Source organism: Pinus tabuliformis, chromosome 5_1 (genome assembly GCF_031772625.1).
Source record: "Pinus tabuliformis cultivar Carrire ecotype Pingquan chromosome 5_1, CPIR1, whole genome shotgun sequence".
NCBI lineage: Eukaryota > Viridiplantae > Streptophyta > Pinopsida > Pinales > Pinaceae > Pinus > Pinus tabuliformis.
The window spans coordinates 813,331,687-813,403,775 of record NC_142305.1 but is presented as its reverse complement, the minus strand read 5'-3'; positions in this window follow the sequence as shown (position 1 = coordinate 813,403,775).

Below are 72,089 nucleotides of genomic sequence, written 5' to 3'. Positions count from 1 at the left end.
ATAGATAGGTAAATGCATCAGGATTCTCTGCTTGGATCAAGGGGGAGAGTACAAGAAAGCTTCTGTACTCAAATACTGAAAAGATAATGGGATACAGCAGCAGTTTACAGTACCCCACACTCCTCAACAGAATGGGGTTGCAAAGAGGAAGAACACAACCCTTGTGGAATGTGCTCGTAGTATGTTGAAATGCAAGAATCTTTCTAATTGCTTTTGGGTTGAAGTGATTAATACAGTAGTATATCGAAAGAATAGGAGTCCAACAAGAAGTTTATATTTCAAAACTCCTTTTGAAGCTTTATTTGGTTATAAGCCTATAGTTAAGCATTTGAGAGTTTTTGGCAGCAAAGATTTTGCTCATATCCCAAAGGAAGATAGAAAGAAAATTGACTCAAAGGCCATCAAATGTATTTTTGTTGGCTATTGTACAGAATTCAAGGCTTACAAACTATTTAATCCCTCTACTCGTAAAGTGTTTGCAAGCAGAGATGTAGTGTTTCATGAGAAATTTGATGATGGAAGCCATGAGAGTGCTAAGGAAGAATGGCACATGCCCTTGTTGGTGGAAGAAGGAAGTGATGAATCAGGTGACAGCAATGAGCAGCAACATATGCAAGAACAAAAACAGCAACAGGAAGGGAAAGAAGATGATGTAGTTGTCAAGCCAAGTCTAGAAAATGATGATCAGACAAGGTTTGAAGCTACCTCGCTGTAGGAATTTACAGGGTAAGTTCCTCAGAAAGAATACCAAAAGGACACCGCTCACAACCAGATCTCAAATCAATACACCAGTATTTTTGACGTGGTTAAAACCCTCAGAGTGCAAGGAGGGAAACAGTCCACGGCCTGTCCCAACGTGGGTACAGACAATTTATTAATCAAAGAATGAAAATTTACATAAGCTTCTCTCATGCACGGATTACTCGAACAATGACCCTCCATGCGCTTTAAATAGAACTCATGGACCAATCGGGTGTCAAGCCACGGATCAAGTGTCGATAATACCGAGGTGAGAGTGAACCGTCGGATCACTACATATCGTGACCGTCGGATTGTAAGTTACAATATGTACAACGGTAAAGAAAGACACTTTACCTAACTCTATACCTAACTCTAAACTAGACCAAGTTGATCTTAACTATATCCTATGTGTCGGAATATCCTAACATCCCCCCTTAAGAACAACTTGGGATAGGATTGAAGGATTTACAAATATGACACAATAGGAGAAGGAAGGAGGCACTAGAGCCTATCCCCCCTTAGTGACAACTTCCTGAACTCTAAGCATATATCGAAGTTTAGTGAACTTCGCCTCTGTGAGAGCCTTTGTGAAGATGTCTGCAATCTGATCATCTGTTGGACAATATTGTACTTCAAGAGCATGGTCATGAATGAGTTTTCTGATGAAGTGCATGTGTAGTTCGATGTGTTTGCTGCGCTGATGCTGGACTGGATCTTTGCATAGCTGAATGGAACTTTGATTATCACACCAAAGGGAGGTTGGATGCTGCTGCTCAAAGCCAAACTCTGATAGGATCTGACGAAGCCACAAGGCTTCCTTACTAGCTTCCACGGCACCACGATACTCTGCTTCTGCTGACGAAAGAGAAATGGCAGCCTGTTTCTTACAAGCCCATGTAATAGGTCCTGAACCAAGAGTGAAGACATAACCGGCAGTAGACTTCCGATCATCAGGGTCACCAGCCCAATCAGAATCAGTGAAACCAACTAACAGAGGAGCTGCTTTGGCACTGTAATGAATCCCAAACTGTACTGTACCTCGAACATAACGAAGTATTCTTTTGGCTGCTTTCCAGTGACTTTCACGGGGGTTTTGCATAAAACGAGCAACAAGGCCAACAGCAAAGGAAAGATCAGGACGAGTATGGGTTAAGTACAAGAGTTTTCCTACAAGTTGACGGTATAAGGTAGCATCAACTTCAGGAGAAGAACAAGAGACTGAAAGTTTGACTCCAGACTGAAAGGGAGAAGGGGCTGGCTTACAGTCTTCCATGTGAAAATGACGAAGAATATCACAAGCATACTTGGACTGGGAAAGGGAAATACCCTCCTTGGATTGCAAGACTTGAAGACCGAGAAAATAGTGTAAGTGTCCTAAGTCTGTCATTTCAAATTTCTTTTTAAGGATAGACTTCACATGGTTTATAAGGTTGGGATCACTACCAGTAAGGATAAGATCATCAACATAAAGAACAAGGATGATAAGAGAGTCACCCACTTTCTTGGTGTAGACAGTATTGTCAGAATGACACCTAGAAAAGCCAGATTCTAAAAGAAAGCTATCCATTTTGGCATACCAAGCCCGAGGAGCCTGCTTGAGACCATAAAGGGATTTCTTAAGTCGACACACAAGGCTTGAGTCTGTTTGTATGAAGCCAATGGGTTGTTCCATATAGATTTCTTCCTGCAAGTCCCCATGCAAGAAGGCAGATTTAACATCCATTTGATGGACTTCCCATTTTAAAGAGGCAGCAAGGGAAAGAACAAGGCGGATAGAGTTCATTTTGGCAATAGGGGCGAAGGTTTCAGTGTAGTCAATTCCTTCAACCTGTGAAAAGCCCTTAGCAACAAGACGAGCTTTATGTTTATCAATTTTGCCATCTGGTCCATACTTGGTTCTGTAAACCCATTTACATCTTACAAGTTTTCGTCCCGTTGGTAGAGGAACAAGATCCCATGTATCATTTGTCATCAATGAATGATATTCTTCATTCATAGCTGCTTCCCAATGTGGATGGCCTGAAGCTTCTGCAAAAGTGTCAGGATCATGATTTACTGGAGCTTGAGCCAGTAAAGAAGAGGCTCTTTCAAACTGAGAACGTGTACGTCGCTGATCTGTAGGATCACCGGCAAGATCACCTGCTGCATCTCGAGTAGCACAGACCCATCTTGGAAGTTGAGGATCCTGAGAAGGTGGGGGAGGATTGTCATCCTCACTTTCATCATCTGAAGAAGAAATGTTTTCAAAAGTAGAAGAGATAGGAAGAGGTGGCACATCCGCCGGACTAGGCTCGCAGGCCGATTTATTTTCATCAAATTTTACATCTCTTCTAATGATAACATTTTTGGACTTAAATGGAATAAGTCTGTAACCTTTTACATCTTCAGAATATCCAACAAAAGTGCATTTCTCACTCTTAGGTTCTAAAGCTTTATGCTTTTCATCTGGAATATGGGCCCATGCTTCACTTCCAAACACACGAAAGTGACTTACATCTGGTTTAATGGAACTCCAAGCTTCTTCTGGAGTGATATTCTCTAGAACCTTAGTAGGAGTGCGATTGATTATATAATTTGCACAATTAATTGCTTCGGCCCAAAAACTAAGACTGAGTCCTTTAGATTGCAGCATACAATTAGCCATTTCCTTTAAGGTGCGATTTTTCCTTTCAGCTACACCATTTTGTTGTGGAGTGTATGGAACAGTATGTTGCATTTGAATTCCATTTTCAGTGCAAAAGTTGATGAATGTGTTTTTAACATATTCTCCACCATTATCAGTTCGTAGCTTAAGAATTTGATGTCCAGATTGTTTTTCAACAAAGGCTTTGAAGGCCAAAAAAGTGTTAAATACTTCGCTCTTGAGTTTTAAGAAGTATACCCAAGTGCGTCTGGAGAAATCATCAATGAAGGTTAAGAAGTACTTGCAACCAGAGAATGAAGCAACAGGAAGAGGACCACATAAATCACTGTGCACAAGCTGTAAAGGGGCTGAGGCGTGCCAAGAGGCACGTTTGTCAAAACTGTCCCGATGATGTTTTCCGAGTACACATCCGGAACAAACACCATCTCTGCAAGATACCATAGGAAGACCTGTCACCATATTTTCTTTACATAGATGCTGAAGGGAGCGATAGTTTAAGTGACCAAATCGCTCATGCCAAAGTTTGCTCACTTCATCATTATGAGCAACAAATGCTGAGGGAAGATTTGATGACCCAAAGTTGTGAAACTTATACAACCTTGTGGAATCATCAGCAAGACCAGTAGCTAGAATCTGTTTAGGATCTTTTAGATCCTTGATTACAACATCATGAGGTGAAAATTCAACAATTTTGCCTTCACCTGAATGAGTTATCTGATAGACAGATAGAAGGTTGGAGGATAAGGTTGGAACACATAATACATCATTAAACTGACCATTGTCTAGATGAACAGTTCCAGTCCCTACAACACTAAGAGATCTATCATCACCAACATATATATATTTGGTGTTACAATCTTTTAAAGAAGAAAACATGGCTTGGTTTTTGGCCATGTGATAAGAGGCTCCAGAATCAATGAGCCACTCATGAGAATGAGAAGAAGAAGAAGATACATTTAAAGCATAACCAGACTGAGATGATTGACAACGACATGCAGAAAGTGCCATTCCGGAAGTTGAAGTTGAAGTAGGCTCCACATGGATGTTATGTTTCTTCATTGCGGCTTCCAAGGCTTCCATCTTCTTAAAGCATTTAGATTCTAAGTGGCCATCTCGATTACAAAAGTTACAATGTCTGTCAGTCCTCTTCCATTTGTTTTTATTGGTCTTGTCATTTTGCTGAAATGATCTTTCATCTTGAGGCTGAGTTGGTTTAGGACCATTCCTTTGAGGATAAGACTTCTTAGGATTCTTTGAATTTGGTTGCTGCTGGGCGGCTAACGCTTTCGAGGAAGAGTTTCCAAGATTAAGAAGACCAAGGTGTAAGAGTTTTTCTTGTTCTCTTATTAAGGAATCACAAAAGGAGTCAAAGGAAGGGGGTTTGTAGTCTTTGCCTTGACAAATGAAAGCTTCCCTTGTAGAATGGAAAGTGGAAACAAATACAGAGTAGGCTGGTCCCAACTTAGTAAGGATGGAATAAATAAGGTTACCATATTCTTTCTTAACTTTAACACCTTCCAAGAGATATCTAAGGGTCTTGAATTTGGACAAGAAATCTTCAATGCAAGAAAAATTATTAGGATCCAAAGTAAGCAACTCATTCTCAAGTTGATGGGCTCTAATTTCATTTTTAATCCCAAAAACTTTAGCAAGTTTTTCTAATGCTTCATGAGGAGTTTCAATTTCTGCAATGTGGAATCTAAGATCAGGAGAAACAGACATTCCTATCAAACCACGTGCTTGATCTTGTCTATTTTCCCATTTTTCGGCCTTGTCTTCATCTTTGGGTTTCTTCTCTTGGTCTGTGGCTATTCTGAAGAGACCTTTACTTCTAAGTAAATCTCCCATGTAGGCTACCCATTGGAAGTAGTTAGTGCTGTCAAGAATGACTTGGCATGGACTTTCCATTTTTTTTGAAAAAAACCTGAAGCTGAAGATGCTGAAAGTAAGTGGTCCAATGGATAGATCTCGAAAAAATAGGCGGTTTTAAAAAAAACGGCTCTGAAAAAGGCTTCCGGATGAAGAAGTTATGGCTTTTTGAAAAAAAATTGTTGACGTTGCCGGCAAAGTGCGCGAATGTGCGGGAATGAAAAAATCCGCCCCCACAAAATGGAGACTTGAACCCAAGACCTCTACTCTCTTAAAAAATCTTTGAACCAATTGATCTATACAAAATATTTGAGAGAGAGAGAGAGAGAGAGAGAGAGAGGGGGGGGGGGGCCTCGATTTGCGTGCTTGCCTTGGGAAGGCTCTTTTCCCCTACAAAACACAAAACACAAAACCCAACACGAATATGCAAAGAAAAACGAACCTTACGGCTCGAAGTTAGCTTTAGCCAAAAAACTAGAATTTTAAAAAAAATCTCAAAGTTAGCTTTTAACCGAAAAACTAAATATTTTTCTCAATGTTTCTGATTTTCCAAGATCACACTAAGGTGCAGGGAAAAGAGCATACGCATGAGAAAAATCCTTTCTTTCTGTTTCTGATTTGCCCAGATCGCACAGAGTCGCAGGGCAAAGAGCATACGCAGAAATGAAAGGTATAGATCCGGGAAAAAAAAAGGCTAAATAAACCGAAACCGAAATAAGCAGAGAGAAAATGACAGTAAACTGCAAAAAAACACTGTATACCTCCCGATCTGAAAAATGACGCAGCTAGGGCTACCGGAAACCTTTTCGCGTGAAATGAAAGGGGTTCCTCACTGAAACAGATGCTCCGAACGCAACAGAGCAGTCCTCTCGGCCCGAAAGCAGTCAGAAACAGCAGATCTAGGAAACGACAGCCGCATGCAGTTCTACCGGCTTCAGATTTGGATCACCAACGGACGCGGCCCTCAAATAGCTCTGATACCATGTAGGAATTTACAGGGTAAGTTCCTCAGAAAGAATACCAAAAGGACACCGCTCACAACCAGATCTCAAATCAATACACCAGTATTTTTGACGTGGTTAAAACCCTCAGAGTGCAAGGAGGGAAACAGTCCACGGCCTGTCCCAACGTGGGTACAGACAATTTATTAATCAAAGAATGAAAATTTACATAAGCTTCTCTCATGCACGGATTACTCGAACAATGACCCTCCATGCGCTTTAAATAGAACTCATGGACCAATCGGGTGTCAAGCCACGGATCAAGTGTCGATAATACCGAGGTGAGAGTGAACCGTCGGATCACTACATATCGTGACCGTCGGATTGTAAGTTACAATATGTACAACGGTAAAGAAAGACACTTTACCTAACTCTATACCTAACTCTAAACTAGACCAAGTTGATCTTAACTATATCCTATGTGTCGGAATATCCTAACACTCGCCACTCAGGAGATCAGGTAGGAAAGTTCAGTTACCAACAAGATATAGGGAAAATGATTTTATAACTAGTATGATGAATGTTGTTGAACCTTCTAGTTATAAGGAAGAAAATGAATTTAGTGAATGGAAAATAGCTATGGAATGAGAATATGAATCTATAACCAAAAACAACACTTGGGAGCTGGTTGAACTTCCTAAAGGGAAACAAGCCATAGGTTGTAAATGGTTGTATAAACCCAAGTTGAATGTAGATGGAACCATAGATAAATTAAAAGCTAGATTGGTAGCAAAGGGGTATTCACAAAAATAAGGCATTGAATATGAAGAAACATTTGCCCCCGTAGCTAAACTAAATACTATCATAATGTTGATTTCTTTAGCTATTAAGAAACATTGGATGATTCACCAACTAGATGTAAAATCTTCATTTTTAAATGGGGCACTGAAAGAGGAGGTTTATCTAGAGCAACCTGAGAGGTTTGTTCAGAAAGGGAATGAGCACTTAGTTTTTAGATTAATGAAAGCTCTATATGGAATAAAACAAACACCCAGGTCCTCGAATGAAAATAATGATTCATTTTTTCTGCAACTTGGTTACAATAGAAGAAAAAACGACCCTAATCTGTATAACATGAAAGATGAAAAGGGGTGCATAATGTTGATTTCTTTGTATGTAGACGATTTAATTATTACAGGTGATGCTATTGCTCTAATCAAAGAAATCAAGCAGCAAACATCACAGGTGTTAGAAATGAAAGACCTTGGTGAGTTAAGATATTGTTTGGGCCTTGAGATCTGGAGAGATTCGGGACAAACTTTTCTATCCTAGGGTAAGCATGTCATAGATCTATTAGAAAGATTGAGGATGGGTCAGTGTAAGGCTGCAGTAGTACCACTACAGAAGAAAATTAAACTTCAGAGTGAGGATGGCTCTAAAGAGGCAGATGCAACACTTTATAGACAACTAGTTGGGAGCTTAATCTACCTAACCATAACTCGACCAGACTTGGCTTATGCAGTCAATGTTCTAAGTCAATACATTTCCAAACCACATGAAATTCATTGGAATGCAACAAAAGGTGTCTTAAGGTACCTACAAGGAACTATAGACTATGGTATTATCTATACTGATTATTCTGATGTTAGATTGACAAGATTTACATATTCCGACTGGGCTGGAAATGCAGACGATCGCAGATCGATAACAGGCTATGCATTCATCATTGGATCTTGGGTGATTACATGGAGCAGTACGAAAATGAACACAATTTCCTTGTCTTCAGCGGAAGCAGAGTATCAAGTTATGTGTGCAGCAACATGTGAGGCTGTTTGGTTGTGGAGACAGCTCTAGGATGCCGAGGAAGAACAAAAAGATGCAACAACAATCACATGCGACAACCAGAGTTCAATAAAACTTGCTAATAATTTGGTTTTTCAAAAGAACACTAAACACATTGATATAAAATTCCACTTTGTCAGGAAGAAAGTTCAATCAAAAGAAATTCATCTTGTATATTGTAAAACATGTAATAATGTTGCAGACATTTTAACTAAGCCTCTTGGCAAAATTAAGTTTGAAATGTTTAGGGAGATGGTAGGTGTTGGTGTCCTAGTGTGAACAAATTATTCAACCCCATTCCTACATTAATTCATCAATCTGGGTGCTTATACTTTTCAAGGTAACGCACAAGGTATATGAAGGAGTAAGGTTACAATCTTACATCAACCAAGGGTTCATGACTAAGAGATTAAAGCATCGTTGTAACAATAATAGAAATTAAATTACAGAACTTAAAAAGTCATTCACAACAATCTATGGAAATACGTAACAACAATAAAAAAATAAATGCAACAATTAAACAACATACATAAAAGGAAGACACACAACACCTCATCAGAAGAGCAAGCCTAGCTCTTTGATCAGGGTTGCATTAACTCGCAACGAAAGATAGAACAATAAGGTACTTATACTTTATTAACCTGTAGAAGAGCTGTTACAATACATATCTTTGCACGAATAACCCTTCGCACAGGAATGAAACCTCTTTTATATGATATGGGGGTAATAACATCTTCCCCAAAACCTAGCAACTAAATGCTCAAAAATATACAATAGTTTAGAACAACATTAGTGTCGAGAGAGCGAGAACAGAAATGATACAAAATGGATTAAAACAACTGCAAGTTGGTTATGATGTTTCATCATTGCTGAACAGCTACTGTGAGTCATTGAACTACTGCTACTTGCGGTGAGATCAACACCTGTGCCTCAGAATCTGCGAACATAACAAGTTTTAGTGGTTCGCATCGGCAAAGCCCTCATGACTCTACTTCATTAATTCAATATTCCAAGAGATAGAGAAATGGGTTTACCTCATAGGTTTATCATAATAAATGTATGTTAATGAGTGTAAAAAGGATAAAATGATGGGTGGAAATGTAAGGAAAAGTTAAACAGACTTGGTGCCTAACATCTCCCCCCAACTAGCCTTCTACATGCCCTCATGCAGCTCGTCGCCTCCGCAGGTCTGGGTTAGATTGGTTGTGGTCCTCGTGGAGCTGGGTGAGATCATATTCCTCTGCCATTAATTTTCGTGGAACCTTGTACCCCTCTAAAAGAAGAACTTACTTCCCCCAATCATCTGGTACATTATATGCTGGGTTATAGTGCTCTGCTGGCAACCAAATGATAGGAAAACTGAACCAGATCCCCATCCACTAGACCCCACATGTTTGGATGCATGCCACTTATCTTGGCACCCTACTTAGTGCCCGTGCAAAATTTGGTGCCCCAAATGGTTCCCTGTTCCGGACGGAAGTAGGTGACATAATCCACCTTTTCTAGCAACTTTTGAGGGCCTCATCCTGAAACATGATTATTTGTTTGACACAAAGATCAATGCACAACCTTTGTGACCTCAACATACGTTCTTTGTTCCCCTCAATATCTAAAAAGGTGGTGTGCTTATTGTACATAGTCACTGACTGCTCATGTTCTCCTCTCACCATAAGAGGCTTCGTGGTCTAATTTGATTCAAATGTATTGGAAGCCTTCTGCCAGCTTATCTGATTGAGAGTGTAGGAGTTGAATGCCCTTAAATTAATGTACCCCACATATGGGACCGGATTAAATTCTTTGTCAGCATGCAGGAGATATCCATGCAGATAAAACTCACGAATCAAGGGTTGAGTTGCTAAATCACGGCCCTCAATATCCAAAGGAATTGTTGCCCGTCCTCGATTTCATGACTAATTTCCTTCCTAATTCTCTCCAAACAGAAGAAAAGAAATTGCTCATGCAAGAACAAAGCATAGCTAGAAGCAGGAGGATGACATGCCAATACCTCTTGTGCCAGGCTAAACATTTGTTATGTATCAGCCTTCAATTATGTCACTTGTGCCTCCAACCATTCCACCTTGAGTTGTTGCTTTGCATCCCTCAATCGTAATATGTCCACATGCTCCACATATTCGAACATAGCCTTGGATGCATGTTCGTGGGCTCTCTTCACTTCATTCTGATATCCTATTGCGGTGGATTTCCAAGTTTGAATTTTAGTTGTCAAGGAGAACTGACAGCCTTTGAACAACTATTCGATAGGGTCTATTTCAATGGCAACAGAAGTTGTTGCCACATTGTCCACCCCCACTGGTTCAACAGGTGGTGGATTACTCAAGGGAGTATCCACAGGTTCAATTGTCGAGACCATTTTGCTTGGTCCCTCTCCCTCAAGAGCAGTCGCTTCCTTCTTAACTGTTACCTTGACCCGTTGTGGAGCTGTCTCGATAGGTGGTGGATCAACTGGATGGATATCCATCGACGTTTCAGTCGACATCTCTCCTCCTACTTCCCCTATTTTAGAAACACCTGCCCCTTCCTATATTCTAGGTTCCACGACACCTATTGCCCAAACAATATTTTCCTTACCTAGTTGTTCTTATTGTGGCTCTACGGGGTGTTCTTCCTCTTTTTGTCCCTCGGGAAAGTCTTGCTGGGAGTCCGCAGCCAATAGTCTTACGACAACTGGTCCTTTGATTGACCCATCAAATTTTAGAATAGGGGGAACAAAAATATCCTCCTCTGTTCGCTAAGAAGAGTGAGACATCCTCGCTCCTTTCAGAATGAATGAACAAAAAGGAAATTGAAAAATATTTTTCTGACTACTCTATTCTAGCCCCGACCGTGACCTTGAGCTCTTTTCCTTTATCTTCAGCAGCTCTGATTTGAGCCAAGGATTCCTCCAGTATGGTCTCTGGTCCTGTGGTTGACAATAGTTCTTGTGGAATAGTGTCAACCTTAGGATTTAATTCCTCCATAGTCTCCTAAGATGGAGGGGTTGATGGTGGTTCTTGTGTGACACCACTGCCTATATCCAACATTTCCTATGCAGATGGTGTTGGCACTATTCCCTCCAACATGACATTAATCTAAGTGGACTCCTCTAACACTATGTCAACCCCATCCATTATGTCCATAGATTCTCCTTCTGTCAGTCCCACGGTGTCTTTAGCCTCAGCTGTCTCTTGCCTTAGTCCATTCTCCTCCATTGGCTCCATATTCAAGGTTGGTTCTTGTGCGACAGCCTCGGCTGTGGCACTAACGACTTCTTCCATTACAACTCTTTCCTCACTCTGTCTGTCCTCCTCCATTGGCCCCACGATTGAGGCTGGTTCTTATGGAGCAGCCTTGGCCGTAATGTTGACAATTTCTTCTATATCAGTCCTTTCTTGCTGCAGCACTTCTTCTTTCATCGATCCGTAGTCGAGGTTGGTTCTTGTATAACAGATTTGACTGTTCCTTCCACTTCAGGCTCCATGTTTTGCTCTGCTTCCTTATTCTCCATTTCCATTTCCTCTGGTTCCTCCTGGTCCATGTATTCATCTTCTGCTACCTATTCTTCCTCCATTTCTTCCAACTCCTTTCCCCTAGAAGCTATAATAGCTACTATCTCTTCCTATGTTGATTCCCAGAATGTTTCCCACAGGATTTGTAACTAGGCTATTGCATGCATAACCAGTATCCAAACTAGTCCATGGTTGGTGATGGCTACTACAACTTGCTGTGAGCGCCAAGCAGATTGTGCAATCAACTGGAGGCTTTTTAACAGGAAGAAAGGCATGTTGAACGAGAAAGATTTCGACTGTGGAAACCAAAAGTGAGCCAACACTCTGAAGTGATATTTAAATATGGTGGAGTACATCCCTTAACAAGTTACATATCTCATTAAAAAACTTGCTACATCGCCCCATGGTTGCGGTAATGAATTCCAGTCATATCCTCGGCCTTTTTGGACAACACTCTCACTAGCTTGAACAAAGGCTTTGGAGAACTCCAAGAGGGAGGTTCTTCATGAAAACTAGATTTGCCCTTGCTAGGGTAGCCCACTGACCTTCACGATAGCTTCCTCCGTGATAGGGACTTCTATCCCTCTAACTCGAGAGTTCTCTTCGCCGAAATTGAGTGCAAACTCTATTGCAACTCCTTCATCGAATCCCTCCAACCTGTCGAGATAAAGGTTTCAACCTGCATTTACAAAGATCTTCCATACTTCCCAGTTGTTTCAGACCATTGTTGTATCCTCTAGCTCATCGCGCACAACCAACCCACCTGTCGTTGTAAAGACAGTAACAACATGGTGGATGCATTCAGCTGGTAGGGGGAGAGTAGCAGCAATACACACTAACAACGACAATGATAGTAGCATGGTGGCCACAGGGTAAAAGGGTAGTGAGAGTGACCGGTAAGTCTTGGGAAACACAGCCAATGATGGCGAGTTATGGCTGTACCATGGAATAATTATAGCAATTGAATGCAATGCATTGGGAAAAGACCGATAAGGTATTCGTGTACAAATTCAAATTCCAATGCATCGTGGTCATTATAATGAAATCATAATATTTTTTATTACCGTTTGCATTGGATTTGGTAATGATGTATCATTAATATGGTTTAAGTACGCCATCATTTATTTATGACGGGACCCCCCTAACATAAATGTGGCCATCTGCGACATGTACTTGTCTCTTTAATGGGATATTTTAATTAAATCTATAGAGCCAACAAAGGCATGCTTGGCGACCGACCTGGTGATGGAGTAACAGTAAATTAACAGGTGGAGTAACAACAATAATGGAGTAACAACACCGGTGGAGTAGCAACAACATCAGAGTAACAAAACCTATGGAGTAACAACAATAGTGGAGTAACAACAGTGGTAGAGTAATAGCAGCGACGGAGTGACAACATCGATGGAGTAACAACAACGGTAGAGTAATAGCACCAGCAGAGTAATAACAATGATAGAGTAACAACACTGATAGATTAATAACAATCGATACTTAGAAAAAGTTTAGGAGTAACAGCAGTGGCGGAGTAACAACATCCACTATTACTTGGAAAATTTTCTTTCAGCTTCTCTTTGTCATATTTTGATTCTTATTCCTGCAAAAGACAAACGAGTAAGTAGTAACAACATTATTATTATTATTATATATATATATATATATATATATATATATTATAGTAGGAGGTAAAGAGAGCATTCTCTACACCAACAACCATCAAATCATATTTATCAGAGAGGTGTTTGATGAAGGCATCCTTAGAAGTTGGACGGTGGTATAATTTCAACTGGTGTCCATTCACTAGCAAAGAAGTACGAGTTTCATCTATCATAACCAATCTGACTATTTTGTTGTCAAACACAACATCCACTTCATACGGTCCCATCCAATGAGTGCAGAGCTTTCCTATAAATCCTTAAATCAAGAATCGTAGAGCAATGCCCAATCTCCTGTATGAAACACCATGTTCTTGATGAATTTATCATGCCACTTCATTCTCTGTAGTTGAATAGCAATAGTTTTCTGGACAGCCACTGAATGGATCTCATCTAACTCATTGAGTTGTTCCAGTCAGTCTTTCTGGGCCTCTGATAATTCTAATCCCACTTCCAAGTTGTTGTGAGCACGCTAATCTTAAATTCTACTAGAAACAAGGGGGATTTCTCATTGACTAATTCAAATGGTGAAAACCTGGTTGTATTCCGCCATGTTGTCCTATATGCTCAAATAGCTTCTGGAAGTTTCTAAGACCAATCTTGGTGATGACTTGCTATAATTTTTGTCAAGATATTTTCCAATACCTTGCTTGTACTTTCTACTTATCCATTCGTCTGGGGTGGTAAGGAGTTGTCACTCTATGTTTAACCCTGCATTTCTGCATAAGCCTTCCTATCATGTGGGATGTGAACTGTGCTCCCCCATTGAAATAATCTCCCTTGGAGTACCATATCAGGCAAAAATTTCTTTGAAAAGAAAATCTGCAACCACCTATTATATTGCTCTTGCAATAACTCTGGCTTCCACCAACTTAGTCACATAATCAGTGCAGACCAGAATGTGAACCTTCTGATGAGAAGGTGGTTTGAAAGGTCCAATGAATTCAGTTGCCCATTTCTCTAAAGTTTCAAGGATCATCTGGGCCTGTAGTGGCATCTCATCTGATTTCCTAGGCTATCCCATTTGTTGACAACTGTCACATCTTCGAACATAATCTTGGGCATCAGAAAGATAGAAGGCCAGTAGTATCCCATTTGCAGCACCTTGTGGCCTATTCTTTTATCTGCAAAATGTCCTCCACAAGGGCCATCATGGGCAGCCTTTAGTATCTCATAGATGTCATCCTCTGATACACAACGCCGAATTTATTGATCGACCACTGTATGAAAGAGGTACCCTGCCATCCATGAATATCGAGTACTATGATGAATAATCTTCCTCTAATCCCTGTATGACAAATGACGAGGTACTTTTCCTGTAGCAAGATAGTTAGCAATATCTGCATACCACAGAGTGTTAGCAGAAATTGCAAAGAGATGCTCATCAGGAAAACTATCTTCAATGGGTGTACCTTCAACATTATTTTCTAGCCTCGATAGAAAATCAACAACCACATTGTCCTTTTCTATTTTATCTACTATGGTAATGTTAAATTCTTGAAGTAACAAAAGCCATCTTGTAATATGACCAAGAGTAATTTGTTTAATCATAATGTACCTAATTGTTGCGTGATTAGTATGTACGAAGGTGGGATGCCCAGTAATATAATGCCAGAACTTGTTGATGGCATAGATGATATAAAGGAATTCTTTTTCAGTCACTGTGTAATTTAACTCAACAGGAGCCAAGTTCTTACTAACATAGTAAACTACATATGGAACCTTATCCACTTGCTGCAGAAAAACTGCCCCAATTACTGTATGAGAGGCATCAACATGAATATGGAATGGTAATGTCCAGTTCAGCCCTCGAAGCTTCAGAGTGCTACAGACAAGTTCCTTGATCTTCACAAATGCTCCATCACAATCATCTATCCACACAAAATCTGCATCTTTTGTCAGCAATTGAAAAAGTGGATGTGCTATTTTAGCAAAGTTTGCTATAAAGCGAATGTAATAACCATCACAACCAATAAAGCTACATACCTGTGTGGGTGTTTTAGGTATCGAGAAGTGCAATATTACCTTTATCTTAGCTGGATCCATTGGAATTCCAGCAGTGGAAAGTAAATGTCCCAAGACTATTCCTTCCACCATCATCATGTGGAATTTTACTCTACTCAAAGAGACATGTGCCCATTGCAGAGACCAAATGGTAGGACCCAGTATATGAAATTTCCCCCAGGGCATGTAAAAATTGTTTTATCCTGATCTTCGGGAGCTATATGAATTTGGTTGTACCCACATAATCCATCTAGGAAGGAGAAGAACTTCTTCCCAACCAAAGTATCCAAGACTTGGTTAGTGAATGGTAATGAAAAATGGTCTTTTTGCATTTCCTTATTCAATTCTCTGTAATCCATGCATATCCGCCATTTACTTTTTTTCTTGGGGACAATCACCAATGGGGAAACCCATTAGCTATTCGAAATGGGGTAGATAAATCCCACATCCAACAACTTTTGAAGTTCTTCCTTGACAATGTTTCCCAGAGTAGGGTTTATCCTTCTCTGTGGCTCTCTCATAGGGCGAAAATCTTCTTTGAAGTATATATGATGGGTACATAGATTAGCAGGAATCCCTTTCATGTCTGTGTAGTCCCAAGCAAAGGCTTCCTTGTGTTTTTGAAGAACATCCAAGAGTTGTTTTGTTTGGGATTCTGACAGATCTGGATTAATATTTAGGGTCTTTCCTGGCTCTATTTCCACATAAATGCTATCATGGGATGCAATTGTAGGTATCTCATCGAACCCATCTGCTGTTCCAATATTCTCCTACGTTTCACAGCTCAAGACAGACTCTAGGATTCACTAATTTGAATCTGAAACAAAACAGGGATCACTAATAAAAGTAGTAATTGTGTCATCTTCTATTTATGTTTTCATCTTAAGGGCCTGTCCAATAGTAAGGACTGGTCTTAATTCCTCATTTTCAGATTTATATTCTTCCTTTGGTAAAGGTTTCTTGTGGCCAACTGGTTTCACTGATGGGCTAGGTTCTGTAGGAGGATATAACACTAGATTTTTAGTAACCTTCCCATTCGAGATAACCATATGCCCAGAACAACACCCAATGTAAGCATCTGCGGTTGCCAGCCATGGTCTTCCTAGAATCAGGGGATGGCCACCAGCTGGGGACTACATTTGCAATACTAGGAAATCCGTAGGGTAGTGCCATGAATCAACTGAGATTGTGATATCTTCTAACTTCCCTACTAGCTTAACTGTAGATCGATTTGCCAACTCTAACATGGTAGGTGTATGTTTTAGGTTTCAAAGACCCAATGCATGCATAGTCTCAGCAGTAATGACATTTATGGTAGCGCCCAAATCTACCAACACATTTGGAATTTCTACTCCATTAATTTGCACAGTTAAAATTGGGTTCCCAAGATCCCCATATTTCACAGGCATGACATTCCCCATCATAAAATCTGATAGCTTTCCCATCACATGAATGGTGAGTGGGTCCCTTGATTTCCTTTTAGGCTTCTTAGCAAAATATTCCCTGAAAGTTTTTCCATATATAGGTACATCCCTCATAGCTTGTAATAGGGGGATCTTAACAAACAAATTTTGTAACTCCAATAACAAGTGAAACTTTGCTTGAGGGATCTGCTTACTTAAAGCCAACCTTTCTGGATAGGGTGGTTTAGCTTGGTGTTTTTGAGTAATAACGACTAAGGAGGTGTCTGATTTTTACTAACTTGGTTCGATTCCTCTTCAACTATTTCTGGTTCCTTTGCATTGTTGTCAACTTGTTCAATGATAACAAGTGAGTGTTGAGCATCTACTACCTGCCCTGATCTCAGATTCATATCATAAATTTCTATGGTGGAGATGATGTAAGAAGGTAGGTTGAGGGTGTCAGCTTGCTGAGCCCCTTTACTGTTAGGATTCGGATTGGGTTGGATCGGAAGTTGAGGACGAATAGGCTAATTATGAGGAGGCATATTAGAGGTCAACTCGAGTTACTGTTGTGGCATTGATTGGGGAAACTGCCCAGGAGGAGAAAGTCCATGCCAGTTCAAAGCCCAGGAAGAACTCGAACAAGCTTGAGGAACCCATTACTGCCAGGGTGGAAGCTTGTATTGGGGCCACATAGGTGGATAAGGCACAGATTGAGGACCCATATTAAAATTACTAAAATATTGAGATGGATCGAGAAACATACCTTGATTTCACATTGGTGGCCAATATTGCCATGGCTTATTAGGTCCCATAAATTACATCTGCTCCATCTCTTCACCTGTCCCTTGAAGAACCACTTTCAATCCTGGCAAGGAGGGGCATGAACTTGTTGCATGATTCAACTAATAGATTGCACACTCCTCTATAGAGTTTAATGGGCATTCCCTCTGTGGATGCTTCTTCCTGCACTTTGGGCAAAATATAACCATATTTCTTTCCAATTCCAATTGTTTCTATTTTACTTGCAGCATGTCCATTTGTGTGGATAGGGTAATTAGGATGTCAGTCCTCAAGTTATCCAACAGATTTCCAATTTCCGCTTTTGTGACACGTATGCCAGATACTTTCGTTGACCAAATCCCTTGTTTATTCCTTGTAACTCCCCTTGAGCACTGGATGCACAACTCACAGATGGTATCGAAGTTCTCTTTTGATATATCTCCCTTTCTAACTATGTTTAACAATTCCAAAGAGTCCTCTTGAACCACTTATGTATAAATTTGAAAAGTTCTTCCTTGATATCCCATGATTTAAAGTAGTCCTGATACTTCTCCAGGAAAACATTTTTCATCTCCTCCCATGTGGAAATAGTATTCCCTCCAAGACCCATAAACCATCGCAGGGCTATCACTTTTAGTGTAGCAGGGAATCATTTCAATTTCTAAGCATCCATTATATAATCATACCCCCGACACACAATGTCAAATTCAAACAGGAATGTTTCACGATCTTCCAAAGTAAGCCCATGAAAACTAGGTAAAGCTATTAAAGGAATGGACCTTGTTGGTGCACCAGTCCCAAGATCCCCAATTGGGAACTCAATAGTGGAGGTTGTAAGTGGCATGAATATCCTCCAATACTCACTAGGGATTTTAGCGGGTTTTGCAGGAAATGATGGAAGGGCTCTTATCATAGGGGTCTGAGTTTCTTTAACAGCACTCCCTCTATCTCTTGGTGATAGAAGTGCCCCTACAACTTCTTCCTCTCTGTCACAGTGGCTTGACCCTTCAGAATCCTTATCTATAACTTCTTCTTCTCTACTGCAATGGTCAGGTCCCTCAGATGTTTTTCTTGCAAATATTGTCCTTCTGTTACCAGCAATAGTACCCCTTCATCAAGTATACTGTTTCTTGTCTCTTCAGCTATTGGGAGGGTCTACTGTATCGAATGAGCAGGGGGTGTTGTGGACAAAACTGGATGATCTACTGATTGTCCTTCAGATCTTGTCCATGCACCCCACCTCACAGCAACACGAGAAGATGGCTTTGATTCAACTTTTGCGATGATTTGCTGAATATAAGAATTCCTTCCCAAATCATGTCCTCCCTTCTTTAGGGCTCTTCCTCTGCCCCTTTTATTCGAATCTTTGTTCATGCAAATTGGTGTAGTGAAAATGTCGATATTTGGTCATAATGCTTAGGGCCTGGAGCAGGGTGTCAAAAGACCATTCCCTCCCCAGGACGAGAGATCAAAAATATTTTTTAACAACAAAAAGGAAAACAACTAAAGAAAAAGGAACCTAGGGTTCAAGGCCTGGAGCAGGGTGTCAAAAGATCCTTCCCTCCCCAGGACAAGAAACCAAACAAGAAAAGAATAAGCATACAAGAAAATCTAAATCACGGGACCTAGAGTAGGGCGTCAAAGGACCATTCCCTGCCCAGGATGAGAGGGTCAATCTCTCGTCTTTGGGAGGGAAGTGCTACCCTACTCTAAGTCCTGAGCGTTGTATTTTGATTTTCGTTGCTTTTATTGTTTTTGGGCTGATGTTGTTACTCCGTCATTGTTGTTACTTCGTCGATGTTGTTACTCTGCCACCGCTGTTACTCCTGAAATTTTTCTAAGTATCGATTGTTGTTACTCTGCCATTGTTGTTACTCTGTCGTTGCTGTTACTCTACTAATGTTGTTACTCTGTCACTACTGTTACTCCGTCGGTGTTGTTACTTTGCCATTTTTGTTACTCCGTCGGTCCTGTTAATCCATTGTTGTTGTTACTCTATCAGTGTTGTTACTTCGCCATTTCTATTACTCCACTAGTTAATTTGTTGTTACTCCACTGCCAGGTAGGTTGCCAGGTACGCCTTCATTGACTCTACGGATTTAATTAAAATATTCCATACAAGAGACAAGTATGTGCCATGGACAACCACATTTAAGTTGGGGGGGGTGTCTCATCATGAATAAACGACAGTGTACTTAAACCATATTAATGATACATCTTTACCAAAGCCAATGCGAATGGTAATAAAAAATATCTTGATTTCATAATAATGACCATGACACATTGGAATTTGAATTTCTATGCCAATACCCTATCGGTCTTTTCCCAATGCATTGCATTCAATTGCTGTAATTATTCCATGATACAACCATAACTCGCCATCATTTGTTACGTTTCCCAAGATATACCGGTCACTCTCACTACCCTTTTACCCTGCGGACACCATGCTGCTACCATTGTCGCTGTTAGTGCGGATTGTTGCTACTCTCCCCCTACCAGCTGACTGCATCCACCGTGCTATTACTGTTTCTACAGTGATGGGTGTGTTGGCTGTGTGCCATGAGTTGGAGGTGTTATGGATAGCACTAGCGGATCTACAGATTGTCATTCAGATCTTGTCCACACACTCGGCCTCAAAGCAGCATGAGAAGATGCCCTTGATTCAGATTTTGTGACGATTTGTTGGATATAAGTATTCCTTTCCAAATCTTGTCCTCCATTCTTTGGAGCTCTTTGTCTACCCCTTTTATTCAAATATCTGTTCATGCAAATTAGTGTAGTGAAAATGTCGATATTCGGTCACAATGCTCAGGACCTAGAGAAGGGTGTCAAAACACCATTCCCTCTCGAGGACGAGAGATCAAAAATATTTTTTAACAACAAGAAGGAAAACAACTAAAGAAAAAGGAACCTAGGGTTTAGGGCCTGGAGCAGGGTGTCAAAAGATACTTCCCTCCCCGGGACAAGAAACCAAATAGGAAAAGAATAAGCATACAAGAAAATCTAAAGCTCGGTACCTGGAGTAGGGTGTCAAAGGACAATTCCCTCCCCAGGATGAGAGGGTCAATCTCTCGTCTTTGGGAGGGAAGTGCTACCATACTCTAAGCCTTGAGCGTAGTACTTTGATTTTTGTTGCTTTTATTGTTTTTGGGCCGATGTTGTTACTCTGTCGTTGTTGTTACTCCGTCGGTGTTGTTACTCTGCCACTTCTCTTACTCCTAAAATTTTTCTAAGTATCGATTATTGTTACTCCGTCGTTGCTATTACTCCGCCGATGTTGCTACTTCACCGCCATTGTTACTCTGTCAGTGTTTTTACTCCACCGTTGTTGTTACTCCTTCAGTGATGTTACTTTGTCGATGTTGTTACTCTGTTGTTGCTGTTACTCTGTCAGTGCTGTTACTCCGCCGGTTAATTTTCTATTACTCCATTGCCAGGTAGATCGCCAGGTACACCTTCATTGACTCTACGAATTTAATTAAAATATTCCATTAAAGAGACAGGTACGTGCCGTGGATGACCACAACTAAGTTGGGGGGGTCTCATCATAAATAAACGACGACGTACTTAAACCATATTAATGATACATCATTATCAAATCCAATGTGAACAGTAATAGAAAATATCGTGATTTCGTAATAATGACCATGACGCATTCGAATTTGAATTTTTATGCCAATACCTTATCAGTATTTTCCCAATCCATTGCATTCAATTGCTGTATTTATTCCATGGCACAGCCATAACTCGCCATCATTCGTTGCGTTTCACAAGATATACCGGTCACTCTCACTACCCTTTTACCCCACGGACACCATGCTACTATCATTGTCATTGTTAGTGTGGATTGTTGCTACTCTCCCCCTACCAGCTGACTACGTCCACCATGCTATTACTATCTCTACAGTGATGGGTGGGTTGGCTGTGTGCCATGAGCCAGAGGTGCTGTGGACAACACTGGCTAATCTACAGATTGTCCTTCAGATCTCATCCGCACACCCGGCCTCACAGTAGCATGAGAAGATGCCTCTGATTTAGATTTTGTGATGATTTGTTGGATACAAGTATTCCTTCCCAAATCTAGTCCTCCTTTCTTTGGGGCTCTTCGTCTGCCCCTTTTATTCAAATCTCTGTTCATGCAAATTAGTGTAGTGAAAATGTTGATATCCAGTCACAATGCTCAGGACTTGGAGCGGGGTGCCAAAAGACCATTCCCTCCGTAGGACAAGAGATAAAAAATATTTTTTAACAACAAAAAGGAAAAGGGAACCTAGGGTTTAGGGCCTGGAGCAGGGTGTCAAAAGACCCTTCCCTCACTAGGACAAGAAACCCAACAAGGAAAGAATAATCATACAAGAAAATATAAAGCTCGGGACTTGGAGCAGGGCGTCAAAGGACCATTGCCTCCCTAGGACGAGAGATTGGGTTCTAATAATTCAGGAAAATCCAAAACAGCTAATTAAACAAACCTCGCGGCCCAATAACAAAAAAAGCAACAAAAATCAAAATACTACACTCATTACTTAAAGTATGGTATCACTTCCCTCCCTAAGACGAAATATTGTCCCTCTAGCCGATATAGATCATGTCTTGCACCTTGTTAGCCTTCCTCGACAGCGGCACCAAAATGTTGGTGTCCGAGTGTGAAAAAATTATTCAACCCCGTTTTCTACATTAATTCATCAATATGGGTGCTTACACTTTTCAAGGTAACGCGCAAGGTATATGCAGGAGCAAGGTTACATTCTTACATTAACCAAGGGTTCGTGAATAAGAGATTAAAGCATTGTTGTAACAGTAATAAAAATTAAATTGCAAAACTTAAAAAGACATTCAAAACAATCTATGGAAATCTATAACAAAAATAAGAAAATAAATGCAACAATTAAACAACATAAATAAAAGGAAGAAATGCAGCACCTGATCAGAAGAGCAGGCCTAGCTCTTTGATCAGGTTGTGTTAACTCACAACGAAAGATAGAACAGTAAGGTACTTATACTTTATTAATCTATAGAAGAGTTATTACAATACATATCACTATGCGGCTAACCCTTCGCACAAGAATGAAACCTATTTTATACAATACAGGTTTAATAACATCTTCTCCAAAACCTGGCAACTAAATACCCAAAATTATACAATAGTTGAGAACAACATTAGTGCCGAGAGAGTAAGAATAGAAATGATCCAAAATGGATTAAAACAGTTGTGAGTTGGTTATGTTGTTTCAACATTTCTCAACAATTTCTGTGAGTTGCGAACTGCTATTACACATGGTGAGATCAAAACCTGCTCCTCGGAATCTGCGGACATAACAAGTTTTAGTGGTTCACATCGTCAAAACCCTCATCACCTCTACGTAATTAATTAAATATTCCAAGAGATAGAGAAAGGGGTTTACCTCATAGGTTTATCATAATAAATGTATTTTAATGAGTGTAAAAACAATAAAAGGATGGGTGGAAATGTAAGGAAAAGTTAAGCACATTTGGTGCCCAACATTAGGCATATTTGTGAACCCTTTCTCCATTAAGGGGGAGTGTTGAAGATAATGGAGAATCCTATAATAGTGTGAGTTGGTTCACACGGGACCTTAGAATAGGAATTGGTTTCTATTTCTTAGGGTATGGTTCTAACTTCCCTATAGCTATGTATGCTATATAATGTTTGAAGTATATTGAGAATGTAGAGCGTTCTGCAGAGCCAGACTCTCCTTCGTAGAGCTCACTAGTGAGTTTTTATTTATTAATTCAAGCATCTCATTTTGACAACGTCAACTCTTTGTAATTGAAGCTCACATTCATAAGGAATGAAGAGATTATTTTTCCTTTTAGGAATTTCACAAAACAAAGCCACAAGAATTATCTATTCCAGCCCATCTAACTTTTACACTAGTCACCTACGTCGTCTCTTCTCTTTGAATAATCACTTAACCTACCATGGTAGTGTCAATTATCTTTTCTATTTATCCATTTTTATATTTTTCATTAAAAGTAACTATTAATAAATATAAAACAAATCAATGTTAATATGAATAAACAAATGACTTTTAATATGAATTGTATCAACTTATCTTGTAATTTTAGGGTAACAGATGCTAGAATGTTACTTAGCTACTTCTCTCTATTTTGTGGAAAACCACTGCTTTCTTCATTCGAATGTGTACAGCTGATTGTGAAGTTGCTTTCGTCACTCTATTTGTTAGTATCTTTCTTATCAAAAAAAATCTCTAATATTGAAGAAGTAAAATCCCAATTGTGTGGTGGATGTTGAATGTAGTGAGCAGGTGCAAAGCCGACCAGATGGTAGGTAACAAAACTAATGAGTGGTCAAGTACTGAGAAGATGGTGTGACCCATAGTGGGTTTGAGGATTGAGGATACACGTAAGACATCATTTTTAAAGTTGTGTCAAATGTAGTCCGAGTGAAATCACACGTAACTGCATCAATTCAAAAATATATTTTGATTTTATACATAAAATTATATCTTTATTCGTAAATAAATTAAATTAAAATAAAATTCAACAAAGCTTCGGATATAATTACTAAATTGGTTTCGATTAATACAATTTCAATGTGGTGGTTTGTTTGTGAGGCCATAAGGACTCCCTTGCTTATCAATTATCTGTTAATGGATAGGAACAATAACACATTGGTAATGATTTCCATAATGAAAGCTAGTAACATGATGTGGTTTCATTGTTTAAGATTACAGTCATCAAGAGTGTAGTCAAAATCGTTTAAGAAATGAAAAACATGAAGCCGGATATTTTTCTCAATATTATGAAATGGTTAAATAAGATTACATAGGAGACATCACTGATAAATAATTGTAGTGAGACTTAGCTACAAATGAATCGAATTGGATTAAACTCTAAGACACTGTGACACTTGGATGGACAATGATGACACCTAGCAGGTGGTTGGAACTTGGATGGACAATTATGACACCTAGCATGTGGATGGAACTTGGATGGATAGTTATGGCACCTAACAGTTGGTTTGAACTAGATTCTGCAACACTCCCCCTTAATTACAACCTCATAATAACTAATATGGATGGTGGTGTCAGTCTCAGCGAGGCTTACAATCTAAAAAAAAATTACATCACTTAGATTTCATTTTATTTTTATTTTCTTCCAATTCTTGTAACCTTGGAATTTCTTTAACCTTTTCTTTTTGTTGTATGCTTGAAATTTCAAATTCTTGATTTTCTCATGCATCTCTTCCATTGTTCATTCAAGTTGTTTGTGCATTTCCTCGATTTATTCAAAAATAGGCTTGTATGGGGATTGTTGCCACATGTCATATTTGGGAGCATGCCTTTTATTATCAATCATTTGTTGCAACATAAGCTTATAATAATTCATATTTTCAGGAGTTCAATACATAAAAGATTCATTAACGTTTTCGTCATGCATATTGGCTTCAACAATCGTTTCTGCAACTTCTATGTAAACATTATCAAAACATAGCATTGCAAGCCATGCTTCAATGAACTTTAACTCTTCTTCATAATCGTCCTGTTTATTTTCACACTCGAAATCAATGCTAGGATTAAAACTATTTGCAGAACCATAAAAGTTTTGTTCTTCCTGCTCTGCAATGAGATATTTCTCTCCTCGTGCTTTCTTCTCTGCTTTTGTCATTTCAGGTGCTTCAAATAGGTTTTCTTCCAACTGGTTTTCCGACTCAAGTGTGAATATCTTACCAAATAATAGTTTATCAATAATATGTTTTTATTGCATCATATGAAGCAATTCATCATTAGCCAATTGTTCTTCATCAAACCTAACATCAACAAACTGGATTTCTCGATTCACCATAATACTCTCTGCTCCAATGGAAAATTCATTGTGATCAACAAGCAATGTTGTTGTATTCACCAAATCTTCACCCATTTTTAGTTGTGCATAGTGTGCTTCACGAGCATCTATGTGCTTCTTCTCTTCTTCCTCTGAAAATTATTCACAAGCATCATCCACCATCCACTTGTGGCCGAGCACAGTTGGATTCCCCAAACTCTTCATTTTCATCCTAATTACTTCCCCTTTCACCAAAATTCCTCTAAAAGGTGTCCCAGGCCTCCTTGGTTGTCTTTGCATCTATAATGAGGGGAAGAAATCTACCATCAACACATTATTTTATGCGTTTCAATGCAAAGAAATTCTTTTTCATTTTCGTCTCGAAATATTTGAAAAAGATCTCGAACATCTCCTATTGTTTCTTTGACCTTTATAACATTTTGACTTCTGGGTACACTGTCACACCTCCTAACACTGATTGGGTGCTGAATCTTTCTCATCGTATTCACTGAGATGGTGTGACAGACTCCAAAATTGTATAGTTTCATAAAATTGTCATTTTTTGTTGCAGTTTCATTTCTTCAAAAAGTGTGAAGCTTTGTTGTTGTCACACTTTCTCTCAGCCTCTTGTCCTCAAGCTCCCCATGACCTTGGCGAGCACAAAAAAATTTGAAATGTTTGTCTCCTTGGATTTTTATACAATCTTGTGATCCGATACCATTTTAAGAAATGAAAAACATGGAGCCAAATACCCTTCTCAATATTATGAAACAATTAAATAAGATTACATAAGAGACATCACTAATAAATTACTACAGTGGCACTGAACTACAGCTCAACCAAACTAGACTGAACTCTAAGTGTCTGTGAGACTTGGGTGGGTGGTTATGACACCTAGAAGTTGGTTGGAATTATATTCTCCAACAATATATCTATCAAAACATTTTAAAAGTCTCAGTTCAGACTGTCTAATTTAACATTGGTTAGATTGTTGTTGATCAATAGTTCTTATGATGTGTTGGATATTAATTGATGGGATGGTAACATCCAAGGTGTTGAGTGGCCATGTAGTAGCATATGATGTTGTTAGTACCTATATTGATGTTTCTACATATGGAGAGCTTGTGCCATTGCTCATTGATGCCATATACTCATGTTCTTTCATTTTTTGGGAATCTATAGAAGAATGCACATTTATATGCATATGTAAAAGCCATGTACTTTTATTTTTCTATCTTGTTGGCATATAGCTTATTGAGAAACCCATTGTGTCTAGTATGTTTTGCAATTAGAGATGTATGGGCCAATGAGAGTCCAAGTCATGTTTCATTTTGTATATCATTTATGTAGCCCCACTATATTGGGTGTGTGATGTAAACTTGGGTCCATAGAGGTATTAATTGATGATAAGTATAGATGATTCATATGTCAGTCCTATCTACTTAACATAGACATGTATTTTCTCCATGAAGCATTGTAATTCATTGTATATCTTGTCCAAAGTTAGTTGGAGTCATCGTTCATGAGGAGTAGTCTCTTGCTTTTGGAAAGAAGACTTATTCTTTGAAAGAATAACTTCGGTGAAAATCACATGTAGGCAGACATTTGTCGACGCGTTTCGAACCAACTAGCGTGGTTCATCGTCAGGACAAGTTGAGGAAACAGATCCAGCTTAGCATGATAAATAGTATGAGCAGAGTCTCCAACGGCTAAATTGACTAACGGCTAGTTTTGACCTTAGGACCTAGGTCAACTTATTATTTATTAATTTAATATTATTAATAATTTTATTATTATTATTATTTTATGGAAATAAGTTAAATTAGGTAAAAATGGTTGGTTTTTAAAAAAGGAATTTATTTATTTATTTAAATTAAAATTAATATATATCTATATATATATATATATATATATATATATATATATATATATATATATATATATATCTAAAATTATAATATTAGTTTATTAAGATAAAAGTTAGGATTAATAATTTCAATGGTTAGTTTGAAAAGATAATCTATTTATTTATTCAAATTATTTGATAATTATTATTGATATATTTTAATTAAAATCATAATATTTTTTTTTTTGCGTAAAGGCTACTTCTATTAAAAAAGAGAAAAATATATGTACAAAGAGGTCAAGACCTCAGAGGGGGTTGAAGCCATCCCTCAACCAGATATCCTGATACACATAAACCCCTTTGACAACCATCCCGGGATTGAGAAAACTTAAGACATATTTTTCAAATCCCTTACAGACAAAAGTGTGAACCAGAGCTGTGATTATCACTGCAGTACTATCGACGACTATGGCTTTACTGATAATCATTCTGCCTTGATAGCCATATACAAAATTTGACAAAAACAATAGCTTTCTGAGCCATGACTTGATACAATTCATAAGACTATAATGGCGAGTATCATTACCAAACCAAGAGTTGAAACAAAACAGAATTACCATTATCCAGAGAAGCATAACAGAAAGATGAAAAGACCAGAAGAGAGACTGCCATCAGTGGGCATTGTACCAAATTCATCAAACATGTTTCTGAGAGTCCAAAGCATCCCTTTCCACCTGGCTAGGAGAGCCCATCCACGTGATGACCGCGTTGTCTTCATCTCCCATGTCGTCGCCACCTGAAGGAGTTTCCAAATTCAGAATTCCACCGGGAGGAAGCTCCGGCTCGACTGCAGGCAAATTGCGCTGTGTAGAGTCCACTGGAGGCTGAGGAGCTTCAGGCGCATTCCCCTCTTCCTGCATATTGTCACCATTGAACATGACACCAGCCACATCTCCCTGAAGAATGCTATCATCCTAAGACTGAGACGTAGTCGTATGAACAGAGCTGCTAGGATTATCCTCCTCCTCAGCTAGGATCACTATAATACTGGCTGACAGAACGGGTTTATTGAGCCTACTGTGGAATTTGAAACAGGTGGTTTGGAAGGAATTATGTGGGAAGGGTCTGCCATGATCAGAAGGCAGAGAGGATAGGGAGGCTGAGGCTAGTGGAACTATATTCTGGGGGGTAGACTGAGAGGCGCAGCCACGATTGCCAGTGGTGCCTCCATGGCGAGAAACACCACGACATCGCACCATTTTCGAACTAACAGAGAGACCTGGGAAGGGAATTAAGCAGGACTAGATGGGATAGGGTCGAGAGTAGGCAAACCAGGCCAAAACCATATACTAGATGAGCTCCCAAGCGGCCAGAACAAAGCAGGGGTGCGGGAAAAAAAGCAGACGGACATGGAAGGAGCCGAGGAGAGCGATAGCATAAACCAGAAGCCGAGCCATGGATAAATCAACCTGCGCGGGCTCTCGAGCTGGGCGCGCATTCATTGTCGAATGCCTGACCATTATTCTGTACCCCTTGGCATTCATTTCAATTGCGGTGGGTTTATGGGATCTGCGCCAGAGTGCCAGGTGCAGGGACAACTGCCGGCGGGGAGTAACTCCGTCTTAAATGAACCTCGATGACACCCGCATCCGGGTAATTAAAATCATAATATTAGGTTGTTAAGTGACGAGTATTTTATTCAATAATAATTTAATGGTTAGTTTATTTTTATTATTATTATTTATGGAAAAAATAAAATAATTTTAATGGTAGGTTAAAGAAGTAATTTATTTATTTATTTAAATTATATATATATATATATATATATATATATATATATATATATTTTAATTAAAGTTATAATATTAGGTTATTAAGATAAAAGTTAGGATTAATAAGTAAAATAATCTGACTGGTTAGATTAAAAAGATAATTTATTTATTTATTTAAATTATTTAATAATTATTATTAATATATATATATATATATATATATATATATATATATAATAGTCCTAATATTAGGTTGAGAATAATAATTGTTAATGGTTAGTTTTAAAAAAGTAATTTCATAATTTATTTATTAATAATCAAATATATATATATATATATATATATATATATATGTGTGTGTATGTATGTTAAGGTTAGGATAAAATAAATAAATTAATCTATGGTTAGTTTAAAAAGCTAATTTATTTATTTAATTAAATTATTTATTAAATATTGTTAATATTATATATATTATAATATTAGGATGTTAAAAAAAAAAGAGAGAGAATAATAATAATAATAAAAATTCGATATATATATATAAAGAGCACAAAAAACAAGGAGGGGGCAGAAAAACCGACTAAGAAGAGAGTGTTGGAATCCAACACCTACTGATTTTCCAACCATCATCTCTATTGAGATTGCTCGGCCTCTTCTCAATCTCAATAGCTTCCCTCAATTTACGATGGTGGAACTGAGCAACTTTGGCAACAACCTTGGCCTCCTCAATGCACACCTGATGCTTGGTCTTTTCCACATGCTCAGCTAATGCTGAAGACTTGGATCTCCCATGTCTTAGGTCAGCCGCATGTTCGCAGATCCTTTGATGGATGGAGCGTCCTGTTTCCCCAATATAGGGGGTCCCACAAGAACAAGGGATCAAGTAGACACCCTTCATGTCCTTAGGGTTAACGGGATCTTTGACTGATTGGAGGGAATTGCGAATGGTGTTGAGGGGCCTAAAGGTTGAGGGAATATCATACCTTTTAAGGATCCGAGCAATCTTTTCCGTGGTTCCTTGAACATAGGGAAGATAGACCCCTAGACGACGCTCTTTTGGCTCTTTCTTAATTAACGCACTTTTTGAGGCTTTCTGGAAAACCTTCTGACCCAGGCGTCTACTATAACCATTCTCCACAAAGACATTAAGGAGATGGGATCTCTCCTTATCAAAGCTCTCACAATCGGAGATCCTAAGGCCACGAGTAGCGAGGGTGTTAAGAACACAAAACTTTTGTGCAGGGAAATGATGGGAATTGGCATGAAGATACTGCTCAGTATGCGTTTTCTTACGGAACACAGAGTGGGAGAGAAATCCATCCTTATTCCGAGATATAAGAATATCCAGGAAAGGGAGGCAACCATTGTCCTCTTTTTCCATGGTGAACTTCATGGCCGAGGACTGGCTGTCTGTCTACATGTGATTTTCGCCAAAGTTATTCTTTCAAAAAAGACTTATTCTAGCAGGCAGATTTGTTGCTTCAGTGGAAAAGAGAGTGTCATTGCATCTTAATTACATGATTAGGGCGAACATGTTCAATTTTAAGAGATTGCATTGCAATGGATAGAGATATGTTTAGTAGCTGAGTTCCTTCCTTCACATTCTTATTTTGTAGGAGAAACATTTTTGGATTACATCTGTATGGTGTTGAGTATGACATAGGAAGTATTTCTCTCTTTCGACACTGTTATAGACATTTTTTGCCTTACAGCATTGAGCATGAAATGTCCATAATCTAAGGGATCCAAAGTCCCTAAACATGTTGTTCCTACCCCTAGAGGAACAAGGCAAACTAACCACAGCAATTCACAGAAGTTCTCCACCTGAAAACACTCAAAAACAAGCCAATTCTCGATCATGTCAACTGCTCCACTGAGCATCTACGCTGAATGTCAACTGCTCCACTGTCTACCTGCGTTGAATGTCAACTCCAACAAAGGCTACCTACGCTGAGCGTAATTGGACAAGTGGCAGGCTCATTCCTCAATGTGTCAATGCCCAAGAAGCTTCTAAAATGACACTTGCATCAAGGAATTCGACTGGTGATGAGTAAGAGGTTCCAAATCTCCAAGTGGAAGCAAGAACCTCCAAGTGGACTCAAGAACTGAGAGAGGGGGAGGACACTAGTCAGATCTCAAGCTGACTCATCCTCCCTCCAAATATCTATATATGGATCTCTCCTCCATGGGATCTGGAGGCTGGAATTTTGTTATTGCAAAGAATTGTTGTTGGTTTGTGGTTGGATCATTGGGTGCTTAACGCTTTGAAGGGAGCTGAAGAAGGAATTCCATTCTGCTGGGAAGGAGATGCTGGATTGGAGCCCTATGGGTTGTATCTCTTCCTGAACCCTGTTACTTATCAATAAAGCTATCTTGATTCTTTCCTATATGCTGATGTATTTTGTATGATTGCATTAGTGTATTTGATTTACTTCTAATCCTGAATCATTTATGAATATGTATATTTGCCTTTGTGTTGTGTTCTTCTCTTGTCGCAAGTAGCTGTTCTCTTGTCACAGGTAGTTGTTCTCTTGTGATCTCGTTGGATTCAAGTAGTTGTTCTCTTAAGCAAGCGAGGAGACAAGTAGCTGTGAATACACAAAGAGAAGAGGATCTAGATCGAGGGACAACCGGAAGACAAAGGTAAGTCTGTCGATCTCCCCTCTTTCACATTTCATAAAGGAAGAAATCATAATAGCTGTATTCGCATGTTCTTAAGGGTTAAGATTTTGGAAAGACAATTTGATTCAATTCAATACCAGCATATTTCCAGAAACTTAAACACGTTAACCGACTCATTAGCAAACTATGTGTTAGATAGACATTTGCGACATTTATAAAAAGAGACACATCATCAATGATTGAACATATGGATCATATAACTCAACCAAAATAAAACTCGAAAATCAAAATATATATAAGCTGTTTATCGTTCATACATAATTTTTTGTAACCAAGACAAAATCGGTCATATGACCCAAAACTCAAAAATGCTAGGGGGCACCCTAGTCTAGTGATGCTCATGATAGCACATCACGGCCTGTGCAATCATGCGCAAGAGACGAGTCCATCGTCTAGGCACGCCAGTAGTATGCCGCTGCAACTGTAAAGGTAACTCATCAATCCTCACATCAGGAATGCCGAGAGTAAGGCTCTCAACCTGCTCCTGCACAGCTGTAAGGATCTCAGCTACGTCAAGGTCGCGGAGAATAACTCTCCTAGCAGTCTCCCCTGCTGGGGCAGTAACTGGCGCTCTCGGGCGAACTACTAGACGAACAGGACCAACATCTGCATGCACACATGAGTTTGATTAAAGTCTTGATAGAATAAAGCACAAGAACATTATAAATAAGAACAGTAAACAGTAACATGGTCAAAGATTTTACGAATAGCGCCCCACTGTTCACCATCCAGCAGTACCAAGTCCGGATCACCTCGAAAATCCATACCAACATATGGATACTCAGAATAGACCATCTCCTGGCGCTCGAACCACCTGAAGAACGTATCAGTGAAAGTAATCTGAGATTGACCAGCATGCCTAGACATGTGGTCGACCCATCTCCGCATGCGTGGCTCGGTAGGAGAAGGCAAGTCGAGTGCAATATACTGAGGCTGCATCAGTGGTATTTTCTCCAAGCCAAAGGCAGTCAGAATAGAACCATACCCAAAGTTCTTCAGCTTCCCGTCCTTTACCTTGGTCAATTGACTTTTCATCTGAACAAGTACTGCATCACACCAGTTGAATATTTTCGGTTGGAGACACTCCAAGGCGTGCTGCACATAAGATCTGTTGGCAACATGTAAAGATGCGCTACCAGCCATCCTACCAATAGTATACAGAATGGACCTGAGAGACCTGTTAGTGATCTCACGGATAACAACCTTGCCATCTCTACTCGGTTGGGAACCTTCCCTGCAATACTGGTGGACATAATCTCTCACGGAGTCATTCCCCCAGGCCGAACCTGACAAAGAAATGGGGGCACCCCGCCTTGACAACCCAGTCAAGAAGTAAATGTCCACTATGGTCAAGGGGATGGATTTTCCCCTAATCTGGAATACTTGGTTGATGGGATCCCAAGCATCAAGCATATATTGCAGTAAAGAGATCTGTGCTCTCATACTAGAGATACGGAAGAACTTCAGCAGGCCACAGTTACGCAGCGCATTCACCGTGACAGGGTCATGGAGGGCAATCATGTCCCCCTCTTCATGTTCTCGTTCTCGCCATGTAAGGGACATTTTGCTCAAAGATCCTTGCAAAACAAACAAGAGGAAGAGTAAGTTCCTGGATTTGATAAGAAACTGGCAAAATTTCATCAAAAAACTGTGCATAGAACTGTTTTTCTGAGATCAATGCAATTGACAAGCGTCCTACCTGCGCTGATGGCAGAGCGCCCTAACCAAACCCCAGGGGATCATGGGGGCAGGAAAATAGGCAGAAAATGGAAAAAGGAAACAATGAAAAGAAAGAGCTAGAGTTTAGCTCCTACCTGGTCCAGACGGCGCCGGAAATCGTCCGCAGAATCTCCTGGAATCAGCTGGTGAAAATCAAGGGGGAAGAGGCACCTCCAAAGCTCCAACAAACCAAGTTCAAATGAAATGGTAAAATGAGAGGTAAAAACACCTTTTAATTGCTTTTTACACAGTTCAAAGCGAAATATTAGGGTTATATTCTCATTTCCATGCAAATGTTATTCATTTCTAACTAAGTTTGATGCAGCAATTGAGAATGCAGTACTATCCTTGAAAAGAGAAAAGTTAGTTATGGTAAAAAATCAAAATTTGACTATATAATCGAGCAGTTTTAGCATAAAGTTCATGCTCGTTAAAAAATAAACGCAAGATTCGAGCAGTTTTAACGTGGAATTTATGCTCGTTAAAAAATAGAAAAGCGATTGTGAGCAAGAGTTTCCTCCAGAGTTCAAGCTCATTAAAAAATGAACCTACCCCGGTAAATAACCACTGTGAATGTAATTTTATCAGCCGTTAAAGCCTTGGTCGTGTTTGCACTTGCCACCTCCACTTTTCATTTGGTCGATCGTTCACCTCCATATGATTGTTTACCCATTTTGAGGAACAGCTGCGAAGAGTGATTTCACCTAGCCATCCTTGTGACACTGCCGTGATTGGAAAATTCCAACCTGTACCTGGAATCAGTTGCTATCCCTGTTTATCACTTGTTCCTCAAAAGACGAGTCTTCTTTAAGCTCTTTTCAATTGACTCGTAAAATATGAAAAGATTGCCGAGTTTTGGCCTTCCAGCTCGTTAAAGGACAGGAAGAGCTATCCCTCCTCTAGATTTTAATCTTTTTGGACCTGAGGGATTATTGCACAAAAAGATCGAGCGCTTGTTTTGTTCGGCTCGTTAAAGATATCGAAAACTCATCCCTTCTGTATTGTTTTATACTTTTTCGGACTTAAGGGATTAGATGACGAAAAAGGAATCTTGGAGTTAACTTTATGTACCTTTTCAGACTCTCTAAAAATGAAAAGGACCGAGTTATCCTTGTCGTTAGACTCGTTAAAATTGTTAAATAGCGACAAACTTGTCTTTAGACGAGAACGAGTTTCACTATCGCTAAGCTCGTTAAAACATAGCGATGGGCTTGCCCGAAGGGCAGGTTATAGAACAAGCATATGTTATCCTCCTCAAGCTTGACAAAAATAAAGAGGTACTGGTCAGCAATGACTGGGGAAAAATTGGGAAAAATCAAGAAAACTTTAATGGTAGCAGGTCGCTCTTGAACATGACACTTTTCCTCCGTACCACAATCGGGTTGGGTTGTTTCATTCACCGGTCACATCACCATGGTCTCGCCATACCATCCATATTTGGGGTAATGCTACCGATCCATCACATCAGTGTCGCCATATGTTCAAGAGAAGTCGTTCAGAAAGAGTCAACCGGGTCCCATCCACTGCCATACATTATCCTTCATCCATTCATGACCGCCACCCTGAATCATATGTCACAGATCGTTTTCACCTCCATTAAAATCATTAGCTCCATTCCGTGTCACTGATGTGGGATTCATCAAGGCCCTCCTTTGACGGATCGCTTCTTGTCGACATCAGCTCATTATCCAGGAAGTTGATCTAGGAACAACCCCTTCAGTACTTTGAAGCTTGCATGCCTCAATGGCAAGTTTCTCACTTCCGGCGACAGGTACACATCAATGACCTTCGACCAGAAGATTTTGCGTGGTGTTCGACGCCAAGTCCTTTATTCACACCACGTGAATTGTACTGCAGTACCTTGAGGGTCATTATCATTATCGGTGATTCCTCTCGCGCTTGTTAACAATTTACATCATTGACCGGTACTCAAGCGATGTCTTTCGATGTTCGACTTCAGCGCAATTTTCACATGGATCGACTTGTACTTAGAGTGAAGATCGAACGAGTTTGAAGACCCCGGATCTAGTTTCATCCATCCAGGCTACGATATATATTCAGGAAAAATAAAGACATTTGACATGTACATCATTGCAGCAGATGATCATCCTACTCAAAGGATGATAATTTCACCAAAATTATCAGTCTACCATCAGACGATCGTCTGTTCTATGTACAAAAATGAATTTATAAAGCTGAGCATGGGAATGCCCGCCTCAGCTAGATCATGAAAGTAGAATGAATCATAATGTATTGTATTGTATTTTTATTACAGGTCTCCTCCCAGCAGATGGATGAACTTCGGACCCTCCTGGATAAAGCATTTCACCCGATAAACGGCCTCATACTTTAGGGGGCAACTGTTATAGACATTTTTTTTCCTTACAGCATCGAGCATGAAATGTCCATAATCTAAGGGATCCAAAGTCCCTAAACATGTTGTTCCTACCCCTAGAGGAACAAGGCAAACTAACCACAGCAATTCACAGAAGTTCTCCACCTGAAAACACTCAAAAACAAGCCAATTCTGGATCATGTTAACTGCTCCACTGAGCATCTGCGCTGAATGTCAATTGCTCCACTGTCTACTTGCGTTGAATGTCAACTCCAACAAAGGCTACCTGCGCTGAGCGTAATTGGACAAGTGGCAGGCTCATTCCTCAATGTGTCAATGCCCAGGAAGCTTCTAAAATGACACTTGCATCAAGGAATTCGACTGGTGATGAGTAAGAGGTTCCAAATCTCCAAGTGGAAGCAAGAACCTCCAAGTGGACTCAAGAACTGAGAGAGGGGGAGGACACTAGTGAGATCTCAAGCTAACTCATCCTCCCTCCAAATATCTATATATGGATCTCTCCTCCATGGGATCTGGAGGCTGGAATTTTGTTATCGCAAAGAATTGTTGTTGGTTTGTGGTTGGATCATTGGGTGCTTAATGCTTTGAAGGGAGCTGAAGAAGGAATTCCATTCTGCTGGGAAGGAGATGCTGGATTGGAGCCCTATGGGTTGTATCTCTTCCTGAACCCTGTTACTTATCAATAAAGCTATCTTGATTCTTTCCTATATGCTGATGTATTTTGTATGATTGCATTAATGTATTTGATTTACTTCTAATCCTGAATCATTTATGAATATGTATATTTTCCTTTGTGTTGTGTTCTTCTCTTGTCACAAGTAGCTGTTCTCTTGTCACAGGTAGCTGTTCTCTTGTGATCTCGTTGGATTCAAGTAGCTGTTCTCTTGAGCAAGCGAGGAGACAAGTAGCTGTGAATACACAAAGAGAAGAGGATCTAGATCGAGGGACAACCAGAAGACAAAGGTAAGTCTGCCGATCTCCCCTCTTTCACATTTCATAAAGGAAGAAATCATAATAGCTGTATTCGTTTGTTGCTAAGGCGCTGTCACACCTTAGGTGGATAGGATTGTCCTGCATAGGCATTTTTCCCCACAACAAACACATTATTGCCATTTTCAGTTTTGGTATGGCCCTTTTCCAATCATGTCAAAGGTGGAGAGAATTTTGATGGATAGTGATCAGCTTTAGATTTGCACCTTTAGTTTTGGATAAATTTGGAGATCAACCTCAGATGTTGGATTGAGGTTAACATCAATGCCAAAATGGGAGTATGTTGGCATTGTACTATTGGAATCTATGTCAATAGGGTCATGGTCATGGTGTTGACCATCATATTCCTTATGTCTACCTCATGATGTATGATGCGTATTTGGTTATTGCAGTGTCCAGCTTGATGGTCTTGTTAGTTGGCATTGATGACAACATACTTATGACTAGACCTATTGGGAGCTTGAGTAGAGATGGATTCTACATGTGGTGATTGGATTGAGTTTGACATTTTGTGTTGATTGGAGATGCTACTATTGTAGGTGGTTGACGTTCTACTATAGGTGTTGCATATGCATCTACATGTTATGGAAGCATTATATATGCTACTACATATGTTGGACGTGCTTCTACCAGTGTTAGAGGTAGTTGGACGATATGACATTGTTGATTTAGGAGTTGGGGATGTTTCTACAAGAGTTAGAGATGTTTCTACAGGTGTTGGAGGTGTTTCGATAGATTGTGATTGTTGCTTAAGGAGTTGCAGGTGTTGGTCTTGCTGGTAATGTTGGCAAACAAGGGACTTACTTGTCACTGATTTGTTGCAAGATTTATTGGCCTATTTTATTAGTTGTAGACTTGTTATAAAGGATTGAATGAATTTTTATTAGTTGAAGAAGATGATCCATCAACGGGTAGAGGTCCTGGCTAATGTTTCAATGTTTTTCTTTAAATTTTTTCCTAGTCACATTGATCCAAGCTTGTGGTAGTGGTTGGAAAGCTTCAGCCATAGATAAACATGTGTATGGGAGAGACTGTGATGTTCCACTCACATGGAACCAGTTTCATGTGTGCGACCAATCATTTTAACGAGGTTTTCTCCATATTTATCGCACTTGTTAGCTAATTTTTGTATTGTGGTGACATTCTTGCTTAGAAATTTTTGGTTATGGCCAAAAACATTCGTGGGGCCTCTAGGAGTTAATTAAAGTTGAAAATATCAAAAGGAAAGTGGAGTGGTGGTTTGATAGAGTGAATGAGTTGAATCTGGATCAAATCGAGCATATGAGCGTAGTTGTGAAGCCTAGTAGTTGTTTATAATTATTGAGTTGAGAACTTAGTTCATATTTATATTTGATATAGCTGAGTGATAGTTTGGTTGGATTAGTTATGTGTTGAGTGAGTGTGAGTTTGGAGAAGATTATGCAAGTTGTGCGAGTTGTGTAATGAAAAATTTATGAAGCAGTGTGTAGTTGTAGTAGTAGATAGTTGAAGTATGTTTCAACCATGATATTTGTGTAGTGAGTAAGAAGATGAAGTGTGGATTAGAGTAGTGTTTTGATGATATTTTATTGTATTTTGTGGTGTATTTGGGGTTTGATATTTTATATATTTTTAGATTTGATGACATGTTGTTGTAGTGATCATGTTAAGCAGTTATTGGTTCTAGTATGAAAATGTATGAAATGAGAACCGATAGAGAAGTCAATTTGGGTGATTTTGGGAAAATCAATATAAGAGAGCATTTTCGTCAATCCAATGGTGGTTGGAGAGTTCAGAAGAAACTAGGCAAGACTCAGTTTTCTTGGTGGATTCTAGTACATGAGATTCTGTAAAGTTGATTGATAGTTCAAGAGTAACCACACAAGGATCCTTGATCATGTTGGCCTTCAGCGGATGGTAGTCCATAGATCCACATGAGAATGAGTCTCCATTTGATAGTAGCCATGTATATCTCTATGTAAATAATTTTATTGACATAACAAAATATTTGAGTAGCGCAACAACAGTAGGTGGGTTTTTTCCTTTGAGGAGTTTTTCGACCAAAAATATTTATGTCTCTTGTGTAAAATGATTTCATGGTTTCATGTTTATATTTGATGATCTGATCTATGCTTTTGTGTTTTAGTTTTTGCATGGTTAAAGAGAATAATAATTTGGAGAAAATTTTATAAGTGCCCTCACTATTGATTCACCCCCTTCCCCCCTCTGAGTAGTGATCTAGTTTCCAAAAATGGTATCTCATGAAGTTAGATAAAGAACGAATCACACCATTAGGGTGTGGTCCTGGGGTATGTTTGGGTGGGTTCCTTGGAGGGTAATGACCATTATGAATGACATCATAAAGCATTCTTGATTGAGATTAAATCAAATCCAGTTGTTGGGCATCCAAAATAGTTTCTTCCTCGATAGACCTTAAACACAGACACATCCTTTGCTATGGGAGGGAAGAATGATTGAATGAACCTATTTTGAAGAATATCTTCAGGGAGATTGGTTCAAAATAACCTCTTACATCATCACCAATCATGAATATGATCAGAGAAGAGAGTGGAATTATCTTGCTTAAAGTTAGACAATAGGAATAATCAATGATGTATCTTGTTGGTAGTTGGAAATGGGGAAAGTGTTTGGGCCAAGGAAGAAAATTCACTGAAAGATGTTGTATCTACTTCAATATACCATTTAGCAACATCTCTAGTAAGGTTTGTTGGAATAGACGTAATTTTAAAAAATCATCAACGAAAGAGTTTTATGAGCACCAAATATGGTAGGTGGTCATATGTGTTGATGGGTTTTCTCCAGGTTTCTCTTCAAACTTAGGGATATCCATTAGTAATTTTGTAGAAATCGGTGCCCACCAAGGATCATGAAATATGGTATCATTCATCAAATTAGAAAAATTTGGAAGATCAAGAGAAGATAGAAGAGGATTATGTTTCTGACTGAAAGGATCATAGGAGGAAGATTGCTCTAACCAATTGTGATTGCCCCCCATACCTGATTTTTGAGTAACATTTTTTTTAATGCTGCGTTCAACACCCTCTAAATTTTTTCTTAAATGTGAATTATGGAACCTACTGAGGATCTAACGACCCATTCATATCATCATCAATAAATACTATGATATCTGTTGAAGTCTTATTCTCGGTTTATGAGTGTCAAAGTGAGTTACATACACATGTTCAATCCACAACAAATTCATGAGTTAATTTCTTTACGCAATATTGAATACGAATATCACAATTGATGAGAACAATGTTTTTTTTTATGTACAACTTATGAAAATGGTTAGTGCGCACTTTCAATTTACAACCTCTCACTTTTGGTTGTGATTGTACTTGTATTTTGGTGAGTATTTACAACTCTCGCTAATGCACACCTTCGCTTTTCAAGTGTCACTTTCATTTTTATGACTCTCACTTTCACTTGTTTTTACTTTAATAAGAATAACTTTCATGTTATCTTCACTCTAGCATGTTTTGTTTTCGATGTCATTCACATTTTGCAAGTGTCATCAGAAGTGTCATCTCTTAGCATGAAAAGTGTCGCACATCACAAGAATGTAGTTTTGGTTTATTCTAGGGGGTATATTAGTGTTAATGATTTATTCTTATCACATAGATGTGTATTTCACCCATTCCCAATGTTTCAAGCACCGTCACACAAGTGTCGACTCTATAATCACAAAGTGTATGTTGTGTGTCGCACTTTGGGAAAGTTGTCGCAATTTCGTCACACTGAGAGAAGTACGTTGTTCATGTGTTCCTAGTGATAAATTTTGTGTCATAAACTATTTTAAGTGTGTCATCATGTTCGATCCTAATCCGTGTTCCCTTTGGCCCTAGTTATCCCACACTTAGCCAAATATAGGAAACTTCTCGACCAAGCAACCTCGTATCACTCAGGCTTCCTAAACTGTGCACTACGTAGTCTTAGCCCTCAATCGCAAAACTTTCCTCTTGGCACTACACAATGTGCAGTCCCTACCTTCCAAAATTATGAATTGCACAGTCTCAGTGCTAAATCCCAACCCTTGAGCTCCAAAACTATCTTCCTTTAGTTAGCCTCTTCTATGCATTATGCAATCTCAAGCAACAAGCCTCAATCTTAAGATCTCGAATTGCAAAACTGCACAAGCCCTAGAACTTTGTTCCTATGGAATTGTGAAATGGGAAACTTCAAGCATCAAGCCTCTAACTTGACCCCTTAAACCCCTCAATTGTGCAGTTGTCTTGATGAGGACTTCCTGAATTACGCACTGCATGGTATCAAGCCTCACTTCTGGCCCCCGACCTCTTTAGTTGTGCAACTACACAATCTTTGATCCATTCTCTCATTCTAGCACCCAGTTACAACTCAGTTTATGATATTTATGAAGCATTATAGACTAGCAGTTTTCGGAATAATGTCATATTGTCATGAGGGTATTTTAGTTTCCAGTATTATATCTTGTTATGATAAGATTATGATGAAGGGGAGAAATAAGGAGACTTGACCAAAAGAAGCCTTTGTAGCCGCAAATACAAAGATGATCATTGAAGAGAAGATGAAGAGACACTAGTTTCAGATAGAAGATCAAATGTCATGATCGCATGAAGACTCAATATCAATCACCCCCTTGGAGGGTGAATAAAAATAACATGCAAGATCCATCATGCAGATGAAAAGAAGGAAGAAAAAAGATCATCTTGGCAATGCCACATCATCACAAGGTTCCATGTTATCATTGTCAAGAGTCATCTCAAGAGTCAAATGTGTCATAGTGTCTTGTCACATCATTTGTGTAATGTAATTATGTAATTCTCCAAAAGGAGAAAATGTAAAATATGTCGATGACCAACGATCCTAAATGGATTATGAAGAGTCACTATTGAGTTCAAAATTATTATAGAAGCTCAAAGGTCATGTAAGAATTTAAAAAGTCATTGTAGAAGATAAAGAGTCATGAGGGAGTTCAAGAATAACATGGGAGGTGAAGAGTCGCCACATTTTTTATAAATACATCCTCATAACTCAAGAAATGGGACTCTTTGGGAATTGAATTTTCACCTTGCCTTCATTAGGTTGGCATAGTAGAGAAGATGTTTCTTTGGAGAAGCAAGTGGTGAGTTAATGTTCCACTATTGGGGCTAGGGTGGCAACATTGTACTTGTATATCTTGACACTTCCACTTAATATATGAATCTCGATGAGCCTACACTTTTTCATGCGTGTATCATGAATATCGTACGACTATTATTTTGACGTTTTTAGTACGTGTTTCATTCATATGCACTAAGGAAATTGAACTATTTAAGTGGATTTGGTACATATATTGTTGAGGGTGTGTTGTATTTGGTTTTATGATTGTGGTTGGATTGTGAACTACTTTGAAAACTAACTTGTGATCTTCTTATGGTCTTGTATGTATGTTTTAGGATGGTACTATTACTTTTCTTCTAGAGGCTCACTCTCTCTCTACCTATCGTGAAAGTACCTTATATAGATCGCAATTGTATGCCTCACAATGTCACCTTGCTTTCTTGTTTCAAAGAATGTTTTTATAACCTCTTATGTTAATAATTGTAATGAAGGAAAATCACTAAGGACAATGGAAACCGATTGTATTTCTGGTTGGGGATCCTACTCCAAACAGTGTGAGGTCTAATTGGGACTTCACATCAGGGAGACCCCCTTGATTGACATATTTCCATCACCGTCAATAGTTGGATCTAGAATGAGTCCCAAATGACAAGCTTTGCCTGTTGAGTCTATTTTGCATCTTTGATCTTAAATGGTTGTTTCCGAAATCATAATCCCTGAATTTTTTACAACCTATCCCCTGGTAAACTTTGCATCGTCGCGGAACAGTTTCATGACTTGTCTTGATTCATGTTTAATGGTGAGGGTGGTGCATTCATAGCCATCTATATATATATATATATATATATATATATATATATATATATATATATATATATATATATATATGTCTAATTTTCTTGGTTTCTGTTGATCTAACGAAATCAATGATGAATATGTGATTTGTATATTATTTACCCACACTCTCGAAGGTCAAGTTAATAAGTGGTGTCAAAATTTACCATCTTCTTCGATTCATTCATTTTATCGATTTCTCATGGAGCTTCATCTAGGCTTTGAAAGGTATGACTATCAAGATGTATGTAATAGGATTTCTATACTTAGAATAAATTATGTTGAATTTGTAGAGGATTTTCTTAATCGGTTTGTTCACCTTTGATATGAATTTCCTAAGGGAGTGATTGATTCATATTTTATTAGTGAAAGTTTTCAAGCTTTGACTCTACTTTCCTCGAAATATCTGGAAGCCAAACCCCTGAATGATTCTCCTCCACCAACTTATGTTGGTCATGAGATACCCCAAATTTGCGATGAGGGATCCACTATTTCTTTTGTTGCTTGTCCTCCTTTTCATTAGCAATTTGTGTGCCTCATGGTGATGATGTTAAAGTTTGGAAATCTAAAAATAGAATTTTTGATCAATCCTTTCAACCTTCACCCATTTCCCATGACTCATATCCTATTGAACAGGACATCGAATGGTTTATTAATTACATAGAACCTGAAGCAAAAGTTGATCGCTTAATTTTTCAAGATAAAGTTATTGTACATAATCCTAATCTTGAAGATGATCTAATTGAAAATAGAATTTTCTCAAACAATAATTTTCAAAATCTACAATCTGTAGGAATTTACAGGGTAAGTTCCTCAGAAAGAATACCAAAAGGACACCGCTCACAACCAGATCACAGATCAATACACCAGTATTTTTGACGTGGTTAAAACCCTCAAAGAGGGAAACAGTCCACGGCCTGTCCCAACGTGGGTACTACAGGCAATTTATTAATCAAAGAATGAAAATTTACATAAGCTTCTCTCATGCACGAATTACCCAAACAATGACCCTCCATGCGCTTTAAATAGAACTCATGGACCAATCGGGTGTCAAGCCACGGATCAAGTGTCGGTAATACCGAGGAGAGAATGAACCGTCGGATCACTACATATCGTGACCGTTGGATTTTAAGTTACAAAATGTACAACGGTAAAGAAACACACTTTACCTAACTCTATACCTAACTCTATACTAGACCAAGTTGAACTTAACTATTTCCTATGTGTCGAAATATCCTAACATCCCCCCTTAAGAACAACTTGGGATAGGATTGAAGGATTTACAAATATGACACAATAGGAGAAGGAAGGAGGCACTAGAACCTATCCCCCCTTAGTGACAACTTCCTGAACTCCAAGCATATATCGAAGTTTAGTGAACTTCGCCTCTGTGAGAGCCTTTGTGATGATGTCTGCAACCTGATCATCTGTTGAACAATATTGCACTTCAAGAACATGGTCATGAATGAGCTTTCTGATGAATTGCATGCGTAGTTCAATGTGTTTGCTGCACTGATGTTGTACTGGATCTTTGCATAGTTAAATGGCACTTTGATTATCACACCAAAGTGTGGTTGGATTCTGCTGCTCAAAGCCAAACTCTGATAGGATCTGACGAAGCCACAAGGCTTCCTTACTAGCTTCCACGGCACCACGATACTCTGCTTCTGCTGACGAAAGAGAAATGGCAGCCTGTTTCTTACAAGCCCATGTAATAGGTCCTGAACCAAGAGTGAAGACATAACCGGCAGTAGACTTCCGATCATCAGGGTCACCAGCCCAATCAGAATCAGTGAAACCAACTAACAGAGGAGCTGCTTTGGCACTGTAATGAATCCCAAACTGTATTGTACCTCGAACATAACGAAGTATTCTTTTAGCTGCTTTCCAATGACTTTCACGGGGGTTTTGCATAAAACGAGCAACAAGGTCAACAACAAAGGAAAGATCAGGACGAGTATGGGTTAAATACAAGAGTTTTCCTACAAGTTGACGGTATAAGGTAGCATCAACTTCAGGAGAAGTACAAGAGACTGAAAGTTTGACTCCAGACTGAAAGGGAGAAGGGGCTGGCTTACAGTCTTCCATGTGAAAATGACGAAGAATATCACAAGCATACTTGGACTGGGAAAGGAAAATACCCTCCTTGGATTGCAAGACTTGAAGACCGAGAAAATAGTGTAAGTGTCCTAAGTCTATCATTTCAAATTTCTTTTTAAGGCTGGACTTCACATGGTTTATAAGGTTGGGATCACTACCAGTAAGAATAAGATCATCAACATAAAGAACAAGGATGATAAGAGAGTTTCCCACTTTCTTGGTGTAGACAGTATTGTCAGAATGACACCTAGAAAAGCCAGATTCTAAAAGAAAGCTATCCATTTTGGCATACCAAGCCCGAGGAGCTTGCTTGAGGCCATAAAGGGATTTCTTAAGTCGACAAACAAGGCTGGAGTCTATTTGTATGAAGCCAATGGGTTGTTCCATATAGATTTCTTCCTGCAAGTCCCCATGCAAGAAGGCAAATTTAACATCCATTTGATGGACTTCCCATTTTAAAGAGGCAGCAAGGGAAAGAACAAGGCGGATAGAGTTCATTTTGGCAACAGGGGAGAAGGTTTCAGTGTAGTCAATGCCTTCAACCTGTGAAAAGCCCTTAGCAACGAGACGAGCTTTATGTTTATCAACTTTCCCATCTGGTCCATACTTGGTTCTGTAAACCCATTTACATCTAACAAGTTTGCGTCCCTTTGGTAGAGGAACAAGATCCCATGTATCATTTGTCATCAATGAATGATATTCTTCATTCATAGCTGCTTCCCAATGTGGATGGCCTGAAGCTTCTGCAAAAGTGTCAGGATCATGATTTACTGGAGCTTGAGCCAGTAAAGAAGAGGCTCTTTCAAACTGAGAACGAGTACGTCGTTGATCTGTAGGATCACCGGCAAGATCACCTGCTGCATCCCAAGTAGCACGGATCCATCTTGGAAGTTGAGGATCCTGAGAAGGTGGGGAAGGATTATCATCCTCGCTTTCATCATCTGAAGAAGAAATGTTTTCAAAAGTAGAAGAGATAGGAAGAGGTGGCACATCCGCCGGACTAGGCTCACAGGCCGATTTATTTTCATCAAATTTTACATCTCTTCTAATGATAACATTTTTGGACTTAAATGGAATAAGTCTATAACCTTTTACATCTTCAGAATATCCAACAAAAGTACATTTCTCACTCTTAGGTTCTAAAGCTTTATGCTTTTCATCTGGAATATGGGCCCATGCTTCACTTCCAAACACACGAAAGTGACTTACATCTGGTTTAATGGAACTCCAAGCTTCTTCTGGAGTGATATTCTCTAGAACCTTAGTAGGAGTGCGATTGATTATATAATTTGCACAATTAATTGCTTCGGCCCAAAAACTAAGACTGAGTCCTTTAGATTGCAGCATACAATTAGCCATTTCCTTTAAGGTGCGATTTTTCCTTTCAGCTACACCATTTTGTTGTGGAGTGTATGGAACAGTATGTTGCATTTGAATTCCATTTTCGGTGCAAAAGTTGATGAATGTGTTTTTAACATATTCTCCACCATTATCAGTTCTTAGCTTAAGAATTTGATGTCCAGATTGTTTTTCAACAAAGGCTTTGAAGGCCAAAAATGTGTTAAATACTTCGCTCTTGAGTTTTAAGAAGTATACCCAAGTGCGTCTGGAGAAATCATCAATGAAAGTTAAGAAGTACTTGCAGCCAGAGAATGAAGCAACAGGAAGAGGACCACATAAATCATTGTGCACAAGCTGTAAAGGGGCTGAGGCGTGCCAAGAGGCACGTTTGTCAAAACTGTCCCGATGATGTTTTCCGAGTACACATCCGGAACAAACACCATCTCTGCAAGATACCATAGGAAGACCTGTCACCATATTTTCTTTACATAGATGCTGAAGGGAGTGATAGTTTAAGTGACCAAATCGCTCATGCCAAAGTTTGCTCACTTCATCATTATGAGCAACAAATACTGAGGGAAGATTTGATGACCCAAAGTTGTGAAACTTATACAACCTTGTGGAATCATCAGCAAGACCAGTAGCTAGAATCTGTTTAGGATCTTTTAGATCCTTGATTACAACATCATGAGGTGAAAATTCAACAATTTTACCTTCACCTGAATGAGTTATCTGATAGACAGATAGAAGGTTGCAGGATAAGGTTGGAACACATAATACATCATTAAACTGACCATTGTCTAGATGAACAGTTCCAGTCCCTACAACATTAAAAGATCTATCATCACCAACATATATATTTTTGGTGTTACAATCATTTAAAGAAGAAAACATGGCTTGGTTTTTGGCCATGTGATAAGAGGCTCCAGAATCAATGAGCCACTCATGAGAATGAGAAGAAGAAGAAGATACATTTAATGCATAACCAGACTGAGATGATTGACAACGACATGCAGAAAGTGCCATTCCGGAAGTTGAAGTTGAAGTAGGCTCCACATGGATGTTATGTTTCTTCATTGCGGCTTCCAAGGCTTCCATCTTCTTAAAGCATTTAGATTCTAAGTGGCCATCTCGATTACAAAAGTTACAATGTCTATCAGTCTTCTTCCATTTGCTTTTATTGGTCTTATCATTTTGCTGAAATGATCTTTCATTTTGAGGCTGAGTTGGTTTAGGACCATTCTTTTGAGGATATGACTTCTTAGGATTCTTTAAATTTGGTTGCTGCTGGGCGGCTAACGCTTTCGTGGAAGAGTTTCCAAGATTAACAAGACGAAGGTGTAAGAGTTTTTCTTGTTCTCTTATTAAGGAATCACAAAAGGAGTCAAAGGAAGGGGCCTTGTAGTCTTTTCCTTGACAAATGAAAGCTTCCCTTGTAGAATGGAAAGTGGAAACAAATATAGAGTAGGATGGTCCCAACTTAGTAAGGATGGAATAAATAAGGTTACCATCTTCTTTCTTAACTTTAACACCTTCCAAGAGATATCTAAGGGTCTTGAATTTGGACAAGAAATCTTCAATGCAAGAAAAATTATTAGGATCCAATGTAAGCAACTCATTTTCAAGTTGATGGGCTCTAATTTCATTTTTAATCCCAAAAACTTTAGCGAGTTTTTCTAATGCTTCATGAGGAGTCTCAAGTTCTGCAATGTGGAATCTAAGATCAGGAGAAATAGACATCCCTATCAAACCACGTGCTTGATCTTGTCTATTTTCCCATTTTGCAGCCTTGTCTTCATCTTTTGGTTTCTTCTCTTGGTCTGTGGCTATTCTGAAGAGACCTTTACTTCTAAGTAAATCTTCCATGTAGGCTACCCATTGGAAGTAGTTAGTGCTGTCAAGAATGACTTGGCATGGACTTTCCATTTTTAAAAAAAAACTGAAGCTAAAGATGCTAAAAGTAAGTGTTCCAATGGATAGATCTCAAAAAAATAGGCGGTTTTAAAAAAAACAGGTCTGAAAAAGGCTTCCGGATGAAGAAGTTATGGCTTTTTGAAAAAAACATTGTTGACGTTGCCAGCAAAGTGCGCGAATGTGCGGGAATGAAAAAATCCGCCCCCACAAAATGGAGACTTGAACCCAAGACCTCTACTCTCTTAAAATAGCTTTGAACCAATTGATCTATACAAAAAATTTGAGAGAGAGAGAGAGAGAGAGAGAGGGGGGGGCTTGGTTTGCATGCTTGCCTTGAGAAAGCTCTTTTTCCCTACAAAACACAAAACACAAAACCCAACACGAATATGCAAAGAAAAACGAACCTTGCGGCTCGAAGTTAGCTTTAGCCAAAAAACTAGAAATTTTTAAAAAAAATCTCAAAGTTAGCTTTAGCCGAAAAACTAAATATTTTTCTCAATGTTTCTGATTTTTCGAGATCACACTAAGGTGCAGGGAAAAGAGCATACACATGAGAAAAATCCTTCCTTTCTGTTTCTGATTTGCCCAGATCGCACAGAGTCGCAGGGCAAAGAGCATACGCAGAAATGAAAGGTATAGATCTGGTTAAAAAGAGGCTAAATAAACCGAAACCGAAATAAGCAGAGAGAAAATAACAGTAAACTGCAAAAAACACTGTATACCTCCCGATCTGAAAAATGACGCAGCTAGGGCTTCCAGAAACCTTTTTGCGTGAAACGAAAGGGGTTCCTCACTGGAACAAATGCTCCGAATGCAACAGAGTAGTCCTCTCGGCCTGAAAGCAGTCAGAAACAGCAGATCTAGGAAACGACAGCCGCATGCAGTTCTACCGGCTTCAGATTTGGATCACCAATGGACGCGGCCCTCAAATAGCTCTGATACCATGTAGGAATTTACAGGGTAAGTTCCTCAGAAAGAATACAAAAAGGACACCGCTCACAACCAGATCACAGATCAATACACCAGTATTTTTGACGTGGTTAAAACCCTCAAAGAGGGAAATAGTCCACGGCCTGTCCCAACGTGGGTACTACAGGCAATTTATTAATCAAAGAATGAAAATTTACATAAGCTTCTCTCATGCATGGATTACCCGAACAATGACCCTCCATGCGCTTTAAATAGAACTCATGGACCAATCGGGTGTCAAGCCACGGATCAAGTGTCGGTAATACCGAGGAGAGAATGAACCGTCGGATCACTACATATCGTGACCGTCAGATTGTAAGTTACAAAATGTACAACGGTAAAGAAACACACTTTACCTAACTCTATACTAGACCAAGTTGAACTTAACTATTTCCTATGTGTCGGAATATCCTAACACAATCTACATCTCATGATTCCTTGTTTCATGGTCTACTTTGTCAACCTACATCAAATTTTAATGATGTTATTTACTTGTTATATGAAGAAGTAACAGATAAAAGGGAATTTTCATTTCACAGGTAGAGGAGCAAGGTGTTGATGACATGTTTCATATTTCTTCCCTCTGTCATGATTACAATATCTCATTCTCAGCTAATCGTGCATCACGTATCTTGATAACCTGTCGAATAATTTCAAATTCTTCACTCAAGTTGAGACTTTGGATAAACCCCACCATGACATCCCTATTTCCATTAACACATGTGGTGACTGATATCCAAGTACATCGAATGATATATTTCCTTTTTTTGATAACTTGGATTTGTACGATATCAATCTGGAACTTTCTTCTCATAACTTGAAATGTTCAGTTGCGTGACAGGAGTCCCTTTCATTTCAGAATGATTTTGAAATTTATTCAAGACATGCATCTTTAAATATAAAATTTGAAGAAACAAATTTTCAAGTGGTTTAGTCTTTGGTGTACCTTGGTGAAGGAAAGAAAGATCAATCTAAATGTTGCATTTTTATGCCTATCTTCGATCATTACGATGATGAAGATAATCTCATGGGACATAATATGCATGTTGATATGTTGGTTTTACAAGTTCAATCTGATTTTATAACTGGTGTTTCTTCTCTTGAGTCCTTTCATCTTTGCTCATCTTTAACACACTTCTCATTGTACCCAGATATATAAAATAAGTTTATTCCACCATCTATCTCTCTAAATCATTTACCTATTTATCCATATGGTCATGGTCATGATCAGGTACAGGGTGGTGTGGTATTAAAATCATAGGATGAAAAGATTGAATCTATTATTCATGATTTTTTCAATTGTAAATCTTTCATATGTCAAGAGGAATATTTTACAATTCTAAATGATCAAGAGGGTTTTCTTACTGATGTATCTCAATTTCCTATCCATCAAGAGTATGAAATGTTTAATTTTGATTTTTATCAAACTAGTGGCATTAATAGCAATTTAGTTGATACATTTGATGATGGTGATGCATAACTACATATTAGTTTTTTTAAGCCACCAAAATTTAATGAACCGCTAGCAGAAACTTCAGATACGTATCAGGAAGTCAAGACACTTTAAACCCCGTTGATGGTTATGTCAAGTTGTTGCAATCCTGTTGCCACCTATAAATCGAGTTGGATGAATCTTTTCATGCACAATTTATTGGGAAAAATGCTGAGAGGGGGGATGAATCAATATTTTAACTTTGACTATTATGATTTTCCTTTTCAAACAGTATACGCTATCTTACTGAAACTAACTAGTGTATGTCTTCTACTATAAAGAATGAAACTAGTGTATATGTAATAAACAACTAATTTGTTGTCTTAAATTAGAGTGTGATGCATTAAGCAGTAAGCAGATGCAGTAAGAACATTATAAATCAACACACATAAGAAGCACACATGAACACTGAGATTTTTCAGGTGGAAACCCAATGTGGGAAAAAGACACCGATGTTGTCATCTCAGTATTCAATCTTCTTGTAATAAAAAGTTCTTACAAATTTTGTATTGGTGCAGGATTTTCCAGTATGCATGCATCTAGTTGTTGAAGGCTACAACCTTCTCTTGTTTTCCAGCTTCTACTGGAAGGGAGCTCCAACCCCTAGCTCTCGTACTGGTTGATTTGTTTACCAGTACGTAGGCACCAACCTACAGAAGACTACTACATTCACTCTTCCTCCAAGGACCAAGTTTCATAAATTTTCAGACTAGATATTGCTGGTGTATAAAAACACAATATGAAGACCACGTTTCATAAAATTTTCATACTAGACCCATCAGTAACATGGAATCTCAAAATCAATCACCATTGCAATAACTACATCTAACAACAATTAGTCAATATGAATAGTCATATCACTGTCACCAGAACATACAGCTAAACCCAGAACACTGCATTAATAATCCAAACCAACTCCAACCTCAAAAATCATATATCAAAATGTATATGCTACTTCAGTGAAACCAACATGCATGTATGCACTTCCTTTGATCAAACCTACATATACCTCCAAAAATACTGAATCATAAAAACCTCTAAATCAAAATTGTACCAACCATAATATTTTGAAGATATACTGTTAAATTACAGAGTTCTAAACATATAGTTGCAAAGATCACCCTTCTTACTCAATCAATCAATCAATCAGACTCAATCTCCTTATACAGTGAGTTCCAGTTTTAGATCTAATGAAGACATCATTAACAGACCATAGTAAAATAGTAGCACTAATCAAATAGATGAGTCATCTCTAAACAACAATATTTTCTTCTACATATGCTACTTGAAGGTACTGAACCAGCATGTATACGCACCTTCACCAAGGTGAACCGGCATATCCATTTGAAAATAATAAATTATAACTTAACAATTATTCCAAACTTTAGTCATACCGTGGTCATAACATTTATAGGATAAAACATGTGTTAGAATTCATATCTACCCAACAATTATCAAATCGTACAATGGTAAGTCATTTTAGGTTTCATGATCCTAATCCAACATTGTATCCAAATGTGCACAAGATATTTCAGATCATATCATAACCATAGCCCTTACAACATAAAATATAATTTGTATAGAAGTATGCATGAAAAACCTATTTTCTTGCACACATAGCCCTTTGATCTTCTCCTCCTTTTATAGTTTTAGCCATACTCAATACCTCAAACCAAAACAACACATAGAACGTATGGTATTATTAGACGAGATGAAGTAATTGTTATTCCACTCAATATTGTGGGCTAATATAGTCATATGGGCCCTTCGTATTATTTAACAAAAATTAACCTTGATTTTCCATCTGATATGTGCTTTTCCTCTTGTGAAAGTGTGTGCATATGTATACGCGCTTTTTATTCAGTGAACCTACTTCTATACACTACTTGGGCTAGGTGAACCAACATATACAACTTAATACAACTGAAAAATTCTTTATCTTTGATTGTTTGATTCTAATCTAATGTCCTTTGTTACAACATCCTGTTCTTCTGTACCATTTCCCTGTTACCTCTGAATTGACTTGTTATAATGTGAGTTTCCCTTTATCAAATTTAAGTTGATCTGTGAGTGGGTTTCCATCAAGAACAAAACTTGTACCATAATGCCAACAATCTCCCCCTTTGGACTTCATGGAAACCATATAGGTGTTGATCACATCGAGTTGTAGAACCTGTTAGATATATCAAGAAACACCAAGATACTCCCCCCCTTTGACATCAAGGGTAAAGGGCGGACCAATATATTCTCCCCTTTTGACATATAGTATGATGTCCATGCTCCCCCTGAGTACATGCAGAGTCTGCATATATGTTTTTCAGAAGAATAACATGACTCTATAACTCAACAATGTGAGTATGACCATCCTATCACCAATGACTCATACATACATCAATCACCCAACCAGGTAGGGATATACCAAATGTTCATACATGATTGAAAAATTTCAATTATTAGATCATCATTTCCATGGATAGTGGGGGTACAAATTACATCCAATGTAGAAAAGGACTCATTAATAGGCTATGACAGAAAGAGTCATATTATTACACCATATGTTTTTACATGACCTTTAGAACAAATGATATGAATATCTAAGACCATAGCTGAATTCAAAAACCATGATGACAAACATGCATAATGTTTTTGAAGGCAAATGCTCTCCTAAACCTATGCTACCTGTGCATTGTCAACAATTTATTGATCAAGGCATCTTCGTCAATCAAATAAACAATAATGAAAAAAGTATATTAGCAGACTATAACCATTAATATCAAACTGAACACCCATGTCAGAAACTTATTTTGAGTCTGACCCACTATTTTTCTATCCAAAAAACACATACACAACTGTAGCCACAGAAACTTGCGTATATAGGAAACTCTGCTTCATGAAACCCATGTATAAGAAAAACTCCTCTAAAAACCGATTTTAATGGGAGGATGATGCAGAAACTAATCCCAGATTTTGTCTGAGATATTGAAATGTTTCTCTGGGAAGCGGTTTGGTAAATACATCAACAACCTATTTTTTAGAGGAAAAATATCCCAATTTAACCTTTTTTTTAAGCACTTGTTTTCGTAGAAAGTGGTATTTAATGGGCATGTGCTTGGTCTTGGAGGGCATGCCTAGATTTTTTGAAATACTAATAGCACTTGTATTATCACATAGAATAGAGATGGGTGGAGAACATGTGATTTGAATATCTTGTAATGTTTGAATCATCCAGAGTATTTTTGTGAAGTAAGATGCATCTACCACATATTCTTGTTCAACTGTAGATAAGGTAATCAAACTTTGTTTCTTTTTGAACTAGGATACCAATTGTGATCCCATATAGAATGCACCTCCAGTAGTGCTTTTTCAGTCATCAACATTTCCAACCCAATCTGCATCTGTGTATGCATGAAAAGTGAGATCTATATCTTTAGGTTACCATAGACCAAATTCTTGAGTTCCTTGGAGATATTTGAATATTCCTTTTACAGCATGGAGATGCAATTCCTTTGGATTCGATTGGAACCTTCCAACAATTCTTACTGCATGCATAATATCTGGTTTGGTACCTGTTAAATAGAGTAGACTTCCAATCATAGTTTTGTATGCTGGTTGATTCACTGTAGGAGATTCATCATTAGAACTGAGATTTCTTCCTACCACCATTGGAGTACATACTGGTTGGGAATATTCCATTTAGTACTTCTTGAGAATCTGCTTAAGATATTTAGTTTGTGAAAGAAAGATGCCATATTTTGTTTATTGTACTTGTATACCAAGAAAATAAGTTAGTTCTCCAAGTAAAGACATTTCAAATTCTTGCTGCATAACAGAAGAAAAAACTTTACTCATAGATTCTTCATTAATGCCAAATATGATATCATCAACATAAACAACAAAAATTAGTAGTTTATCATTTTCAATTTTTGTATATAAGTTGTTGCCTGCAAATATTTCTTTGAAACCTTATTGTAGAAGATATTTGTCAAGATGATAATACCATGCCCTTGGAGCTTGTTTTAGTCCATATAGAGCCTTCTTGAGTTTTGTTGGTTTTAGGGGGCCTAACCCAGGTTTAGCGTTAGTTAGCAAAAAAAATCCCTATACTACTAGCCCTTTCAGCATCAACCTGCGATGTGTGGACTGAAGTCTCACACAAAGCAGTATGCGGGGATGTTGGAACCAGGTTTTTGAACCGAGAGATGGTTGTGATGTTGGTTTACTTTGGCTATCCCTACCTTCGTGTAAGTTGTTGAGCCCTCTGTTCCACCCTTCAGTACCTTCGCAAAAGGGGACAATTGGCTTTTGCATAGCCCTAACCTATGGCTCAGGGACTTTTGCGCTGTAAGGGAAATGAACCGTGATATATCCTAAACTAGGCTAAGTGTCTTATCTTATTATTCGATCTTAGTTAGCTTCATGTAAACAGCTGTTCTTACTTGTGTTCACTTAACCAACACATTTACGTACATTCATGCATCATATAATAATTATAATTGAAATTCATGCCCAACTTAACAAGATTCATAAACAGGAAATAAAGACGCAGAAATTGTAAAATACTTCTCTTTATTGATAATTCCGAGCGATTACAAACTTGACCCACCCTATGCACTCAGTTGAAGGGGTCCGTGCACTTAACTGTAGGGGTTCGTGCACTCAGCTGCAGGGGTCCTCGCACTCAGCTGCAGACTTCTACCCTAGGCCTTTGCACACTCAATTGCAGAGCCTCTAACTATACTACGACCCAAACTTAAACTTCTACCTTAGAGATATCTCTCATACATCTATCTTCATGTTTCTATCTTCTATTCTTGTTATCAAACTATTTAGAGCTTAGCTCTATTTATACAATCCCATGGTCCATGGACTATGGGTAGATCTTTTACAGCTGACATTACATTTCCAAAATAAGGGCAGACAACCCTATGACTCTTTGAAACCTATGTGCTCCGCAACCACAAAATGCAGATTCTTCACAATAGGATTACAAAATTTGACCAAAAAATGGGCTTTTAGCCTCAAAACTACCCTTGGGGAATCCCACGCCCAATATTCCCCCAACACAAAAATTATGACTCGCCCTCGAGTCAGTCTGTAGGCACAGAGATCTTAGCGTGAAGACCTCCCAAATCGGTTTGGATGACCACAACCTCGACAATGCACTGAGCAGCCGCCTACTAGACTTATTCCACTCTCTCCTCAGTAACTACCACTGAACTGCCACCCTGAATCTTCTGCTGAGGTGCTTGCAATGTCATGGGCATTCCTTCGATGGAAGCTGTGATTGTATATGCCTCGTCTATCCATGGTTGTAGGCACACTTTTAGGACCGCTTCTTTATACTGAGTGACATCCACCTTTTCCTTAAGCACCTTTACCTCCTGCATCCATGTGAGCCTCTGTGTAAGGGTGACCGTCTACGCAATCCCTTTGACCTCATCATATATTTATTGTAACTTGCGTGCCTTTATCTCCAGGTTCTCTACATTCGGGTCCTCTTGCAGGGTGGCCAGGACCTCGAATGACTGTTCAAAAATTCGCGTACAGTCTGCTGCTGCACTGTCGACCTCTGCTATTGCTATTCTAACAGTGGTGGCACACTATTCCTTGACTTCCTGTGGAGTTAAAGGTCAAGCCCTCAACTGCAATTCTACGATCTACAAGTTCAACTCTAGCTAAATCCTGGCCATCTATGTCCGAGTGGCGTGCACCCCTGTGGCCAACTCGTGGACGCATGCCTCAATTGATTCTTCTGCCTAAATGTCCAACTCTGGGACCATTCAGCAGGCTTCCTCCACTACTTGCATGATTTTCTTATTTTGTTCCACTACCTTTTTCCACTACAAGCACAATTGCTTGATATTAATGCACTACTCAGTCATCACCTACAGAGCGCGGCTCTCCCAAGCCCTAAGTTCTGTGGTGAGTCCATCTTGCAAGAGGTGGAGCATCTCTCGATGGAGCACGACAATATTCAATCCCACCCCTTTTAGGCTACTGACCGTGGGCCTGTCAGCCTCATTTTTCATAATAGGTGCCCCATCTGGTAGTAGTCTTGTGTTGGTCACCTTTTTGTGCAACATCTCTGAGGCAGCTGAAGTGCCAATCGCGAGGTTGGTGGACACTCTGCTAGCCTGTGGAGTGCAACTCTTGTAGCTCTGTCCACAAAACTGCTAATACCAATTTTTGCTTCTCTTTGAATTATTGGAGGGCCTCCACAGTGACATCCCTCACTATTTCTCCAATATCATTCCACCACAGTGAGGGTGATTAGGTCCAAGGATGTCTTTGAAGCCTTAGTTTTCTTCCGTGACACTGCCTTCTCTTGTGGTAGCTGACACTTGAGTTGGGTGGAATTTGTGCACGGGTCTGTGCCACCTTTTTCTATCAGCTCCTCTGTTTCTACCTCAGCCCTGGGTGAAGGTGACTTCTATCCTTCATGCTCTTCTCCTCATGTCTCTTGTTGTTCTACCAATTTCACACCATTGCGCGCTACCTAGGACTTAGCCTCGACTTCCTCTTTTCTTTGCTTTGAAGCTAGCTACGCCATTCTAAGCTTTGTTTCTTCCTTCTTACGCTACGCGGTGGACTTGTCCGTTTCCACCGACGAGGTTGTTGCAGTGTGCCACTCTAGAGGCCAAGACTCGAGGACTAAAAAGATAACATCATCTATTGCCAGACAAGGTAATCTATGCCATGTCTTCATGGGGTCCTTCCGCATGCTGATAAAGACATGCTGGAAATCCACTTTGAACTTTGCAAAACTCTACAAACTAGCATATACTATGCACCATAACCATGGCTTGCGATTGATACCCATTTGGATACTCATCTCCATTAAGATCCAAAATATCTTGCTTTCTTTTATGTACTGTGTGTCCTTGGTCACCCACAACGAAGCATACTTCATTGCCTTTGGAATATCTGACATGACTGAAGGGAATTGGTTGTCTTTTGGTAGCTCCCATGCCATCAGTACAATCAACAGCAAGAGCCACGTGTAGTGGAATGTCTTGCCCTGCTCTTATGCCTTGTGATAGTTCGTAAGGAACTCGCCACATAGATAATTTGCTTAGTTGAATTGGACTCCTTCAGCGCATTGGGCTACTAGTGCAATCGCAGCCATGAGCACCTCATCTATGGGACACTTCCACATCACCTTCCCTACTAACATTTTCGTTGCTACCTTGATTGCAAGGTTGTTAATGATGGAGATGGCATATCCCTGCTTCTTTTTCTCCAAATTGAATTTCTTCTTCATAGCTTCTGCGAGAGCCAACTCACCAGCTTTTCTTTCTGATATATTGGTTGGATCCTCCCCTGAGTAACGTAGCCATGTGATCTGATGGATCAAGTGGTCTGTGATGGGAATGGGCTCCTCCAACCATAAACACCCATCAAGCACCAAGCAGAGCAGCTGGCTGATGATGAAGATGGTCACTGGGGCACGGTGGTAATGCGGTACCCAGAGCAGGTTGAGCAACCAAGATTTCTCTACAACCTTGAGCCATGTCCAAGGCTCTAATTCGATCGTTCCAGCAGTCGTGTCAATCAGTTGATGCATTAGCTGCTAAGTCGCTAAATGTGGCAATTTCTCGTGATCTACGAGGTCCAAATCTTTCAACTTTAGTACAGTAACCCGCCCTAGGCACGACCCCTCAAAAAAAATGTCATCTAGGAGCTTCGAGTTTGTAGGGAGCTCTTGGTCTTGTCTATGTCCTTTCACACCTTGGCTTTGCCGTTGCACAGAGGAACATATTATGGTAACCTGGTAATAGGGTTTACACCTTGGGTTTAAACATCCATTTCGAAATCATCATCATCTGCCAGGATTTCTTTAGATTCTTCCTTGTTTTCCTCTAGATTAATGGCCTTCCCCTTTTCCTGCAAAGTGATATGTGCACTGGTAGCATATTCTGCTTATCCTTTAGCCCGTTAATGCTAGATTGGTAGCAGATTTTAAAGAATATAATCCATAAATTTTTCCCTAAGTGCCTACCGCCCACTCAATTTGGCCACAATCCGGCCATCAAATTGTGAAAAATGACTTTAACAGTCACTTTCTGGCAGACCTACATGCTATTTCCATAAGTGGCACAGCTGCCTTCACACTGTCACGGAACCTGTGACACTTCCCTGCTTTGTGCAATCCTGAAATCGCATAGCTTTCCAACCCGAGTAGTGTAGTTTATAGTCTCGCACCTCCTTTCAGTTGCCTGGAGCGCTAACACTGTGCTACTTTCATTTAGTCACATGGTTGGACCACTGGTGTATGGCTTCAAGCGACTGCCATTTAGCTTTCCTTGGAAGGGTTCTCCATTTAACTTGACTAGTTGTATCGCTCCTTCGTTTGTAATATTCAATAACATAAGGCCCTAACCAGTGCATCCTGAATTTTCCAGGGAATTTATCAAACTTACTATCATACAACAATACCAGATCGTTTACCTTAAATGTGCACAGCTTGGTCAGCGCATTTTCAAGAACTTTTTTGAACGCCTCCACTGTCCCATTAGCCTGTGGGTGATAAGGTGTGCTCTTCTGGTGATATACCTCAAAATTCATCGGTCATTCTGTTGATCGTCTCATTCAGAAAGGTGATATACCTGAAATTCCTCCATTAGTGCGTTGATCGTATCATTCAGGAAGTGTGTACCACGATCACTCATCAAGATCCTTAGACATCCAAATCATGTTAGTACATGATCAAATAGGAACTTCGCAGCCGTCGCGCCCGTGCAATTCATCACCGGCTGCACTTCTATCCAATGAGTCAAATACTTCATTGCAATGATAATGTACCTCGGCTCTCTCTTCCCTTGTGGCTAAATGGTTCCTACAAAATCTATCGCCCACTTCTCGAAAGGTTGCAACGTCATTTATGGATTCATAGGCATTTCATCCCTCCGTGATGGCCTACCTATTCTTTGAGATACATCAAACACCTCGCAATATTCTTTTGAATCTTCAAGAAGGGTTGGTCACCACAACCCTGCACATAGGATCTCTTGTGTGGTTACTCTCCCTACATAATGTCCTCCCACGATGCCTCCTTGAGCATCCATGAGGATGCTGCTTTGTTTGAACTTAGGTACATACTGTCGCAATATCTCATGAAACCCCATCTTGTATAGATGCCCAGGAATGATAGAGAAATCTTTTGCATGCACCACTAATTCCTTCTTTTGTTGGACTGAGTATCCTTCAAGTACAGTTCATATTGTGAGGAAGTGTATTAAATCCTCAAAATGACCATCCGTGACACGTACTGCAAATAGCTGTGCGTCAAGCATTCTTTCTTCTAAGTTAGTAGGTTCCTCCCCTGTTTTGATGTGTGACAAACGATCTGGTCCCACGTTCAATCATCCAGGCTTCACAACAACTTCAAAATCATACTCTTGGAACAATAAGAGCCATCTGCAGATTCATGCCCCCAACACAGGCTTATTGACCAGGTACTTCAGTGTAGAGTGCTTCATATACATTTTAAAATGGCCTCCTAGCAAGTAGTGCTGGTACTTTTGGAGCACATACATATTAGCTAGCCCCTCGCATTTAGTGGTAGAATAGTTCTTCTCTGCTTTGGATAATATGCAGCTTGCGAACGCGATAGGATGGTCCAAGCCTTTGACTCCATCCTGTGTTATTACTCCCCCTAGCACTATACATGATGCATCAACATGTACATGAAACTCTTTCTTTCAGTCTGGGAAGATTGGAATCAGTGCGATAACCATCTTTTCTTTCAATATATCCAAGCTTTTCTTACAATCATCATTCCAGCAGAACATGACATCCTTCTTCAACAATTTTTCCATCGGCGCAGTGATTTGGGCATAGCCTTTCATAAAATTTCTGTAATATCTTGTATGATGCAGAGTAGTGTGCAGCTATTTCACACTCCTCTGCACTTCCAAGTTTAGCATCATCACGATCTTCACTGGGTCTACCATCAGTCCTTCTTTGCAAACCACTTGCCCCAATAGGTGCCCAAAAGGAATGCAAAATAGACACTTCTTGAGATTAAGCGTGATCTCGTATCTTCAATAGGTATCCAACATCAGGTGCAAGCTTGCTACATGGCGTTTAACTAGCCAAAATATAGTCCATTCATAAAAATATACCTCCAGGAACTTATGACCAAATTCCTTAAATGTCGCAACAACCAAGCACGAAAAGAACGACATTATGGTGTATTGAAAACAACCCCACTTAGTTGCGAAGGTTGTCTTTCTCCTATCCTCTAGCGTGATTTTGATTTGGTGGTACCCATAGAACCCATCAGTGAAGGAATATGCTTCCTGGCCACCTACATTGTCCAACACTTCATCCGTGAACAGAGTCGGGAAAGGATCATGCATATAAGCATCATTCAATTTTCTAAGATCCACGCATATCCTTATCTCATACTTCTACTTTTTCTCTTACACCACCATAGGGCTTACCCAATTAGATTCTTGCATAGGCTTAGTGATATCTGCTGCTAGCATCTTGTATAGCTCTGAGCAGACCTTCTCCTTGTTTTTTGAATTGAGGCGGTAAGGTCTCTGCTTAACTGGATTCGTGACGGGTTTTAATGTGATCTTCATCACTCCTAGGTCTCTAATTATTCCTTTCAGATCCATAAACTTGGTAGGGAATAAGTCTTGGTATTCGTGGAGCAACTTAGGGACCTTATCCATGGTTGCATCATCCCAGTAGTCTCCAATCTTTGCGAATTTGCGTTCTCCCTCCATACCAATGTTCACTTGTTTTGTTTTCACTAGCATGGTTATATCGGGGTTCTTAATTTGTGGTCCTTGAACCTCGTGGTGGCCTTCTGTTTCCAGAATCTTAATCTTTTGTAGATCCTCATCCTCATATTCAGTAGTTATATTATAACATTTGAGCACGTGACTCAGCTAAGTAGCCCATTTAGGCTGAATTAGGTCTAAAGGATCCTATAATATCCTAAAGATGGTTAATTTCGCCTCTTGTAGCTCCTTATCAATACTGTCAAACCCGTCCTCAAAACTGGATGTCATCATGAATCCTTCGCGTACGATATCCTAGTCGCCTGTCCCATGGCGGAGGTCTGTTTCTATATACCAATTCACTGGGATAACATCCAGGGTATGATAGAACAGGTGCACCCACTCAAGTTGGGGCTTTTCTCCATAAGCCTGCGTCCATTTGGCCAGATGTGAGCATGGATCATTCTACCCATCATACTTGTCTATCAGTCACATCTTAGGCTTTCGAAATCGTGTTCTCATCATCCTCCTACATTCATGCCAATCATCAAAGCTTCCCTTGTGCATACCCCGCCATATTGTGGGCATAGTGCATAGTGCCCAATCCAAGGTTTGGAAGCGCTGCTTTTATGGTATCTCCCTTTCAAATGCGTCCAAAAAGATATCTACCTCATTTAGATCATTATAAATAGGCAGATTTCTTTCCTCTGATGACACACAACGCAGCAACTGGGTCATCATGTTGAAATTTATCATAGTTACCTCATGTAACCGATTCTGCCAACGTTATATTTCTTTGTCGGAATTGGAAGTGGTGGAACTCTTGCGATCCCATGTAATCCATCCATCCATGGTGGGATTCACCCAGTCTTGGTCTCGCATTGTTATCTTATAGATGCAATCCAAATCATCATCACTCTCATAATCGTGGACTGGTTCCATATAGCACAATCCTTCAGCAGGATCCACGGGTATTATTACGCGCAGTGATTTCTTATCAAATATCATCTTTTGGTTCTTTAGATTGATTACCCCATTCATGTCAGTAGCCCAGTCAATTCCCAGGAGCACAGGGTAGGGATTGCTACCATCTACTATCTCTATTACTTCAAAATCTGCTAACACTCTCACTCCCTCAATGTCCACAGTCACCCCCTACAGCCGCCCCATGGGGATGATTTTCTGTTGATTCACCATCCTTAGCTGAATTGGAGACCATTGGAGCATAGGTCTCCCCATTCGCTCCCAAGTTTTCTTTGGTAGGACATTCAAATCTGACCCCAGGTCCAAAATGACCTGATCCATTTCATACTCTCCTCTTTGTGCGGTCAGTGTCATCTCCTGTCCCATCCTCATTTTATGCTTGCCATTTTTTTGTACTATGCACGGCTCACCTGGCGTAGTCCCAACACATCTATTGATGAGTTATTGTAACCCTTTCACAACCATACTGTCGTGCAGTAACTTCATACAGGTTTCCAAGAAAGTTGTGAGCATAGAAGGGTCCATCTCCAACTCAGGCTTATCCTTTCTTCCTGAGGTGGAGGCCTAAAGGAAGATCTTCTTAGCTTCCATGAAGGCTTCATGAGTGCGTTCCAAGTCAAATTCACCACCTTTTACTAGGGATTTGTGAACCCATGTACTATCTTCTGGCTATTTCCCCTTGTCATCCCTTGTCGCGATCCCACTCCTGAGCACTATGTTTACGTTAGGGTCCTCCTCGCACAGCTGAGACCTTACCATCTGCAGGTTCTGAGTCAGTGGAGGTGGTAGCACCCGTTTGTTTTGTATCCTAGCTATTAGTGTAGGACAACCTTTTGTTTCATGCTCAAACAGTGTGCAATACTTGCACAACGAACGCATTGGATTAGTGCAATCGTGAGCATAGTGTCCTGGTCCTCCACAATTGTAGCAAATCAACTGTCCTCGACCTCTACCAGGGCCTCCTCTGGCTCGGCCTTGTCCACGCCCCTGAAATCCCATCCACATCATTCCTGCATTCTAGTCGAGGGGCCGCGTTTCGGCCTAAACCCTATAGGTGAGAGTTCTATCCATCATCAATTCTTATATCCTGCAAGTATGCTCATCATGTCCTACCGACCTACAAAAGTTGCAGAATAGCTATTGCGGTGCTTGTACATACATCTGTAGCAAGTGACAGTTATCCGTGGTGTGTTTTGTGGCTACCTGATAGATAACACACCATAATGCAGGTCCCACATGAGGTCTTGCTTGAGCTTACGACCTTAAAGGCATCGGTCCTCCCCCTACCAGGTAATTCGCAAAGAACGGGAAGTGGTCTTTGTCATGACCCTGGCCCTTGCATTTCAAGCACCATACTTCCTCGCATACCTCTGGTCGAACCATCCTGTCCTGCTTCAAACCTTGCCTCTCAAGGCACAGATTCTTCAGCTGTTCATGGATTTTATAAACTCCTAGATTAGGATCTTGCATGAGAGTCTCATGTAGTCTAATGGAAATCTCCAAGGCCTCTACCTAAGTTGTTATCTTTTGCTGGAATAGCACACTTCTTAATTGTGGTAGTAGCGAAGCCACAAATCAATCGCGATGTTGTCCATCTATCGAATTCATGTTGGCTTCGTGAATTGTACATTTCATCCTCTGATCTAGTTCCCAAGGCATCTCGTCTTGTCACATCGCGATCTCTTTGAATCCCACAGTCGACTGCGCCTTAGATTTAGGCCTCCTAAATTCCCTATTTAGTTCTGCCTGGATTTCTACTACTCCAGCATTCAGGTTATCATTAGAGTACTTAATATACCACGTTAGCGCGTGATCTTGAAGAGCACTGACCAGTGTCGCCTTATTTATGTGATCATCTGTAACACCTTGAGCTTCCCATACAACCCTCACAACGAACTAGAATTGGTATGGGTCCTCATTTTACAAGCCTTTCAACAAAGGAAACTTCACTGTATTTTCCATACTGAACCACAGTGGAGGTGGAGGTGGTACAGGTGAAGTTGGAGGCGATGGCGGTGAAGTCAGAGGTGGCATGGGTGGAGGTGGTATTCACAGGAATCCTTCTCTTATTAACTGAATAGCGCTTCGAGGAGAAACCTTTGCCATCGCTTCTTTGCACCTTCGTGGAGGTGTAAATTTTTCTGCTTCACATAGTCCCAAAAATCAATGTAGCTACATAACCCACTTTTTGCACAACAACATTTTAATCCAAGCATTGAAATATTTTACATACTTACCTTGCAATCCTTTGAAAAAGTGTCGCTCCACCTCGCTATAGCTAACTGAGGTGTCGACCGCGAATTCAGTAAAAAATCATCCTATGACGTGTTCGAACCAATCATCGATAGTGCGGGAAATCTTATCCTCTGATGCTTCCAACCTTCGCAATAGCTCTGGGATCCACACAATAGGACCGTCAAGTTTCCACCTTCCTTGGCTATCTTCCAGCTTCATGATCCACTTGTATAGCTCAATAGGGAAAGAGCAGAAAAAGGTCTTGTGGATCTCTAGATACAGGTACCAGTCCAAGTACTGTTCCTTTGTCAGTCGTGGGTTTGTGTTCTCCTGTGCCGTAAATTCATGGATTTTTTTATCCAACCAGTCTCCAATCTCCTTCTTAGTTGGATTCTAGTGATACGGCATCACACATCTCTTATGCAGATTCTAACCGAACCATTTGTTGCCTTGAAGGGGCCTCACCCATGTTCAATGTTAGTTAGCCAAACAAATCCCCACACTATTGGCCCTTTCGGCATCAGCCTGCGGAGCACGGATTGAAGTCTTACGAGATGCAGTATGGGGGGATGTTGGAACCAAGTTTCCGAACCCAGAGATGGTTGTGATGTTAGTTTATTCCAGCTATACCTGCCTTTGCGTAGGTTTCTTAGCCCTTTGTTCCACCCTTCAGCACCTTCGTGAATGGGTACAATTGGATTTCATGTAGCCCTAACCTACAGCTCAAGGACTTTCACGCTGCTAGGGCAGCAAACTGCGATATCTCCTAAACTAGGCTAAGTGTCTTACTTATCTTATTAACTGATCTTAGTTAGCTTCACGTAAACAAATGTTCTTAATTGCATTAACTTAACCAACACATTTACATAAATTCATGCATCATATTAGCATTACAAGTTAAATTCATACCCAACATAAAAAGATTCATAAACAGGAAATAAAGACGCAGAAATTGTCGAATAATTCTCTTTATTGATAATTCTGGATGATTACACGCTCGACCCGCCCTGCACACTCAGCTGCGGGGATCTGTGTACTTAGCTGCAGACTTCTACCCTAGGCCTCTGTGCACTCAGCCGCAGAGCCTCTACCTATGCTATGACCCAAACTTAGACTTATATCTCAGAGCCATCTCTCATACATCATATCTTTCTGTTTCTATCTTCTATTCTTGCTATCAAACTACTTAGAGCGTACTCTATTTATAGAATCCCATAGTCCGCAGACCATAGGTAGATATTTTACAACCAACATTACATTTCCAAAATAAGGGCGGAGAACCCTATGACTCTTTAACACCTACGTGCTCCACGACCACAAAATGCAGAGTCTTTACACTTGGATTATAAAATTTGACCAAAATATGGGCTTTTAGCCCCAAAACTACCCTTGCGGGATCTCGCACCCAACAAGTTTGCATACAAGATTTGCATCATTTCCTAGAATGAATCATTCTGGTTGTTCAATATATACTTCTTCTTCTAAATATCCATTAAGAAATGCAAATTTTACATCCATTTGATACACTTTCAATTTTCGAAAATCTGAAAGAGAAAGAAACATTCTTATGGCTTCAAGTATGGCAACAGGTGCAAATGTTTCTTCAAAGTCTATACCTTCTTGTTGAGCATACCCTTTAAAAACAAATATTTCTTTGTTTCTAATAACCTCACCATTTTCATTGAACTTATTCTTGAATATCCATTTTGTTCCTATAACATTTTTATCATGAGGTCTAGGAACTAATTCCCAAGTATCATTCTTTTCAATTTGGTAAATTTCTTCATCGATGGCCTTAACACAACATTCACATTTGTTAAATTCATTAAAATTCAGTTTTTCTATGGAGGATAGTAATGTTAGACAACTAGAAGCTCCTACATGAGTTCTTCTTGTCTGTACTCCAGACTTTTTTCTCCTAGAATTTGAGATTCTAAACTATTCTTTTGAACATACCTAGATGGAGCCTTTTCCCTGTCAGTTGTATCTTCTTCTAATGCTTCATTGGTTTCTTCCTCTATATCATTTCGATTGGATACAGGAAATATTTCATCATCTTCATCATTACCATCTTCCTTTGTTGATTTCACCTATTGTTTATTTCTGCATGCTTCATCGATTACAACATTAATGCATTTAATTATTTTTCTAAGTATCTTATTATAACATTTGTATCCTTTACTTCTAGATGAATAACCAAGAAATATCTCTTCGTCTGCTCAAGGTTCAAACTTACCAAGTTTTTCATCAGTCTTTTTGATGAAACATTTGCTTCCAAAAACTTTGAAGTGTTTTACAGTAGGAGGCTTACCATACCAAATTTCATATGAAGTTTGATCACTATTTACACAAATATGAGCTTTGTTGAGAATATTTACTGTAGTATGTGTAGCTCCACCCCAGAAGGTGTCAGGAGTTATAGATTCATCAAGCATAACTCAAGCCATTTGTTTAACTATTCTATTCATTCTTTCCACCACGTCATTTTGTTGAGGAATTATGGCAATAGAGAAATGTCCTTTTACTCCATGTTTTGCATAAAATTCAAAAAATTGATCTGATATGAGTTCTCCTCCCTGATCAGATCTGAGACATTTGATTTTTAAATCTAATTCATTTTCAACTAAATATTTGAAGACTTTAAACTTTTCAAATGCTTCATCTTTATGCTTTAGTAAACTAATCCAACACATTTTATAAAAATCATCAATGAATAAAATGTAGTATTCTTCTCCACGAGGTGACGTTTTCCTTGTTGGCCCACACAAATCAGTATGAATGAGTTCAAGAGGCTTACTTTCTGGTCCTTCTTTGGCATTGAATTGAGCTCTAGTTTTCTTATCGAATTGACATGGTTTGCAGATGGTATTTTCTGGGATGATGATATCTAGAAGATCACGAACCAACTTCAGCCTGTATGCTTCTCTTATTTGAGAAAATCTTAGATGCCCCAATATTTTGTGCCATAACCAATTCTATTCAATTTTTCTTAGATAGCATTGTTTTTTACCTCCTTTTATTATATATAGATTGCTTGGAGTTCTTGTACCTTTGATTATGTTCTTTCCCGTGTCAAGCTCACGAACCACACATTCTTTTGATCGAAACGCAACTTCATTTCCTTCATCACACATTTGACTAACAGTCAACAAGTTATGCTTTAAACCACAACATACATAATACATCCATATTTAACATTTTCTTTTAAATAAATAGAACCCTTACCCTTAACGACAACAAGTGTGTCATTTCCAAAAGATACATTCTTTTCCTTTCATAAAGATTTGTAAGAAAGGAGATTACCTTTATCACCTGTGATGTGTTTAGAGCATCCGCTATCAATGTACCACTGATTTTCTTATCCTTCCACAAATAGAGCTATGCCACATCTCTTTGACTGAAATTCCTTCCTTTTCCATACCTTTGAATTTGATGATGTTTGTGCCTTTTGCATTGTTGGCCAAAATTTTCTCCTGCATTCAGATTCTTCATGACAAATGTTATTGCAAAATGAATATTCCATTTCATTTTCAATGAAATAAAAGTTATTATAAGAGCTTTTCTTGATTCCTATCACACTCAATTTTCTTGCTTCTCCCTTCATGATAGTCTTGTAAGCAACACATTGAGAAGCTTTATGACCAAAGTTATGGCATAAAAAACATTGTCCATTAAAGAAGAAGTTTATGTGATCATAAAAACTTTTGGTGTTGTTGACATTTTGATTGGTGCTTCTATTGATGTTCACCCTTGGATTAAAATGAGCATGATTTACCTGGGAAGTACCTTTAGGATTTTGTTGAGGATTGACACGTTGTTCACTGGTTTTTGCTACATCAAGAGAGCTTCTAGTGCTGACTGAAGGATTTTCTAGTTGAGATGTTTCTCGAGTGTATCTTAGACAAGTATTTATAAGCAGAGAATGCTAAAACTTGATGATTTTATCTAAGGTTTTTGATCCTTTAGCAAATCTAAGATTAAGATATTTTGTCCTCTCAATACCTTTTCTTAGACCCACTACTTCACATTATAATTTTTCATCGTGATTTTCTCTTTGAGTGAGTTGCTGCGTCAAAGAATCTATGACCATATTATTTTATTCCAAACGGATGTTAAGTTGAGTAATTATTCAAGAAAATCTTCCTCTTCTAAGGCATCCCTAAAACCATCATTGTCATAATCCGTTAGTAGTTTAAAATCTTGTTCAAAATCATCTTCATCACTACTAAAAAAGCCATCACTATCTTCATGAGTATAATAACATTTTCTATTAACAAAATATTTTCTATTACCTTCTTCAGACTCTCCTTTTTCATGATTATCTTTATGAGGACATTTAGCAGCAAAATGTCCAACTCTACCACAAGAAAAAAATTGAATGGAAGCTTCCCTCTAAATCTTCTGGAACCCCATTGAAGCTTCTTTATAAAGTTTACCTTATCTTCCTCTGAAATATATCCTAATTCCTTGAGATTTTCCTTTTCTCTTCCCTTTGCTGAAGCTTTGAAAGAGGCTTCTCTAATATATTATGGACCTCCTTTCGTCATTTCAAAGACAGTTAAAATTCCATGAAGTTGAACAATAGTAATAAATTAAAGATCCTGCTTCTCTTCTATGGGAGATACTTTTGACTCAATTTTAGAAGACAAAGATCTCAAAATTTTCTCTACTAAAGTAGCCTCCTTTATTTCTTCACCCAAATTATTCATACAATCTACAATCTCATCTACTCGTAAAAAGTAACTAGCAATACTTTCATCACTATGCATCTTGAGAATTTCATACTGAATTCTGAGAGTTTGAAGCTTGGAATGTTTTGCCTAGGAGTCTCCTTCCTAGCTCTAAATGATTTTTTCCCATATTGCTTTAGTTGTGTTGAGCTGCATGACTTTGTTGATTTGTGATTCTAATAGACTTCCCAATAACACATTGACGACTTTGGCGTTGTTTTCATATGCTTTATTTTCTTCTGGATCTGTGGGAACTGCTACTGGACATTGGTATCCGCCTTCCAAAATTGCCCAAACATCAACTCCAAGTGATCGAAGATAGGCTCTGGTTCTTATCTTCAAATATGCAAAGTTATTTCCATTGAATATTGGTGGTCTGATAGATCCCATGCCTTCAGATTGTTCATCTTGATAAATCTCCCTTCAAGTGATCAAGCTTCTTTTGAAGGTCCTGCTCTGATACCAATTGTTGGGAAAAATGATTTTTTTTTTGGGGGGGGGGGGGGGGTGAATCAGTATTTTAACTTTGACTATTGTGATTTTCCTTTTCAAACAATATACGATACTTTACTAAAACCAAACAGGGTTCATCCGCTACTATAAAGAATGAAACCAATGTATATGTAAGAAACAACTAATTCATTATCTTAAATTAGAGTCTAATGCATTAAGAAATAAACAAATGTAGTAAGAATATAATAAATCAACACACATCAGCAACACACATGAACACCAGGATTTTGCATGTCGAAACCCAATGTGGGAAAAAACCACCGCTGCTCTCATCTCAGTCTTCAATCTTCTTATAATAGAAAGTGTTTACAAATTTTGTATTGGTGCAAACTTTTCCAGTACACAAGAATCTACCGGCTAAAGGCTACAACCTTCTATTGTTTTCAAGCTTCTACTGGAAGGGAGCTCCAACCCACTCACTCTTGTACTAGCTGATTTGTTTACGAGTACGTAGGCACTGACCTATAGAAGGCTACTACCTTCACTCTTCCTCCAGGGACAACGTTTCATAAATTTTCAGACTTGATACTCCTGTTGTATAACAACACAATATGAAGACCACTTTTCATCAATTTTTCATAATGGACCCATCAATAACATTGAAGCTCAAAATCAATCGTCACTGAAATAATTGCATCTACCAACAATCAATCAATTTGAACAGTCAGATCACTATCACCAGAAAACAGAGATAAACCCAAAACACTGCATCAACAATCAGAATGATCTGCAACCTCAAAAATCATATATCATAATGTGTACACTACTTCCTTTAATCAAACCTACGTATAGCTCCAAAAATACTGAATCATAAAAACCTATGAATCAAAATTGTACCAACCAGAATATTTTGAAGATCTACTATCAAATTACAGAGTTCTAAAGAGATAGTTGTAAAGATCACCCTTCTTACTCAATCAATCAAACTCAAGCTCCATATACAGTCAGTTTTACTTTAGATGTAATGAAGACATCATTGACAAACAACAGTAAAACAACAACACTGATCAGAAAGATGATTCATCTCTGAACATCAAGCTTTTCTTCTGTATACGCTACTTGAAGGTGCCGAACCAACATGTATATGCGCCTTCACCAAGATGAACCAACATATAGATCTACAAATAATAAATTGTAACTTCACTACCATTCCAGGCTTCAGTCATACCCATATAATAACATTTACAGGATAAAACACGCGTTAGCATTCAGATCTAGCCCAACAATTATCAAATCATACAATGATAAGTCATTCCAGGTTTCATGATCCTCATCCAACATTGTATCCAAAGGTGCACAAGATATTTCAAATTATATCATAACGATAGACCTTAGAACATAAAATATACTTCGTATCTAGAAGTATTCATGAAAAACCCTTTCACTTTCACACATAGCCCTTTGATCTTCTCCAACTTATATGGTTTCAGCCTTTCTCAATACCTCAAACCAAAACAACACGTAGAACATGTAGTATTCTTAGATCAGATCATGTAATCGTTATTTCGCTCAATATTGTGGGCTAATACCATGGTATAGAGCCTTGGTATTATTTAACTTTAATTATCCTTAATTTTCCATCCCATACGTGCTTTTCCCCTTGTGAAAGTGTGTGCATACGTATACGCGTTCTTTGTTCAGTGAACCCGCTTGTATACCCTACTTGGGCTATGTGAACCAGTGTATACAACTTAATACAACTGAAAATATTATTTTTCTTCAATTGCTTGATTCTAATATGTATTCCTTTGTTCCAACACCCTATTATTCTCTACCATTTCCCTGTTACTATGAATTGACCTATTACAATGTGAGTTCCCTTTATCAATTCTGAACTGACCTGTGAGTGGGTTTCTATCAAGGACAAGACCTGTACCATAATGCCAACAATCTCCCCCTTTGGACTTGATGGAATCCATATAGGTATTGATCACTTCAAGTTGTAGAACTTGTTAGATATATTAAAAACACTAAGATACTCTTCGCCTTTGACATCAAGTGAAAAGGCAAACCAAGATATTCTCCCCCTTTGAGATATATTATGCTATCCATGCTCCTCCTCCGTACATGCAGAGTCTACAGAGATATTTTTCAAAAGAATAATGTGAGTCTACAACTCAACTATGTGAGTATGACCAACCTATCACCAATGACTCATACATACATTAATCACCCAACCAAGTGGAGATATACAAAATGTTCATATATGATTAAAAAATTGCAACTATTACATCATCCTTCCCATTCATAGTGGGGGTACAAATTACATCAAATGTCCAAAAGAACTCATTAATAGACTATGAAAGAAAGATTCATATTATTACACCATAGGTCTTTACATGACCTTTAGAAAAAATGCTATGAATATGTGAGACCATAGTTGAATTCAGCAACCATGATGCCGGCAATGCATAATGTTTTTGAAGGCTAATGCTCCCCCTGAACCTATGCTATCTATGGATTGTCAAAAATTCACTTATCAAGGAATCTCCTTCAATCAAATAAATAGTAATGAAAAACATATATTAACAGTGTTGGGTTGTGTTATATTCTTTCCACAACTAGCCCATGTAGTTAACCGAGGGGTTAGAGGGGGTGCAGAG